The sequence below is a fragment of the Narcine bancroftii genome, chromosome 3 (assembly GCF_036971445.1).
Source record: "Narcine bancroftii isolate sNarBan1 chromosome 3, sNarBan1.hap1, whole genome shotgun sequence".
Taxonomy (NCBI): Eukaryota; Metazoa; Chordata; class Chondrichthyes; order Torpediniformes; family Narcinidae; genus Narcine; species Narcine bancroftii.
In genome coordinates, this window is record NC_091471.1 from 165,747,021 (window position 1) to 165,819,109 (window position 72,089).

The 72,089-nt window shown below is 42.4% G+C and overlaps 1 long non-coding RNA gene across 2 annotated transcripts; it reads right to left on the reverse strand.

Moving 5' to 3' along the window:
- Positions 1 to 21,296: 21,296 nt before the first annotated feature.
- LOC138756281 (uncharacterized) lies at positions 21,297 to 50,547 on the reverse strand. Of its 2 annotated transcripts, none has more exons than XR_011352944.1 (3): positions 50,211 to 50,547; positions 34,600 to 34,654; positions 21,297 to 21,870 (listed from the first exon to the last, which is right to left on the reverse strand). It is a non-coding gene; the product is annotated as an uncharacterized lncRNA (long non-coding RNA). The 2 variants fall into 2 exon arrangements; XR_011352943.1 differs by having other exon boundaries at positions 34,586 to 34,654.
- Between the last annotated feature and the right edge of the window lie 21,542 nt (positions 50,548 to 72,089).

Sequence of the window (72,089 nt, forward strand, 5' to 3'; positions counted from 1 at the left end):
CCTGTCTTTTACAACTTCAGTGGTTAGAAGGGCTGGGCAGATTGAACACAGTAGGCTCATAGGACAATCCACAAAAGTGCCAGAGCTTCCAATCTTTCTAAACCAAATATTCACACACTTGACCGAGAACACATAGACAGCCGATGCTGGAATCTTGAGCAAACAAAGAATTCCTGGAGGAACTCAGCAGGTTCTGACCTGTGGGTAAAAATGGTTTGTCAACATTTCATGTCGGGACCCTTTATCGAGACTAAAGAGAAAAGGGGGTGAAGTAAACTTTTGACTTCCCCTCTCAATGAATGAGGCAAAGCTCAAATACCTTGGTAGGAATGGTTGAGGGAGTTGTAACGGTTGGCTACAGGAAACTCAAGCTTAAACCAAGGCAATTTTAAATGTTCCTCTTTTTAGCTTCAAAATAATGTGATTTAGTTAAATTTCATATCAAATCTGCTGATATCTGAAAGGAGTTGGTACGTTCTCCTTGTGTCCACATGGGTTTCCTCTGAGTGCTCTATTTTTCCCCCAGATTCCAAACCCATACAGGATTTGTAGGTTAATTGGACACATGGATGCATTTGGAATGCAAGGGCTGGAAGTTCCTTTTACCATATCTAATTTTTTTCTTTTAATTAAAGCAATCCATACATTTTTAGACTCCTTCATGTCATTTTTAAACCTTCCCCTCTCATACTGGTGCCACAGCCAGTTCCAGTTAGATATTAATTGGATCAATGATAATAAGAATTGGCTTTGAAAATGAAGGATCAAGTGAAATGTTATGAAGGTGTTCATACTGGCATTGCTGGTTGCAAGCCAAACTTGATTCCAAGCTAATTGTTTGTAAATGTCAACTCGATTCACCAGCGGGCCAGACGGAAGAAAATTTGAGCTAGCCTGAGAAAAATGGAGAAACACAAGAACTGCAGATGCTGGAGTCTTGAGAAAACAATGAGAAGCCAAAGAGATCAGGTAGTATCCATGGAGAGAAATAGTCTATCAACAGTTTGGGCTGGGACCCTTTCCCAAAAGCTCCCCTTCCCTCTTTAGTACCAACAATGGGAGATCTCAACCCAAAATGTTGCTAGCCATTTCTCTCCATGACCCGTTGAGTTCCTTCAGCTTCTCACAGTTTACTCAGAGGAAAATCTAGTCTTAACCATATAACCGTTTACAGCACGGAAACAGGCCATGTCGGTCCTTCAAGTCTGTACCGGTTCACTTGAACAACTTCACTAACTCCTCCCCAAACTCCTGAGGAAGTAGAGGGTTTCTTCATGATGCCATTGGTGTGTTGGTTCCAGGAAAGATCTTCCGAGATAGTGACTCCCAAGAACCTACATTTGCTCATCCTCTATTGATGACAATAAAACAATCAAGTCATTAAGGAAAAGTTCTGATAGGTTCACAACCTTGAGGAAAATTTCATAGAATATGCTGGGTTTCTTGAAAAGCATGATACTGAACCTACAAGGAAACATGCCACCTTGGATTTGGATCTGCGCAATGAGACAGGAAAATTAGCAATCTTCTAATTAGGGATCCTTTAGGAAAGAATGATCACAGTATGATTGACTTGGTGAAATTAAAGTAAAGTGAATGGGAAAACACATTCATAGTGGGAATTAAGGCTAACAAGACAGTTAGCCATGAACTGCACAATCCATTTATATCTAAAGATCTTTATGCAAAGTTGGCAGGAGCCACATTCTTCCTCACAAATCTAACCTTTGCAGAAACATACACTGAAATAAAAATAAAGGACACAAGTTGACAATTCCTCCCCATAAATACATGTATGTGTCACTACACTTGCAAGTATCATATGGAATAATGCTTTCATTAAAAATTGTCCAGTCAGCTATATGCAAGGTCCTGTGAGGCAAAGACATGATGGATGAATCCACAGAGTGGTGAGTGTCTGGAATGCATTGCCAGGGGTGGTGATGGAGGATGGTACATTTAAAAGAGTTTTAGATAGGCACATGGAAGTAAGAAAAATAGAGGTTTGTGAGGATGAGATAGGGAAGGGTTACGTATGTTATGTAGCCTTGTTCCAGGCTGGTGTACTGGCCCCAAGACCAAGACCATTCTTCCCTTGCTGAACATGGCCCAGATTGTCCCTTATTGGACTCATGAAACTTGCTGCCTATACTCTGTGGAGAAATCAAGTGAGTGTGTCATCTTTTGGGTTATCAAGTGGGCACCATCCTTCCTCCTCAGTGTTTAATGATAGATACACGACACCTCTGGGGGGGGGGGGTTCAGCAGTGAATTCTGATGTCCTAGGCTCACCCCCTAGATGCCATTAACTCACTTGGGTGAACAAGTGGAATCCTTTCTCCTCATCCAGAGCCACTGACTACCCTTATCAGGAGCTCTGGAAAGAAGTTTAACTGCTTGTCGATGTATCTTTCCTTGCACTCCCAACTCCTGGAGTGGCCTTGATGTCAATGTGGCTACAAATCCTCCACAGCCTATTTCAACCAGTCAGACCCTTTCCTTCCAGCCATGTTGCTGCACATCATCTGCAAGTTCAGCATACCTCAGTTTCTTGTGCTCTTAGGCCTCCTCTGCATCCTCCCAGGGCACTGTAACCTCGATAATGTAAATGAGATGGAGTGAGGATGGCCACAGCACACAGTCTGGTCTGAGGTTGGTTTTCCATGATTTCATTTAGGAAGCAGAGCCTCTGACCTAGATCTGCCGCCATCTTCCAATCATGTGCCCTGCCTAGCTGCCCAGAATCTGATCTTGATGTGGTTGGTCATTACGCCTTGACCCTCACCTTCCCAGACAAATGCTGTTAACGGCCAGTGGGATTGGGGGGGGGGGTGGGTAGGTAGAGCGGTAACACTCGTCCACCAATTTTCCAGCACTGCTGCAAGACACCTTAGCAAGACACTGCTGCAAGACACCTTCACCTTGTGAAGCCAGCTTTATCGGCCTTGAATAAGATTATCGTAGAGTCCACAAAAATATGTTTTAGTATTGCTGAAGGCGGGCAGAGGGAATATGTGGGGTCCTCTCCATACCACTGACTGAGATTTGTGAAAGACAGCAAGACATTTTTTGCATCCCTGATGGTGAAGCTCGCTCTGAATGTCTCCATCTTCCACAGCTCTTTCCAGGAGATCTTTCTTTTCTCCAGTACTCTCATCTTATCTATTGCCCTTGCTTTGCCTGAGCGATGGACTTTGTAAACATTGCCGCCTCCTCCTGCTGACATATCTCCTCCGTCACAAGCCTACGTCTCTGAGATGGAGCAGCCTTGTTCCAGGCTGGTGTACTGGCCCCAAGACCAAGACCATTCTTCCCTTGCTGAACATGGCCCAGATTGTCCCTATGCTTGAGTACTACCTTTGCCTGCTTAGTTACTTCTGATGAATCCATTTCCTCCCAGTATCCAGGATGATGGCACCTTGAACTACAAATGGATCACTCGCCTCTGGTAACATCATCTCCATCTTACTTTGGCGCACTTATACTCCTCTGAAAGACTAGAAATGGTAGTTCTTGTACTCCTTTGCTGTAGATATCCATGCTGCGGAGGCATTTGGGAATCCATTTCCATACATATGAGATGATCAGTCTCTCCAGGTTCTTCACACTCAAGACTGGAAATTCATACAGGGTTAGTAGCCAGATGACGCATGGAAAGAGCCTAAACTGCATATACCAAAGCTTCAATTTGCTATGTAGTGTGGTTCTGTCAATGCTCTCAAGGTTACTGACAGCATCCTTCCTGAGCTGATGTGCCTGCTTTGTATATTTGAGGGATGTGTTATACCACTGACCTAAGTTTTTCACTGGTTTCTCAAAGACTGTTGGAATCGTCTCATTGCCCATGTAGAAGCATCGATCTACTAGCTTCCCCTTAACAATGGAGATGATTCTGGATTTGCTTGGCTTGATCTTCATCTGAACCTGCTTGATGTTCTCTTGAAGCTTCCTTAACAGGCGTACAGTACAAGCCTTAGTTGTAGTCAATGTTGTGAGATCGTCCATATATGCTCTGATAAGGGGCAGTCTCAAGCCAGATCTTATATGCTGCCCTCCAACCAACTATCGTGATGCTCTAATTATAACCTTCATGGCCATGGTGAAGGCTAGCAGGGTGATGGTACAACCAACCATTTTTCCCACCTCTAGATGTTGCTATACTCTGGTGTTGTCTGCTGTGGTTAAACACATCTGCACGTTCTGGAAGTAGGCCTTAATGAGGCTTGTGAGGGCCACTGGGAACGTGAAGAAGTTGAAAGCAGTCCAGAGGGGGTTATGAGGGATCTAGCCTGAGGTGTTGGCAAGGTCCAGGAACACCACGTCAAGATCTGTTCCCTCCTTCTTGGCATTATAGATCTGATGCCAGATACTGCAAGCATGTTCCAAACAGCCAGAGTAGCCCAAGATCCCTGCTTTCTGGATTGATGTATCAATCAGATGGTTCCTTTGCATATATCTTGACAGCCTATGAGGCACCACACTGAAGTCGATTTTGCAATCAATCTTCAGGAGACTGATCTGGCAGAATTGGCTTATTTCTGATGAATCCTTTGCCTTTGGGATCAGGATTCCTCCCACTCTCCCCCAGGATGTTGGTGTCTCCTGGTTACGTACGTCATACCACCTGCATAACCCTTCAGAGGAACCTCAAGACACCTGGTGCATTTTTGTAGAGCCTGTATGGCACTCCATTGGGACCGAGGGGAGACGCAGCCCTTGTCCTATGCATGATTTTCTCCATCTCACTCCATCTAGATGGGCTGATATCAAGTTGGCGTTCCAGTGGATGGATTGGTGGCATGACAGTGGAATGGTGATCCCTTTGTGGTGTCAGTTGTCTGTGTGGAGCTTTTCCAGGTGTTTTTCCAGTTCTGCCCTTGACACTGAGAGACTTCCACTCTTCTCCTCTGTAAAGGGACCCTTCATAAACTTGAAGGGATCTTTATAGAAGCTTGTTCTTGTCTGCTCCTTCTTCCTCCACTTCCTTACCAGGTTCTCAGCTCTCCTCAGTTTCTCAAACCTGCTCTGAATATCTGCCTGCAACAGGTTTTTGCCTTCCTTCTCCTTCTTTGTGGCCTTCCTCCATTGTTTCTTCAGCTGCCTCCTCTCTCTGACCAGATAATCTATCTCCTTCTGCCTTCTGGATTTTAGTGGGGACCATCAGTGTAGTCTTTTTCCTCTCTTGCACTCCAAAACATTCTGCCCCATAGCTATAGATTAATTCCCCTATTCTTTCCAACTTCTCATGGTGTTGCCTCTCAGTGTCTCTAAGACAGTGGTTCTCGACCTTTTTCTTTCCACTTACATACCACTTTAAGTAATCCATTTACCATCGGTGCTCTGTGGTTAGTAAGGGATTGCTTAAAGTGGTATGTGAGTGGGAAGGGATGGTTGAGAATCACTGCTCTAGACTCAATTGTTACTGATATACTTTGCTTGAGAAAAATTGTCATTGGTCCATTTCCTTTGGAGTTATGAGAAACCATGCACATAACGAGTCAATTAGGTACAAGTAAAACTGTGGTTTTCAAACTTTTTATTCTCACCCACATTACACCTTAATCAATCCCTTATTAATCACAGAGCACCTATGGCATAGTGATATGTAAGTGGAAAGAAAATGGTTGAGAACCACTGCTCTAAGATGTTGCAGAGCTCAGCATTGACCTACCCCCACATTGCCTTCTCGCAGGATTTTAGCCACTTTATCCATGGCTTCCGCCCCTTGATCTTCTTTTCCATTGGTGGACAAACACGCTGAGTTCAGGTTTTTCTCCTGTGCCTTGCTCTTCCACCACTGGGACAGAGGTTTTGATGTCATTGGGCTTTGTCTTGCTGCTGAACTTCAGTTAACTGACTCAACCTGCTTCTCAAAAAGTAGCTGCTGATGCAAGGTCCCTGTTGCCCTTTCTTCAGACATCCTTTCTTGCCCTGATATATTTTCAGGCCTCTAGTGGAAGTAACCTTTGCCCAGCTACATATGCAACTCTGGAGTTTGTGTCCTGCTGCAGCTATTGCAGCCTCAGACACACTGATCATCCAACTCATTGTCTGTTCCATTCCTGTGTCAATTACCAGGTTTTTTGTGCTGATGAGTCATCTTCTGCCCCACCCCACCCCCCACCCCCACCCCCCCCCCCCCCCCCCCCCCCACTGCCCTGGCTCTCACTGACTCAAGGAGTATTTTCTTCTTGCAAGTTTTTGTAGCCAAAAGTGAGTGGGACCCACACATCTTACGTGCTGGATCCTGCTTCCGCAGGTAGCTAGCGCACTCTTGCCTGCTGTCTTTCCATGTTGTCACAAGGTCTTTCCATAGTTGACAGCTGCTCTTTCACAGCAGTCACTGGTTCACCAGATGATCAGGTATGTTTTGTAGTACTAGATATTAATATCCCTTTTTGCTATGGAGAAGGATTAGATTGTTCTGAGCTGAAAGGACAGTATTGAGCTGAAATGTTCTATAAATTACTCTCAGAACATATGAACATTGTTAATATGGAGGCAATCGACAAGATCTAGATTTAGTGAGAACACAGGCACAAGTGGAAAACAAAGAGTCACCAAAGATACGTTGGCTGCTTCAGAGAGCATGGGTAGGTTGATTCTTGGTAGAAAGGCAAGACCTTTCTGTGGTACGCTGTTAGACAGTATCAGACACACACAAGGTAAAGACTGAACAACAGGCTTTAATCCACAAAAACCTCCACAGAGACAGGCTGGCTGTGGCTGCAGCAACTCAGTGTGAGGCCTCGGGAGGCCGGCTCAGGCTTATATCCCAGAGGGTGATTGATACCCGACCGGGTGGGGCTTGATCCATTCAGGCCGGGTTCATCTCCTAAGGCTGAAGCAGGCCCCTGGTGGTCAAGGAGGCCCTGTGTGCCCCATAGCTGCCTGGGGACGGGGGTGTATGCCCGGTCAGCGTCGTCCTGGGTTGGAGGATGGCATGGTGTGGTGGGTGCTCCTGCTGGTGCCAGATCCCTGGTTGAGACGATGTCCTCCCTGCCCCTGCCGAACCTAATGCAGCCAAACATGGTGCAGATCTCCTCATTGGCCCTGATGATGGTGGCTGTGGAGGTGTCCAGACAAGGGATGGCGAAAGGGAAACGTGAGTACTCATCCACAACCGTGAGAAAGTAAACGTTTCGGTTTGTGGAAGGCAGGGGGCCCTTTGAAGTTCATGCCGAGATACTCGAAAGGCTGAGTAGCCTTTACAACGTGGGCCTGGGGGGGGGGGGGGGCGGGGGGTGGAAGAAGTGGGGTTTACACTCCGCACAGACCTGACAGGCCTCGGTCATGTCCCTGACGTCCCTGATGCAGTATGGCAGATTTTGGGACTTAACGAAATGGTACGACCGTGTGACGCCCGGATGGCAATGCCTGCAACCTGTCATCATGCATAGAAGTGCAGGTGCGAGAGAGGGCATCGGGGGAGTTGTTAAACTTCCTGGGGCGGTACTGGATGTCATAGCTGTAGGTTGCCAACTCGAATCTCCAGCGCAGGATCTTGTCATTCTTTATCTTGCTCTTGTGGATAGTGTTGAACATGAATGCCACGGCCTGCTGGTCCGTGAGGTGTGTAATCTCCTGCCGGCCAGGTAGTGGTGCCAGTGGCGGACCGCTTCCACAATCGCCTGGGCCTCCTTTTCAATAGTGGAGTGCCCTAGCTCGGAACCGTGGAGGGTCCTGGAAAAGAAGGCGATGGGGTTGAGGGTAGCAGTGTGGGCCACCTCAGAGGCATTGCTCTCCACCTGGAAGGGGGAGTCCTCATCCACAGCCTGTATCGTGGCGTCCGTGATGTCTTGCCTGAAGCGGGTGAAGGCTTGTCTGCACCTCAGGTGGGAGGGGAAAAGTTGTGGCTTGGGCCAGTGGGCGGACCTTGTCCGAGAAGCGAAGTAATAGGAGAACAGGCCCAGACACCTGCGGAGGACCTTTAGCGTAGGGGAGAGGGGTAACTCCATTAATGGGCACATCCTTTCCAGATCTGGGCCGATGATTCCATGGGCCGCGATGTACCCCAGGATGGCGAGGCAGGTGGTGCTGAACACACACTTCTCCTTGTTGTAAGTGAGGTTCAGCTCCATGGGCGTCTGGAGGAATTTTTCCAGGTTATCATCATGGTCCTGCTGGTCACGGCCGCAGATAGTGATGTTATCCAGATATGGGAACGTCACCTTCAGCTTGTGCCAGTCTACCATGTGATCCATCTCCTGCTGGAAGACAGAGACCCCATTCGTGACCCCAAAAGGAACCCGGCGGAACTGGTACAAGCGCCCGTCCGCCTCAAAGGCGGTGTAGGACTTGTCCTTTGGGTGGATAGATATTTGGTGATATGCTGACTTCAGGTCAATCATGGAGAAAACTCGGTAGCGAGCAATCTCATTGACCATGTCGGCGATCCTCGGCATGGGGTAGGCATCCAGCTGGGTGTACCGATTAATGGTCTGGCTGTAATCCATGACCATCCTCGGCTTACTTCCCCCTTTGACCACCAGGACTTGGGCTCTCCGAGGGCTCTCCGAGGGCTGTTACTGGGCTCTATAATGCCTTCTGCCAGGAGTCGCCGCACCTCCGCCTTGATGAAGTCCTTGTCTGCAGCACAATAGCATCTACTTCTGGCGGCGATCGGCATGCAGCCTAGCGCAAGATGTGGGAAGAGTGCTGGTGGGGTGATGCGCAGTGTGGAGAGGCCACAGGTTGGCCGGGGCTGCTAGTTTGGCGTGCTGTGCAATGTAAGTGGAGGTTGGGGCCCCCTGAAGGCAAGGGTGACACTCTGCAGGTACCACTGGAAATCCAGGACCAGGAGGAGTGATGCGCAGAGTTTGGGCATGACCAGGAGTCTGAATCCTGTGTAAGTCTCCCCTCCCACCGTTATATCAACCGAGCAGTGTCCGAGGGTACCAACACTCTTGGAGGCAAGGGCGATCAAGCAGGTGGTGGGGTAGACCTTTAACCTTAAGGAGTGGGCCACACTTGGGTGAATGAAGCTCTCGGTGCTGCCATTTTCCAACAGGCAGTTTGTTACCTGCCTGTTGATTCGAACGTCCATCATCGAGCGCCCGCGATTGTGGAGAACGTCCCTGGTCAGCATAGTGGTGGCCAGGACCATCTTGAAGTTGGAATCGTCACTATCCAGAGGGATGGGGAGCATTGATAGAGCGGCCTGGTCATTGCCCATGTTGACCATGTCGACATCAGTTGTGAGGTGCAGCATGCGGTAGCCGATGGCCTCCAGAGGCATGGGGAGCGTCGATATGGAGGCCTAGTCATCGCCCATGTTGACCACATTGCCATCGGTTGCTGGGTGCAGCATGTGGCAGCTGATGGCACCCCTCCTGGGAGCATCGGTAGGGTGGCCTGGTCATCGGCTGTGTTGACCACATCGTTCTCAATGTCGTTGGGCACCCTCTGTGTTGGGCGCTGCCTGGGCCAAGATGGTGGCAGCACATGGGGAGCCAATGTGTGGCTGGCCTCCTTCCCCAGCCATGTCCACTGCGCCGGGGGAAATGATGTCATCACAGCTGGTGGCAATTTCCTCATTATGTCAGCCGGAAGTGACATCACACAATGCACCGGAAGTGACATCACTGTGGTTCTCAGAGAGCGGCGAGGGCGAGGGCTGATGCAAATGCTCGGGGCACACACTGTGACGGTTGTTGGTGGGCCAGATGTTGCGCAGTTGAAGTCGGGGAAGATGGAAGTCGTCGCGGGAACAATGGCGCCGTCCGGCACACACACATGGGGGGGTCGGCAGGGAAGGTAGTGAGGTCATAGAGGCCCGCTGAGCTGCCGGCAGGTTTAGAGAGGCACACTTTTGCAAAGTGGCCTTTCTTGCCTCATCGCGAAGAATACAGGTTCCTTGCTGGGCAGTTTTAGCATGATCATCGATCTGACCCACACCAAGACTCACAGTACTTACAGGGGGGCCCGGCACCTGCCTCAGCGACGTTCTCCTCCCCAGCTCAGCCTGGGGCTGCAGCTGCAGTGTAAGAGGGCCATGAGGGAGCCTGGGGAACCCGGAATTGAAGGCTTTGACTGGCAGGGCTGCTGTTTTCAGGGTTTGGACCACTTCCACAGTCCTGGTTAGGGGATAGATGTTGTCCTCCAGCAGCTTCTGCTAGGTGGCCCTCGAGCGTAGCCCTTGGACGAAGGTGTCCCAGATTAGCCTCTCGACCTCCTCTACACCTACCCCGGGTTCAGCCAGACGCGGTCGGTCCAACTCTCGCAAGTGTCCCAGGTAAGACTCAGCCGTCTCCCTGGGTTGCTGGGCCCGGGTGTTGAGGAGGTACTTTACACAGACCACATTCATGGGGGGCTTGTACAAATTTTCAAGAGTTTCCATTGCGCTGTTGTACGTGGAGCAGCCTTTGGTTACCTGGAAGGCTTGGGGACCCAGCTTTGACCGGAGTAGGACCAACCTCTTCCGATCGGAGTCCAGGATGTCACCCTCGTGTGCCTCAATGATTGCCTCGACCACGTGCTGCCAGATCTCGAAGCGTGTTTGGGCTTCCAGGTGGCATGGGTCGATCTCGAGGCTCCCTGCGCACAGGAGTTTTTCCATGGCAGCCGTGGGAAAATGTTAAGGATTAAATTGAGGTGTGCTGTTAGACAGAATCAGACACACACAAATTAAAGACTGAACAACAGGCTTTAATCCACAAAAACCTCCACAGAGACAGGCTGGCTGTGGCTGCAGCAACTCAGTGTGAGGCCTCGGGAGGCCGGCGCAGGCTTATATCCCAGAGGGTGATTGATACCCGACCGGGTGGAGCTTCATCCATTCAGGCCGACTGATTGGCAGCCGGCCAGGTGTTGTCCTGTCCCCTTACACTCCTGCAGGTACAGAGGTTCCCCCCTGCAGTAGGCTGGTGGTGTACCACCACACTTTCTAGTAATTTTCAATGCTATTTTGAGTGGACTGAAGTTCAATGTATGAGATCATGTTTAACAGGAAAATGGACAATAGAGGAGCCAAGTCTGACTTTTGTAAACCAAGAAGAGTTACTGTGAGATGACCTCAATGCACTTCATATTTATAGGTGCTCTGTAGGAAGTGCAACAACATGAAGTATTCATTAATTCCCCACTTCTCCTAGCATAGCCAAAATGTCTGCATGTATTCTTAAAAGAAACCTTGAAGAGATTAGTTTTCCCTGGCTGTTCTCTGGTTGAGTGTAATCATGAATTATTGATCAGTCGACTCTTTATTCAAGTATTGTACAACAGAACAGGAATGACCTCAGCAGAGTTGTTGATGCATTGCAAACTTCAAACAAGCTAGAACTCACTACAGTGAACCATGGGATGCTGGAAGGATTCAGCAGGTCAGGCAGCATCCATGGAGAGAAATGGTCAGTTAACGACAAGGGTCAGGACCCAGAGTCTCGAGGAAAGGCCCCATCCCCAAAACTTTGACTTATCATTTCCACCCAGGGAAGCCGCCTGACCCTTTGAGTCCCCTCCAGTTTCTCGTTGTTTGCTCAAGATTCCAGCAGCTGCCATTCGTTTTTTGTTCTCTTCAGCTAACTACAGCTCCGTTTGGTGGAGGAAGTTAAGGGTCAGTAATTAAAATAAAAATAAAGTCATGTTTGGAATCCAGCAACCATGGGAAGCAAGTAAAGGGAAGCAATTCAGATGCAGGACAAAATAAAAATGGAAAAAGATTAAAATAAAAAAGTAATAGAGAGGCAAGGGGTTGGAGAGCTAGGGGAAAGAAGACAAAGGGAAAGGGAAGGGAGGGCAAATAGAAAGTAGGTTAGCAGTTGGACAGTGCCCAGGTGAAAAATCATGTGTTGTTCCGTCAATTTACACGTGGTCTTGGTGGGATAGTACAAGGCCATGGACAGACATGTGAACATGGAAGTGGGGTCCAGGATTGAAATGGTAGATCCCTGTCACTGATGTGGACAGAGCGAAGATGCTCATAAAAGCGATCTCCCAGTCTGCTTCCAATCTCTTTGGTGTAGTGAAGGCCACAAAGGGAGCACCAGGTGCAGTAGATCACTCCCATGTATACACAAGTGAAGTGTTGCTTCAAGTGATGGTGAGGGAGGAGGCGTGGGCACAACTATGGCACTTCCTGCAGCCACAGGAAAGGTGCTGGGGGAGGGGTGCATGATTGGTGTGGAGGGATGAGTGGATCAGGGAATCACGGAGGGAGTGGAGTTGGGATCATGTTATAGGTGGCGGAAATTATGGAGGATAATATGTTGGATGTGTGAAGGATTAGAGGTGAAAGATTAGTGTGGAGGTGGGATATAATGAGAAGTTACAAGTGCTCAACAAGAACTTGCTCAAAATGGAGAAGTTGATGTTGACCAATGATTTTAATGAAAAACACATCAGAGAAAGACTGTGACACACAGAACAGTGCAGCACAGAAACAGGCCCTCCAATCTGTGATGTCTGCCCCGAACATGATGCTTTTACACTAAAATTTGCATATTCGTGCATCTGTCTAGAAGCCTCACAAATACACTTCCACAGCTACCCCGGCAGCCTCTTCCACCATTATCTGTGTAAAAAGTTGCTCATCACATCTCCTTTAAACTTTGTCCTTTTGCCTCACGCTGAGCATGTCCTTTATACTTGATATTTTTGCCATGGGAAAAAAAGATTCTGACTGTCAACGCTATCTATGCCATTCACAATATTATACACTTCTTTTCAACCTCCACTCAGTCTTCTCCTGAGAAAGCAGTCCTTGAACTCACCCATTAATTGAAGAAGCCACCTACTAAATCTCTTCTGTAGCCTTTCCAAACCTCCACATCCTTCCTATAATGAGGCAACCTGAGGTACATAGATGGCAATTCTAATGACGCATGACATTGGTGATGAATTTCTTCTGGAACTGAACCTGGGAGGAGATGACCTAGCACAAATAAAATGAGTAAGTGTATCACACGCACCAGGCCAAGAACTTGCCACTTCAGCAGATATCCCAACACAAAGCATCTGAGAACGGCAGTTAAAAGGTGCAACATATAAAATTCTCTTTAACAAAGAGAAAGCACTGTGCTGTATTTGAACATATGTAGCTGTGTAAATAAGTCACATGTGACATTATAACAATGCCATATAATGATGTAAGCCCATGTTGCTGTGATTATTCTGCAATAAAATATTGGGATAGTATGGTTAGCGTAGCAGTCAGTACAACATCTTTACAGCAAAAGCAACAAGGACAAGGGTTCGAATCCCACACTGTCTGTAAGGAGTTTGTACCTTCTCCCCGTGTCTGGGCTTTCCCTGGGGCTCCTCCTACATAATGGGGATATTGGTTAATTGGGTGTAAATTGGGCGGCACGGGCTCGTGGGCCGAAATGGCCTTTTAATGTTTAAATTTAATTTATTTTTTTTAATTCTGAATCTCTTGCTGTCTCTTCAACATTTGTTAATAAATTGTATTTACAAGTTCTAAAGAGTGGCTCCTAATTCAATACACTAATGTGGAAAGAAAAATTTGATCAAAAACCAAGTGTCTTGTGAAGCAAGGTTGACAGAGCTAGGGATTTTCCTCTCTGAAATAACGAAAGATGAGAGGTGACTTAACAGAGGCGCATAAGATTATCAGAAGTATAGATATGGTGGACAGGCAGCACCTTTTCCCTGTGGTGACAAATGCCAGAAAGTGAGTGAGGAAAGTTTAGGAGAGACGTCAGTGATAAGTTTTTTTACACAGAAAGTAGTAGGTGTCTGGAATGCATTGATTGGGTGGTGGTGAAGGCTGGTACAGTAGGGGCATTTAAAAGACTCTTGAATAGGCACATGGATATATGAATAATAGAGGATTATGTGTGAGAGGTGGGGAAGGAACAGATTTTTGTGGAGTAGGTTTACATAGTGGGCTGAAGGGCCTGTACAGTGCTGTAATATTCTATTTTGTTAATCCACAGAACAGGCCAAGACTATTTTGAAACAATAAACTAATTAATTAAGATAAAACAAACTAGGCGATTCACCAAAATGAACACAAGAACTATATGCTAAAACACTATCTGGAAAAAGTATCATTAGGAATAAAAGTCATTCTACAATGAAAACAATATTGACATAAGAGCTTGTTGTTTTCATTAAATTTATTGATGGATAGACCATTTCAAATTCTAGTAAAATCACAACAAATTAATCTACGCTGCGCAATTCCCGTCCAAGCTCACTCCTTGAATCAGCTGTAACTTTGGAGTTCGAATTTTTATCATTACTGCTCTGGCAGCCAGTGTCGATTTGTTTGCTAATTTGTTGTGGTTAGTCATTTGTAGTCTGTCACCAGTGATTTTGTGAGTTGTGTCAATTGATCTGAAGAAGTTAATAATGTTCATTAAAGAGGTCAATTTCTCTCTCTCTCTCTCTCTCATTCTCACAATTTATTATTAAACTTTGGCAGTAACAAGACTGATTTGTTGTCAGATGTTGACTACATTCTATATTCCATCCATCTGCTGAGCTTGTGGAAATTCAAGTAAAAGCACAAATTGGCCCCCAAGACATACTTTGGAGGTCACAGATTAGCCAAATACTTGTCATTTAAAGCAACACTTCAAATACCAGGAATCAGGTCATCATATATCAAATCCAGAAAAATATTAACAAAAAGGATCTCAAAATGGATCATCCAATCCTTCATTTTATTATTTTATTCAAAAGCAAGAAACATCAGCTCCCATATGAATAAAGTGTCAAATTTCAAATCCTCTTTCTTGTTTTCATCTAACTCCAACACTTTGTTGTTCCTTAAATGTCCAACTTTCAAAATATCTGTGTTCTTCTGGCATTGGCCACTTGGGCATTTCCAGATTTAATTTGTCCATTATTAGTGGTTGTGCCTTGTGCAATTCCCATCCTAAACCAGTCCATCTTTCTACCTCTTTCTCCTTGAAAAAGCTTTACCAAGTCTTTGGTCTTCTTTCCAGATACCACCTCATATGCTCCATCATTTGGTTTTGTTTCGTGGCACTCTTATGAAGCTTTGTGAGTGATTTTATTACATCACTTGTGCTCCAATCTAACAACAGATATTTTCTACAAACTCACCAACTCCCACAGCTACAATAGAAAGGAATGTAAAAGGATTCCTTTCCCCATCCCCATCGCATTTTCCCCCAGGATGAGGTTTTCCATGCCAGATCATCAGAGATGGCGCAGTTAGCGTAGCAGGTAGCACAAGCCTTTACAGTGCCAGCGATCAGGACCAGGGTTCAAATCCCACACTGTCTGTAAAATGTTAATACACTCTCCCTATGTCTGCATGGTTTTCCCCTCACCATTTGGACATACCAAGGGTGTAAGTTAATTGGGTGTAAATTGGGCAGTGCAGACTCATGGGCCAAAATTACCTGTAACCATACTGTATGTCTAAATTTAAAAATTTTAATTTAACATTTAACATTTTTTTTAAAAAGCTAAACTCACTACCATTTAGGGAAGAAAAGCTAACATTATTATCTGTGACCATTGTAGGAGACTCCAAGCACCAACAATATGGCAAGTTCTCAAAAACCTTTAGAAATTCCTCAACTAGTCTCTCATTTCAAGAGCATTTAGAAATAGGCAATAATTAAATGAGTTAAAAGATGAAAATAAAATCCAGGGAAAACAATACATTCTTTAACCTGAGGACTGTTTTGATCTGAGGTGAGATGTGATTATTGTCATACATATGAGTGCACTGTCCAAATGCACTGAAATTCTTTCTTGCTGAACCTACACATATACAAAAGTTAGTCCAACAAACAATAAGCATAGATTAAATAACCACACTACAGAAAAAAGATAATAAAATTGAGAGACCAGACAAATTATGGTAGTTGGTAGCTTAACCAAAATATGACACGTCCCTCAAATTTCAACACAAGTCTGTTTCTTCCTGCAAATGGCCTTGAAATCCAGAATCTTAACTTCAGCCAGAGTCATTGTTTTTGCACATGGAAGAAACATCCAAATGTAGAGTTTCTTAGTATGACATTGGCAACAAACGTTTAATATTGAATTTAAAGATACATAATTACATAGAACAATGGTTTTCAACTTTTAATTTTATCCATTAACCATCTTAACTATTTCTTTACTTACTGGGAACCACCTGTAACAAATTCACTAACTGCCTAGGATCACAAGTTGAGAAATATTGACTTAGAAAATGTGGCAACCTCAGGGGGTTGAAGGTACTGTAGATGAATAAAATTGGATAATTAAATTGTGTCTAATTCACACTGGATTTTTCGTGTTACATTCCAAGATCATTCCACGCAGCTTTTAGTGCTAACGAACCAAAGTAGCCGTCACCATCAGACTGAATAATGTCAGCATATTATATTAAAATACTGTTTGCTAAATTGTTTAATTCAGGTTCTTACGGTGTCACCAGTTCTTCCTGCAATTACAAACTCTGTCTTTGTTTGCAAGTTTATTTACATCCAATGCAGCTCCTGCTCTGGATTTTACCAAGCCAGTTTGAACCACGGAAGGGCAAATCATCTCCATATGTTGGCATCATCTGCGTCTTGAGAAGTGTGTAACCTTGTCAACGTGCTGAGGATCATTGAACAATGAAATACCAACCTGTGCAATGAGTCTGCCTGTGATTGCCAGTGAAATGCTGAGATTAAAGTGCTCAGTGCAATCAATTTTAATACACAAGAATAGCATATCAAGGCAGTTTTAAATTCTTGACACCTGTCAAAGAAGGTCATCCTGTTGCATCACATCACATAATATATGTTGGTATGTTAATGACAAATGGAATTAAATGCTAGATCGTGACAGCAGGCACAATTCCACACAAAAATAATTGAGTTATAACACAAAAATAATTAATTGAGTTATAAAGCATTTTGTGACATACCAAGGTCATGAGTGTTGCAAAATAACCTTTCATTTTCTCTTCATCATTTCATTTGGCTGTTCTGTGAGGATGAATATTGAATATTAACATAACAAAAGGACAAATCCTTTACCAACTATTTTGAGGATGAGTAATTTTGGTGCCTCAAATGTCCATCAGTGAAGTGCATGCTTTCAAAATGTTTCAAGCATTCATTGTCACTATACCAAAGTAGTTCCACCTCCAATGTATGTGCCAGCTCTGGCTCTGCTTCCCCCTTATCTGCTACTGAGATTCTTGGCCTTGAAACAGCAACTCAAACACTTTCCCAGCTGAATTCTCAACCTAGCCCTTTTCAGTAAAGCTGAGGTCTTCTGAAACTCAGCTCCCCACATCTGCTGGCAAAACATTGAAAGAATATTTCCAGGATGGAAAGATTTATGAGTTGATGGAGGACTTACCAGAATCATTTTGTTTATGCCCAGGGAAACAACTGTACTTTTGAAAATGAGGTGTTTTGAAATAAAGAACTTTTTCGCATACTATTGTATGGGACTCTAAGCCTCGGACAATGTAGCAGATTCTTAAGTACATTCTGGAATTCCTCAACAAGCCTCTCAGTTCAAGATCATGTTATAGGCAATAAATAAATGAGTTAAAAAAAGGGAAATGAAAACTGAAGGCCAGGGAAAGCACTATGCTCTTTAAACAGAGAAATGAGATTGCAAGTTCAAAGTCTAATTTATTTTTTTTTGCTGAACCTACACAGGTCCAAAAAAATACACCAACAAACAATAATCATAAATTAAATAACCACACAAGAGAAAAATATATAATAAAATTGAGAGAGAGCAGTCAAATTGGTTGGTGGCTTAACCATTTGTTTGTGCCCAGGGAACATATGTTAAGTGAAACAATGGTATTTTCAAAATTAGGTGTTTTGAAACTAAGAATTTTTGTTCTATCACTGTCTCTTACATTTATTGCTGAGATCTGGTCATCTACCTTATCCAATATGGCAGGTAACTGGCAACCTCATCTGAGGCATAAGATGTCTTCACATTCTGAAAAGTTGCAGCAACGCACAAAGTACTGGAGGAACTCAGCAGGTCTGGCAGCATCCGCGGAAGGCAAAAAAAAACAGCCAAAATTTTGGGCTGAAGACCACTCATCTGGAATAGCAAGAACCAGGTGGATGCCTGAATAAAATGATGGTGGATGACCACAGGGTGGTAGGTGATAGGTGAATACAGATGGGAAGTGGGAAGAAAAGAACAGAGCTGAGATGTGATGGAGAAAAGGGCAGAGAGCTGAGTGCTCTCTGGTAGGAGGAAGGAAGGGAAGGGGTGAGGGGCTGGAGAAAGGAAGGTATAGGTGACAGGCAGGTAGGGAGGGTAGGGGAGCAAATTGAGAAGGTAAAATGTGGCCAGAAAGATAATGGAAAGTAAGAGAGGTGGGGAGGGGTAGGTGGAGGTGAGGGCTGAATGTCTGATTGACCATCTCATCCTATTCCTCTCCCTGATGGCAGCAGTAAGAACAGACCATATCTTGATGATGTGGATCCTTGATGATTGCTGCTGCTCTCCAACTGGAGTGTTCCATGTAGATGTTGTCAATGGTGGGGAGAGTTTTGCCTGTGATGTAGGGGGTTGTGTCCACTGCCTTATGGGGCTTTCAGCTAAGAGGTATTGGTACTCCCATGCTAGGCCATGATGCAGCTGGTCATCAAACTTTCCACTACACATCCGTAGAAGTTTGCCAAGGTTTTTGATGTCATACCAAATCTCCACAAACTCAGATTTAGAATCAGAATCAAGTTCATTGTCATGAACATGTGTCATGAAATTTGTTGTTTTGCAGCAGCATTTCGAACCACTCCTTCTCTCACCTTCCCTTGTCTTCATTTTGCCGTTATCTTTTACTTAAATCAAATACCCTGTTGTCACAAGCAGGAGAAAAATGAAACGAGCAATAAGCTTCGGTCAGTGGACCAAACTTGCAAAAAAACAGTGAATTTCAAGCTTAAATTTCCTCTGAGAACAGCAGTTATCTGTTGAAGTAGGCAATGCCTCTTGAGAAATTGTCCTTTGTTGAAGTAATTCTGCCATCCCAGTCTGATTCCTGTCTGGGTAGATCAAGGTGAAACTCAATGAAATTTCGAAGAATGAGAACATGCAAATTGGAGGAAAGATGGTAACTTTTAAATAACCTTTCACAGCAGAATTGTTGGGATTATCTGACTGATGTCCAGACACCAAAGTCGGTGATGACATTTCAACAAACTTTTGTTCACACTGATGGTAATAGGGTGGAAAGAGAGATGAAAAAACCTGTCAAAACACTGAGGATGTTATGTCTTGCTTGAATTTGGAGAAAATTAGATATAATGTTAAAAAAAAGCAAGGTTGAATTTGACAAGATATGGGGCAGGGGTGCTCTGGGATTTTCTATCCGATGTCCGAGAGCCGATACTCAATTCTTTATGATTTATTTGCTGGCAACTACGTTTAGTGGGAGGGGTTAGATTAGTATGGGTTTTTTGTTCTTTTTTTTCTTTTTTACTTTTTTCTTATTTTTGTTTACAACTAGAAGAGATTGGTCTATTTAGATAATCACCATGTGTATCTCGGTATTAGAATATGAGGTGAAATTTTCAAAGAGTTCTCTTTTTTTGAGAATTATATAAGACAATGTATAATTTATGTGACTCATATTCTGTATCACATTACATAAAAGACAAATAATTAATTAATGTCTAAACAATATATAAATGTAATATTTCTCTCTATTAAATTACAAATATTTTAAAAAGGAAACAGTGCTGTATTTTTTTTCTCAATCTCATTGGTTAACTCTTGTTGCTAGGGGTCCCTGCTCTTGTGAGACAGAAGAAGCCAATTTAACCCAAAGTCACACTGTTAATCCTCTAGTTAACTCTTTCCTCTGACACAGATGAAATTCTGACAGGACTAGACAGGTGAGATGCAGGAAGAATGTTTCTGGTGTTGGGGAATCCATTTCAAGGGGTCACAGACTATGGATTAGGAGGAAGCTATAGAAGACTGAGGTGAGGAGAAACTTCTTCACTCAGAGTTGTGAACTTCTGGAACAACCCGACACAGAAAGTTGTTGAGATGAGTTAGTTAAATGCATTCAGAAGGGAGATGGATGTAGCCATTATCGCTAAACAGATCAAGGATTATGGAGAGAAATCAGGAAGAGGGCATGGAGGTCACAAGGTCACATGATCATATTGAGCAGTGGCATGTGTTCAAAGGGCTGAATGGCCTTTTTCTGCTCTTATATGAAATGATTCTAGTTGCTTAGAATTGAAATGGGAACTTAAGCTCTGCCAGTGATGTGCCTGTGTACATGATGGAGACTAGGGGATATCAAATTAGGAATAAGGACTAGGATTGTGGGAAATATTGTGTATTATGGTACAAACCTATCATTGCCCAGGCTCAGTTCCATTTTAACATTGAAAAGTGTGTGCACTATTTAACCCTCTCTCAAGCTGGCTATGCTCCTCTGTTTGTTAATGGATGAACTGTTACACTCGCTTTTTGTCAAATCTCCTTCATCCGCTTTTCCCACAAACATTAACCAATTTCAGTAGTCCCTGTAGAGCTTGTCGAAAGAACCAAAGACTTGTTGATCCAAACCAAGGCTTTTATTAGCAAAAGACAGGAGCTCTTCACAGGTGGCCGACCAGTCCGGAATGATCCGACCTGGCTAGGGACACAACCCTTTAAGGCCCAGATAGTAGGCGTGGCTAAGCTCTCAGCCAATCGCTGTAAGCACAGTCATTACACTCTAGATACTGTAACTATATACATTGGTGATAGGTCTATACTATCACAGTCCCCAATTTCACAGCACTAATGGCACTAGAGTGTATACAGAGATCTCTGCACAGAGGTAGAGGACTGACATTTCAATGTTGCACTCAGTCAATTCAACAGGACTATCAGTTCTGCCTTTCAAATATAACGGCTCTGGCTATTTTTACAGGTGAATATTGAAAACCCAATGCCACTAATTTTTTTTTAAATTTTTTATTTTTCACACCATAAATCACATTAGCCATGATACACACTTTTTCCTTTTCACACATATACAGTGACATTTTCTCCCCCCCCCTCCTCCAAACCCACCCCCCCCACCCCCCCTCCCATCCATTTAAAGTATACAATCTAGGATACATTAAACCAGTCAGACAATGTTGTCACTCAACAAAAATACACCAGAAATTCTACTGAGTCCATTCTTTTCTTTCCTTCTCCTTCCATCAACTTAGGTATTGATTGTCCCCGGTAGGTTTTCGCTATTGTATTTAATGTAAGGCTCCCATATTTGTTCGAATATTTCAATATTATTTCTTAAACTATATGTTATTTTTTCTAATGGAATACATTTATTCATTTCTATATACCATTGTTGTATTTTCAAATTATCTTCCAATTTCCAGGTTGACATAATACATTTTTTTGCTACGGCTAGAGCTATCTTAACAAATCTTTTTTGTGCATCCTCCAAATCAATTCCAAATTCTTTGTTTTTTATGTTACTTAGGAGAAAGATCTCTGGATTCTTTGGTATATTATTTTCTGTTATTTTATTTAATATCTGATTGAGATCTTCCCAAAATTTTTCTACTTTCTCACATGTCCAGATTGCATGAATTGTTGTTCCCATTTCTTTTTTACATCGAAAACATCTATCAGAAACTGTTGGGTCCCATTTATTTAACTTTTGAGGTGTAATGTATAGTCTGTGTATCCAGTTATATTGTATCATATGTAGCCTCATATTTATTGTATTTCTCATTGTTCCAGAACATAATTTCTCCCATGTTTCCTTTTTTATCTTTATATTTAAATCTTGTTCCCATTTTTGTTTAGTTTTACCATTTGTTTCCTCATTCTCCTTTTCTTGCAGTTTTGAAGACGTGTTGTCAGGTTATCACCATTCCTGATATTTATTCCCCAGCACCATGGAAATAGATTGCTCAGCCATCATCACATTCCTAATACTGGGATCTTGTTCTGCACCAAGCAAATTTCACAATCGTAAATATATTTTTAAAAATTCCTTCAACAAAATGCAAATAATTTTGTGTCTAATTGATTCGGACTTTGTTTTAAAGTGCGGCTTTATTTGCTCTTGATTTTTTTCCCCCATCAAAATAAATAACATTTTGTGTGCTTACCTGATCCTAAAGCCATCAGCATAATTTTTTAAAGGTGAAGGAAGAGTGCACACTTTCACATTTGGCTGGCTAATTAGTTACAATACGTAGAGCAAAGAAGCCACATTAATTAACCTCAACACATTCATAGAGCATTCTGTGCCGATTCTGTTATTAGGTCTCTGGGTTTAATTAGCAGTAACTTGAAAAAGACTTCTTCAGAAAATAAATAAAATGAAGAGAAACAGATAAAAAGTAAAAGAACCAAAGAGAAAAGTACTGGAGGAACTTAACAGAACTGTCGGCATCATAAAGGCAAATGAGTAGTACACAAAAGTGCTGGAGAAACACAGCAGGTCATGCAGCATCCATGGAAAGAAAAAGGCAGTCGACATTTCTGGACCAAGCCCGTCATCAGGAGTGCTAAAAATCAGGGAGTAGCCGAACAAGAAAGTGGAGGGAGGGGCAAGGGAAAGCGAGGGGTGCACAGGCCAGTAGTTAATAGGTGGCTACATGTGAGAGGGGGAACAAGAGAAAAAAAAAGCTGAGGTAATAGGGGGAGGGGACAAAGACCTGAGAAAGATAGTTCCCTTATCTGAGGAAAGGCTGGAAGCTAGAGGAAGGGACTGGGGAGCTGAAGGAAGAGAGACAGGGAGATGAGGAAAAGAGATAGGCCAGGGGAAGGGGGTTAATGGAGACTGAAAGTTGATATTGTGTCTTCTGGTTGCAGACGGCTAAGATATAATATAAGGTGTGAAACACAAAAGTCAGCAGGCACCGTGATTGTAGTTAAAAACAACAAAATGTGAAGCTAAATTTTGCTTGTAAATCTGCAGGGGTGCTCACTACGTCTGGTATTTCCATTGTGGACTTGGAGAGTCTAAGTAGAAACTGGAAGATTGCTTTGTTGAACACCTCTGTCTGCCACAATAGCGTGGATCTCCCAGTGGTCACTAATTTCAGTTCCTATCCCATTCCCTTGTGGACATATCTGCCTAACATCTCAAGTACTGCCAGACTAAGACCACCAGCAAATTGGAAGAACAAACCTCATCTTCTGTCTGTCACCCTCCAACCAAATGGCATTAACATAGACTTCTCCTGTTTATGTTAAAAACCCCCTTCCCCTGTCGTCTTTCTCTCTCTTCCCTTTTCCCTCTATCTCCTTTCACAGAGATTAAATCAATTCTCACCTTTCCTCTTATCATATCCAATTAACACCTTTTGGTGTTTGGTCTGGACACCTTCCCATCATTCTTCCCCTTTCTCTTTCCAGTCTTTATCCAGATGCCTTCTGGTTTTTTTGCTTATGCCTTGAAGAAACAGAGAGTCATACTAGTAGGAGATTTTAATTTTCCACATATTGTCTGTGACTCCCATACTGGATGGTTTGGAGTATGTCAAATGTGTAAGGAAAGTTTTCTAAATCAGTATATAGAAGTACCAACAAGAGTGGATGCAATACTTGATTTCCCAAGAATTTCAAATACTAACATTCTTGATCTATTTTTGAATTTATAGTTTTATTTTCATGGTAGATTAATATCATTTATTTATAATAATTTATTGTATTTAAGATCAGCCTCAATGACTGGGATCAAGAGCAAATGGTAACAAGATTTGAACATGATATTTTCAGATGAAGACTGGAACTCTATTCTCAGCTTGATTAATGATTCCTCATTCTGTAGAAGACTTTGCTTATTACAATTCAAGGTGGTATAAAGAGCACACATGTCCAAACTTAAATTATCTTGTTTTTATGCAGATATTGATCCATTATGTGTGAAATGTAAAATTTTTGAAGCTTCTTTGATCCTTATGTTTTGGCAGTGGCCAAATTTAAAGAGATTCTGGAAATAAATTTTCCAAACTTTATCAATGATTCTTAAGATTAATTTGGAACCTCGCCTGCTAATTGCTCTGTTTGGTTTTTCTCATGATTCAGATAAACATATCGACATCTCAGGAAAAAATTTTAGCTTTTACCACGTTGATAGCCAGATGAACCATCTTACTGAAATGGAAAGATGATTCAGGGATTTTATGATGTAATGTCTTATTTAACTTTGGAAAAAGATAGATATAATATTAAAGAAAGTAAGTTTAAATTTATAAAGTTGTGGGGCCCATTCTTAGAATTTTATTATAATTGGAAGAATCAACAATTATTGTGTGCTCTGTGGATTCACTGTCCATTGTCTGGGTGTTACCATTGGATCCACATTTTAATTTTAATTTATTATATAAGGTAACCTTGATTAGAGGGAGGGGGTAGATTCGTTGTAGTTTTCATTTTTTTAACACTTTTTTTAAATTTGGCTTAATTCAATAAATGGATTTAACATGGTTTTACAGATCAATTCAAGTTATTGTTTCTGATCTTTAGTAAGAATTCTCAATTTAGTTTAATCTTTTTGCTTCTTTTTTTTGTGTCCTTACATGTATAGAAATGATTTGTTATGTGCTTTCTTTTATAAAACTCTGTATGTAAGCTTACATGTTAAACTCAATAAAAATATTTTTTAAAAAGGAAAAGGGAACCAGACAGGTTAGGTGACAGAAGTATGTGTAGGCAAATATTTTGGCCCCAGTGACCACAACATCATTAGTTTCAAGTTAATTATGGATAAGGATAGGTATGGTCCTTGAGTTGAAATTCCAAATTGGAGAAAGGCCATTTTTTTGGAAATGAGAAAGGATCTAGGAAAAACAGATTAAGATAAGTTGTTTTCTGGCATGGATGTGTTCTGTAAGTGGAAGGCTTTCAAAGGCGAAATTTTGAGAGTGCAGAGTTTGAAAGTTCCTGTCAGGATTAAAGGAAAAGTTAACAGGCATAGGGAACCTTGGTTTTCAAGTGATATTTGCAATCTGGTTAAAGATAAGAGAGAGGCGTATAGGCAAAGAGGAGTAAATGAGGCATTAGGAGAGTACAGAAAATGCAAGAAAATACTTAAAAAAGGAAATCAGGAAAGCATAAAGAAGACATGAGGTTACATTAGCAGATAATGTGAAGGTAAACCTGAAGGGTTTCTACAAGAATGTTAAGAGTAAAAGGATAGTAAGGGACAAATTGGTCCCCTAGAAGATCAGAGTGGTCAACTATGCCTGGAGCCTAACGAGATGGGGAGATCTTAAACAGTTCTTTTGCATCAGTATTTACTCAGGAAACTGGCATAGGAAGGAAGGGAAACAACCAGTAATGTCATGGAACATATAGAGATTAAAGAGAAGGAGATGCTTGCTGCCTTACAGCGAAGAAACATAGCTAAATCCCCCAGGCCTGGCAAGATATTCCCTCGGACCTTGAGGGAGAGTAGTGTAGAAATAGTGGCAGAAATATTTAAAATGTCCTTAGCCACAGATAATGTGCTGGAGGATTGGAGAGTAGATCATGCTGTTCCGTTATTTAAAAAAAGCTCCAAAAATAAACCTGGAAATTGCAGGCCCATGAGCCTGACATCAGTAGTGTGTAAATTATTAGAGAGTGTTCTGAAAGATCAGATATACAAGTATTTGGACAGCCAAGTGCTGATTAAGGATAAGCATGACTTTGTCAATGGCAGGTCATGTTTAATGAATCTTAGAGTTTTTTGAGAAGGTTGCCAAGAAAATAGATAAAGGAAAGATTGTGGATGTTGTCTACATGCACTTTAGTAAGGTCTTTGACAAGGTCTCACATGGGAGGTAAACTTCAGACTCTAGGTATCTATGGAGAGGTTTGTAAATTGGATTTGAAATTGGCTGAATGAGAAAAGACAGAGAGTGGTAGTGGATGGTTGCTTCTCAGACTGGAGGCCTCAGGGATCGGTGCTGGAACCATTGTTGTTTGTTGTCTATATCAATAATCTGCATGATGATGCGGTTATTTGGATCAGCAAGTTTGCTGATGACACTAAGATTGAGGGCATTGTGGATGATGAGAAAGGCTTTCAAAGCTTGCAGAGGGATCTGGACCAACTGGAAAAATGGGGAAGAAAATGACAGATGGAATTTAATGCAGACAAGAGTGAGGTGTTGCCTTTTGAAAGGATAAACCAAGTTAGGACATACACAGTAAATGGTAGCGCACTGAGGAGTGCGGAGGAACAAAGGGATCCGGGAATACAGATACATAATTCCATGGAAGAGACAACACAGGTAAACAGGGTTGTAAAGAAAGCTTTTGGCATCTTGGCCTTCAATAATCAAAGTATTGAGTGTAGGAGTTGGGATGAAATGGTGAGGTTATATAAGACATTGGTGAAGCCATATTTTGATTATTGTTTGCAGTTCTGGTCACCTAACTGTAGGAAGGATATCAGTAAGATTGAAAGAGTGCAGGAAATCATGAAAGAAGGTAGAGACAGAAAGGTTTAGGTTGGGAACTTTCCAGATAAGACTAAAGAAGGTGAAATAATGGTATAATAAGGGTCCAAATATAAACCAGATACTTATAGGCCGGTGAGTATTGTGTGCAGTTCTGGTCACCAAACTACAGGAAAGATATCAATAAATTTGAGAGAGTGCAGAGAAGATTTACTAGGATGTTGTTTGGTCTTCAGGAGTTGAATTACAGGGAAAGATTAAACAGGTTGGGACCTTATTCCTTGCAGTGTAGAAGATTGAGGGGGTATTTGATAGACATTTACAAAATTATGAGGGGGTATAGACAGAGTAAATGCGAGTAGGCTCTTTCCACTGAGATTAGGAGTGAAAAATACAGGGGGACATGGCTTTAAGGTGAAAGGGGAAAGGTTTAGGGGAAAATTAGGGGGAACTTTTTCACTCAGAGAGTGAGAGTGCAGAATGAGCTGCCATCTGATGTGGAAAATTCAGGTTCACCCTCAAGTTTTAAGAGTAATTTGGATAGATACATGGATGGGAGAGGTCTGTAGGGTTATGGAATGGGTGCAGGTCAGTGGGACTAGTGGAATGATGTTTTGGCACAGATTAGAAGGGCCAAATGGCTTGATTTCTGTGCTGTAGTGTTCTATGGTTCTAAGGCTTCAGGAATGAAACTCTAATATATCTTTATATGCAAGTCCGGCTGAGTTCCTCCAGCATTTCAGAGTGTATTTACATAATATAAGGTGGTTTTTCCTACAATTTATGAGTTGCCTCATTCTGGCAGAACACGACACCATGGATAGATGTGTCACTGTGGCAATGGGATGTGGATTTGAAGCGCTTGGTTCCTGGGAGGTACTTGTTGTTGCAGCAGACAGAGCAAAAGTGCCCAATGAAGAGATTCCCCAATTTATGTCCTGTCTTCCTGATGTAAAGGAGACCACATCAGGTGCACCAGATGCACCAAATAGAAAAAAATGGACAGCTGATGTCTTGGATCAAAATTCTATTTCAGACGGAAAAAGGAGAAAGAAAACAGGCAGTGTTAATCAGGAGAGGGGGAGGGGGTCAGTATGTGATAGGTGGGCATAGAAGGGTTGAAGAATGATGGACAGATAGAACTGGGTGTGGGGGGGGTGTGGGCATACAGTGCTGAAGGTGTGGAATTGGATATCTCCTACAGGCATGGATGTTCCCTGACCAGCTGAGCTTCTTCAGAAGTTTTTTTCCGCTAAATTCCAAGATCTGCAGTCTTATATGTCTACTGCAGTGGTTCTCAACTTTTTTCTTCCACTCACATACCACCTTAAGCAATCCCTGACTAACGACAGAGCATAGGATGCCAATTACCTCTTTTTCACTGGCACATTGTCCCAGGAATTAATGGAGAATTAACCGGGAACATGATCCAGTGGAAGAAACAAAACAATCAGCACGCAGGCATCAAATGACGTCATTTCACACCAGGGATTGACGGCCTTTACCCCTACTCAAGTCCCTGGCATCAGCTGACGGCAGCCATCCAATTAAACAAGTGGGAAAAAATTACAGCAGAAAGTCACGCATTCTCAGTTGAAGATAGAACACTCCGATCTCCAGGCACGACTGTGTTCTGTGGAAAAGCAGTCAGTGTCCCGGTTAAAGGCGGCCCAGTGGAAACTGCGCAGATGCCTTCCTATCCCAGGAAACTGTACGGCCAATTAACTGGGATGCCAGCGGTAAAAGGGCTATAATTTCACTAAGGTTAGTTAGGAATTATTTGAGGACAACTGGTCTACTGTAACCAGACAGATACTGAAGGGAATGAAAGCTGGCATCTTCTTAAGGTCAGAATCACCATTGGATAAATAGAATGTCCATCTGAAGCATATCTTTGTCACATGAAATTACTGGGTGATGAGGAGGTTGCAACATAGAAATCTTGTGACTGCTGGTAACGGTGATCTTGCATGTAATGATATGAATCCTTGTGTCTCTGAGAGACATGCAAGTAGTGCCCAACCACCTGAAATCAACAAACTGTTTCTTTTCCTACGGTAGATATGATAACAATGAGATTCATCTTACTTTTAAATAGCTTAAACCAGTCAATGATCCTTTAAGGTTGCAGATTTGAATGAAAATTGTTCAACAACATCCATTTTGTTCCCAAAAGGAGGATTTCAGCAGCATCTTGATGTTGCCAAGGCGATGGAGGCAGTGGTCAAGCAAGCATATGATCTGTAACCTCACCCAGCTTGGGCCCCAGAGTATGAATAGATTAGGGCCACCCTCTGTGGTATCTTCAGGAATAGGGAAAATGCAGTGGTTGTGGCACCACATGACAGCAAACTAATATGCTGAGACACAAAAGGCTAGAAATTAGATTTTGCTTCACTTAGCATGTGTCATTTAGTTTAATTCAAATCCCTCAGGAGGAGCTTAGCAGACAAGCAGAACCTTAGTCGTATTGCATTTAATAGGAAGTGTTTAATATAAGGTGTAAATTTTGATTTGACATCTCAATAGAACAATTTCCTCTGCATGGAATTTTGGGAAGGACAGGGGACAGAAACATACAATCAGATCACATTTGAGAAATTGAACTAAAAATATTTAAAGGTAAACCATTCTGGTTGGCATGTAAAATCCTCCATTAAGACTCCACTGATGTGATTTCCACTGGGTTAAGGCTGCAGCTACAGTATCATTATTACTGCCAACCATTAAAGCTTGCTCCCCATCACACAACTGCAAGGCAATGACTGTCATGGGGAGGAGGGAAAATGTGAGGGGACAATGTAAGATTCATGCTCTCCTGTGTGCTTCTGCATCCTCCAAGTGCTGTCCTTCCCTGAACACAAATGGCTGCACACCAGTCCGATCAGTGGGCTTACCAAGGATTCAGGTTTGATTCATATGAGAGGGCAGAGAACAATCAAAGAAGCTGTTTCCAATATCCTGACCACTGAATACTGAGATGTACAGACATGTGCATGTAATACAGGAATGTTGCTGGGAAGACCATTTACTTTTTGGCAGCACGGTTGGTATAGCAGTTAGTGCAACCTCTTTACAGCTCCAGCGATCGGGACTGGGGTTCAAATCCTGTGTTGTCTGTAAGAAATTTGTATGTTCTCCCCATGTCTGCATGGGTTTTCCCCAGGGGCTCCAGTTTCCTCTCAATATTTGAAATGTACTGGGGTGTAGATTAATCAGGCAACAGGAAAGATCATGTCATTTACATTTACAATAGTAGTTTCGCCCGGTCCGGGCGAAGGGTAGACGGCGGCGGCCCCGATACGGGCAGGAGCAAGGGGGAGACGGCGGCCCCGGCCTCGGTCGAGTGAGGCAGGCGAAGGCCCCGATCCGGGCAGAGAGTGGGAGGCGGCGGCCCCAATCCAGGCACAGGGTGAACTGCGGCGGCCTCGGCCCCGGTCCGGGCAGTATGGACCGACCTAGGAGGGGAGGCAGGCCCCTCCAGCCCGGGTAAGAAACCTGCATAGTAGAAGGCCACTCCGATATAAAACCTATGACCCAAGGACCTCGCTGCCACGTCCCAGCTTGCTTGGCCACGGCACACGAACCATGGGTGTAAAGGGTGGGGCCAGTACTGCGCGCACTGCACTCCACCTAAAAGCTCATTTGCGCAGGTCCGAGGACAGGTCCACGTCCTCCCCCTCCACGTCCTCCCCCTCCACATCCTCCCCCTCCACGTCCTCCCCCTCAAAAGATGCTCACAAACTCAAGCTAGCATGCTGGAACATCAGAACCATGCTAGACAAGGCTGACAGCCACCGACCTGAATGTCGGTCTGCCCTCATTGCACATGAACTCCTCAGACTTGACATCGATATAGCCGCTCTCAGTGAAGTCCGCCTGGCAGATGTAGGCAGCCTCCAAGAACGCGGCGCGGGCTACACACTCTACTGGTCTGGCAAGCCTTCGGATGAACGACGCCTATCTGGTGTAGGCTTCATGGTCAAGAGCTTCATTGCCTCCAAACTCGAAAACCTTCCGACAGGCCTCTCGGACCGAATCATGTCCATGCGACTCCCACTTCAAAACAAGCGTCACATCACCCTCATCAGTGTCTATGCTCCAACCATCCAGGCGGAACCAGCAGAAAAGAACAAGTTCTACACCGACCTGCGCAACCTCATCCAACGTACCCCTACAGCCGACAAGGTTGTCATCCTGGGCGACTTCAACGCTCGTGTCGGCAAAGACTCAGAAACCTGGCCAGGAATCCTGGGCAAGCATGGCGTCGGCAAGTGCAACGACAATGGGCGCCTCCTGTTGGAGCTCTGCGCAGAACAGCGACTTGTCATTACAAACACCCTTTTTCAGCAGAGGGACAGCCTTAAGACCACCTGGATGCATCCCCGATCCAAACACTGGCACCTCCTGGACTACATCCTGGTGCGAGAAAGTGACAAACAAGATGTGCTCCACACCAGGGTCATGCCTAGCGCGGAATGCCACACTGACCACGGGCTGGTTCGCTGCAAGCTCAACCTTCACTTCAAGCCAAAGCCCAGGAACAATAAAGCCCCCAGAAAGAGGTTCAATGTTGGAAACCTGCAGTCAGACGAAGCGAGAGGAAACTTCCAGGAAAACCTCAAAGCAAAGCTCGACGTTGCAACCCGCCTCACGGACCCGTCCCTTGAAACCCTCTGGGATCAGTTGAAGACTACCATACTGCAATCCACTGAAGAGGTACTGGGCTTCTCCTCCAGGAAAAACAAGGACTGGTTTGACGAAAACAGCCAGGAAATCCAGGAGCTGCTGGCAAAGAAGCGAGCTGCCCACCAGGCTCACCTTACAAAGCCGTCCTGTCCAGAGAAGAAACAAGCCTTCCGTCGCGCATGCAGCCATCTTCAGCGCAAACTCCGGGAGATCCAAAATGAGTGGTGGACTAGCCTCGCCAAACGAACACAGCTCAGCGCGGACATTGGCGACTTCAGGGGTTTCTACGAGGCTCTAAAGGCTGTGTACGGCCCCTCACCCCAAGTGCAAGGCCCGCTGCGCAGCTCAGACGGCAAAGTCCTCCTCAGCGACAAGATCTCCATCCTCAACCGATGGTCAGAACACTTCCAATCTCTTTTCAGTGCCAACCGCTCAGTCCAAGATTCCGCCCTGCTCCAGCTCCCTCAACAGCCCCTAAGGCTAGAGCTGGATGAGGTTCCCACCCTGGATGAGACATATAAGGCAATCGAACAACTGAAAAGTGGCAAAGCAGCAGGTATGGATGAAATCCCCCCAGAGGTCTGGAAGGCTGGCGGCAAAACTCTGCATGCCAAACTGCATGAGTTTTTCCAGCTTTGTTGGGACCAAGGTAAACTGCCTCAGGATCTTCGTGATGCCACCATCATCACCCTGTACAAAAACAAAGGCGAGAAATCAGACTGCTCAAACTACAGGGGAATCACGTTGCTCTCCATTGCAGGCAAAATCTTCGCTAGGATTCTACTAAATAGAATAATACCTAGTGTCGCCGAGAATATTCTCCCAGAATCACAGTGCGGCTTTCGCGCAAACAGAGGAACTACTGACATGGTCTTTGCCCTCAGACAGCTCCAAGAAAAGTGCAGAGAACAAAACAAAGGACTCTACATCACCTTTGTTGACCTCACCAAAGCCTTCGACAGCGTGAGCAGGAAAGGGCTTTGGCAAATACTAGAGCGCATCGGATGTCCCCCAAAGTTCCTCAACATGATTATCCAACTGCACGAAAACCAACAAGGTCGGGTCAGATACAGCAATGAGCTCTCTGAACCCTTCTCCATTAACAATGGCGTGAAGCAAGGCTGTGTTCTCGCACCAACCCTCTTTTCAATCTTCTTCAGCATGATGCTGAACCAAGCCATGAAAGACCCCAACAATGAAGACGCTGTTTACATCCGGTACCGCACGGATGGCAGTCTCTTCAACCTGAGGCGCCTGCAAGCTCACACCAAGACACAAGAGAAACTTGTCCGTGAACTACTCTTTGCAGATGATGCCGCTTTAGTTGCCCATTCAGAGCCAGCTCTTCAGCGCTTGACGTCCTGCTTTGCGGAAACTGCCAAAATGTTTGGCCTGGAAGTCAGCCTGAAGAAAACTGAGGTCCTCCATCAGCCAGCTCCCCACCATGACTACCAGCCCCCCCACATCTCCATCGGGCACACAAAACTCAAAACGGTCAACCAGTTTACCTATCTCGGCTGCACCATTTCATCAGATGCAAGGATCGACAATGAGATAGACAACAGACTCGCCAAGGCAAATAGCGCCTTTGGAAGACTACACAAAAGAGTCTGGAAAAACAACCAACTGAAAAACCTCACAAAGATAAGCGTATACAGAGCCGTTGTCATACCCACACTCCTGTTCGGCTCCGAATCATGGGTCCTCTACCGGCACCACCTACGGCTCCTAGAACGCTTCCACCAGCGTTGTCTCCGCTCCATCCTCAACATCCATTGGAGCGCTTACACCCCTAACGTCGAAGTACTCGAGATGGCAGAGGTCGACAGCATCGAGTCCACGCTGCTGAAGATCCAGCTGCGCTGGATGGGTCACGTCTCCAGAATGGAGGACCATCGCCTTCCCAAGATCGTGTTATATGGCGAGCTCTCCACTGGCCACCGTGAAAGAAAAGGTACAAGGACTGCCTAAAGAAATCTCTTGGTGCCTGCCACATTGACCACCGCCAGTGGGCTGATAACGCCTCAAACCGTGCATCTTGGCGCCTCACAGTTTGGCGGGCAGCAACCTCCTTTGAAGAAGACCGCAGAGCCCACCTCACTGACAAAAGGCAAAGGAGGAAAAACCCAACACCCAACCCCAACCAACCAATTTTCCCTTGCAACCGCTGCAATCGTGTCTGCCTGTCCCGCATCGGACTTGTCAGCCACAAACGAGCCTGCAGCTGACGTGGACTTTTTACCCCCTCCATAAATCTTCGTCCGCGAAGCCAAGCCAAAGAGTAGTTTCACTCAGGGCTCGTGGGCCGAAATGAACAGTTTCTGACCAATATGGCCCAAGTTAGAACATAGAACATTACACCACAACGCAGGTCCTTTAGCCCGCAAAGTAAACCCACTCCACAACAATGTCATCCTTCCCAATCTCACACTCATAGCCCTCTATTTTTCTTACATCCATTTGCCTAACAAAGAGCCTAACAAAATGTCCCTTGGCAATGCATTCCAGGCACCCACCCCTCTCTGAGTAAAAAACGTAACTCTTACATCTCCTCTGAACATCCCTCCACTCATCTTAAACCACTGGTATTTGCTATTGATGCAAAAACACAGAAATGCTTGAGGAACTCAGCAGGTCTTGCAGTATACATAGGAGTTAAAGATATTTGTGATCTTTCAGATCTGAGGCCTTCTTCACTTGTATGAGCAAAAATCAGGCAAGGGCCAGAATTAAAAGAAATGGCAAGGGGAGGAGAACAAACCCACAGACAGAAGATGTTAATTGGATATGGAGAGGAGGCCACCATAGAGGCCAGGATAAGAATTGATAAGCAGAGGGTGGGGGAGGGTTGACTTTGTGAACACAGTGCTGGGGTAAAGGAGACAGGGAAAAGGGAAGAGTGAGAGAAAGAGAGAGAGAGGGAGAGAGAGAGGGAGAGGAAAAGAGATAGGAAAAGATGGGGAATTGAAACTAAAAGAAAACAGAGAAGTTATGTTAATGCTATCTGGCTGGAAGTTACACAGAGAGAATATGAGGTGTTGTTCCTCCAATTTGCAGGTGGTCTCAGTCTGACAGTGCATAAGATCATGGACAGACATGTCAGCAAAAGAAAGGAGTGGGGAATTAAAATGGCTGGCTACTGAGAGATCCACACTATTGTGGCCGACAGAGCTCATTTGCTCAACAAAGTGATCTCCCAGTCTGTACCCAGTCTCTCTGATATAGAGGAAACCACAACAGGAGCACTGGATCCAGTAGATGATCCCTGCAGATTCAAAAGTAAAGTGTGGCTTCAGTTGGGAGGACTGTTTGGGACCCCAAATGGTGGTGAGGGAGAAGACGTGGATGCAAGTGGTGCACCTCCTGGAGCACAGGGTGCCAAGGGGGCGATTAGTGGTGTGGGAGAAATGGAAGAGGGAGTCATGGAGGAGTGGTTCCTGCAAAAGGCAGGAATTTGTGTCTGGTGATGGGATCACGTAGTAGGTGGCGGAAATGGTGGAGGGATTATCTATTGATGCCCCAGGAAAATGGTGCTGCCTGTCAACTCTATCAAAGCCCTTCATAATTTTGTATACCTCTATTAAGATACCTTTCATCTGTCAGTGCTCCAAAGCTCTGTCAACCTTACTGTTAAAGTCGAGCTCCTGTCAAGATACAAAAAGTTCAACCAAGTCACATAGTGCAATTCAAACAGACTCTATTCGAATAATGCTAGAGGCAATGAGCAGTCTGCAGTGTTGGGTGGACAAGGTCACCTCAATAAGACTGGTCTCATTCAAAGAATCCAGTCAAGGGGTGCAATATTTAAGGACTATTCTCACATATAAATAAGAGTGTTATCTCTTTGAAAGGAATGCTACAAGTTAAGGCATTGCAGTCAGTATTTGCACATTTCTCAGGAAGACAGGAAAATGGTTAACATTAATTGGCTTTTTACATGTAAATATTATAATTAAAATATATGAATTTGTAGCATATACAATGGAAGCAGTCAGGAAACTACTTGCAATATACAGTGCTCTGTTTGCCTCAAGGCCCTTTCAGGAGGCCTGAACACCCCAGTGTAAAGCTGCATAATCTCCCCCCCTTGCAACTAAAGACATACTCACCTAAATGCGGCAGAAGCGCCTCTAAGGCGCCGATGCCAACCCTCCTCTGGGAGAGATAATCGACAGAGTGCTGCACTCCACCAACACACCTGAATGTGCAGCCGCTGTAAGTAGTTGCCTGGGGGCGGGCTGATGACTCCATCAGCCGGTGACCCAACTTCCCACTGCCTGAAAGCCCCACTCTCCTACCTGACAGCCCTGCCCCACTGGGGAGGGGAGGTTGGTGGGGGACATTGGGGCAGGTGCAGCTGGCGGGGGATGTCGGGTCGGGGCAGCGACGGGAGACGTCAGGGGGCAGACGATGTGGTCTGTCATAGCCTGGCTGGCTGCTTCTGCACTGGGGCCCCTCTCTATGGCTCAAAATGCATTGGTCTTCTCTACCCATAATCTACAGATGGAACTGTTATGGGAAACACAGAACGGTTCCACCTGCATGGGGGGTTTTAGGTAGGGAAGACGGCCATTGCTATGCTGCATATTTATGATGGGTAGCGCTGCAGCACCAGTCACCCCCCCCCCCCCGCCCCCCTCCCCCACCTCCATACAAGGTGCCTCTGGATATGAATAGGACCTTTCAGGTGGACCAAGCAATGCTGCAAGCAGCCTTTTAGGGCTGCTACCCGAAAGGTGAGTCCGCAAGTTAAGATCTGGTTCTGCCGCCACCCTCAAGGCAGAGGTGCACCTGAAATGGCCTTTAGTCTCTGTCATTCATTAACACTTGCAAATGCCAGCCTGTTTGACCGGCCTGCCAACCTGTTGGAGTCAGTCGGCAAGCCATTTAGCATCTTTGTTGTTAAAGGTGCTATGACTTCTGGAGCTGCGGTGTGTGTGGGGGGGGTGTGGGTTTGCTGTGATTACCTTGAAATGTTTTTAGGGCAGAAGTGATAATTGATCTTAATTTCCTGTATGGAATGTCCCTTGGCTTAATATTTGTCACTTCCTTCCAGTCTTTGCTCTGGAAGCCTGTGACTTTATTTCTGTAACAGAGGAAAATCTGTACTGGTTTTCTCATAATTGATATTTCTAGGTAGGCTATAAACACAACCTTCTACAATGCTTCATATGCCACGTTCTCCTATCTAGACAACATCCCAGTAAATCTCCGTTGCACCTTCATCAAAGCATCTACATCCTACTTGTAATGAGGTGACCAGAACTGAACCCATGTGGCCTAACCAGAGTTTTGTAGAGTTACAATATTACCTGATGGATGTTAATCTGAGAATGGTGTCCCAGTGTAAAATTGAGCTATGCTATTCACAAAAAAAAATCAAAAGGTAGATTGAATTTGATAAATTGGGAAATATTGTTCTGTGAAAATGTGTACTTTGTCTTGTTTTAAGTATTTTTCTGTCTAGGTTGATAGTGATGGGATGTGATGGTCCACCAATGGGGATATTTTGTGGCATGATCCTATTGTTATCAATACCCACTAATGGATGAGTTTGTCGAGTTGGGCAGCCCAGTTAGTGTAGTGGTTAGCACAACAATATTATAGTGCAAGCAACCCAGTTTTGAATCTCTATAAATAGTTTGTAAGATCTTGCTATGACTTGCATGTTGTTTTTTTCCGGGTACTCTGGTTTTCTCCCATCCTCCAGAAACATACGTGGTCGGTAAGCTAATTGGGTGTAATTGGTTTGCATTTATTTCATGGGCAGTCATGGCCTTCCTATTGTGCTGTATTGTTTTAAAAATGTCTTCTTATACAGAGTTCTTCACAGTGTTGATTTGGCCTCTCGTTTGACTTTAGGGGACGGCAGAGTTAATATTTTATTATTTATTTCCATCCTGCTCCGACTCTGGCCTCCCATTTCTGAGCCCCCTACTCCATTCCTCAAAGCCCCATGTCATCGTAAGTGTTTGCTCCACCACAACCTTCCAATCTCCACTGTGGGCTGAGAAATTTCTTTAAATTCTTTTGTACATCCTCTAAACCCAAATCATTTGAATTTTTAATTCTCTCATTTCCACCGGTGCCATCACACATTTCAGCCGGATGAGTTGGGTCTGTGGGCCTGTTTCCATGACTCCGTGGCACACCCTTTCACATAATCTCTTCTGCTCATCACCTTCTCTTCTTTTCTCTCCTCCCCTTTCTCCAATGTACTAAATCTCATTTTATCTCACACTTTTGCCTCTTCCAATGTTGACCAGAAGCATTAACTGGTAACTCTCTCTGAGCAGATTCCAACTGACCCAGGGAGTACTTTGCATTTTCTGCTTTAATTTACAATTATGCTTGAAAATTTTGTTATTTCATCTTAAACAGATTGAAAGAGCATGGTTGCTATGGAGTCAGGAGTCTATCTACAATACAACATGCCTTGAGGCATTTAATTTAAAATGACATGCTCCTAGTGTTTACAACATTTATCAATGTGTCACACAATTTTGATCAATACAGCGTTGTTCCACTGATTCTGGAACTCAATTCTCCTCAAACATGCTGAGTTTTGTGCAGTAATCCAAACTAGGGATTTTACAACAGAGAGCCATTGTGAAGCCCTTTGTAGAGAAGCGTCAATGCCTTCAGACAGTTTGAAGCCTCAGGAAATTTCCAATTACCATATTTTCAAGGAACATAAAGTATCTAAACAATTTTAATTTTTTATGATTATCTAATGATTATTATGGAGTCACAAGTATGTTCAGACCCACAGTGCAAATTAATAAAACTTTAATATTTTGAATTGTAGGCTATTGTTGGGCAGTAAGTTGTTTAGCCTTATTGAATGTAGTCACCTTGATACTACTCCCTTGAGTTAATCATCCTTCCGACATAGTTTTAATTTATCTCGTCTTCGCAAATCCTTTGAAAGCCTCATCCCTCCCTATCTCCTCCAGCTCTGTGGAACACTTCTGAGAACACCACTACAATACTGGCATCTTACACACCCCTGCCCACTGATCACTCTCAACAGTGCCTAAGAGGCCGATGACTCCATGATAGCCGTCTCTGAGGCTGACGTCAGAACACCATTCAAGAAGGTGATCCCTTGGGGAGGAGTCACGTGATGGAGTAGTGGCCGGTCGGGAAAATCAACCCTCTCCAGGAAAATAGGAAAAAAGTTAGGAAAAAGCAAAGCATTACAAAAGTAAAATATAAGAAATAGAAGATAAAGATACAGAGAAGAGAAAGAAGATGGCTCCCAAGGAGAAAGTAAAAGCAACTGGAAAAAAAGTAGAAAACTTGCCTGAGAAGATAGAAGGCCTTACCTGTATGAAGGAACAGGATGCTGTGGTGGCGAAGACCCTTGAGGTCAGTACGTGCCCTGCAGAGTTATGACCCACCAGCCGGTGCACTACAAAAATGGCTCTCAGAGCCAAACAAAAGTGTGCAGTGCGTAATCAAAGGAGAAAGAGGACACCAGCGGGAGGGGGGCTCAACAGAGTAGCGGGCTGTCACAGAGTGAACAGCTGAGGGACACCCAACACCAGGGCACTCAGCTGGAGGACGAGGAAGCCAGCAGAAGAGGGAGCAATGAAACAGATAAGGGAGACCGATGGGAGGATAGCCGACAAGAAGATAAACGTCAGGAAGCACAACAGACAAGCAGCCCAGGAGGGGAGGACCAGCAACAAAAGGTCCAGCAAGAAGAGGCCCGACAAAGAGATACAAGCAGCTCATCGGGAAAAACAGAAGAGACACAGACACAAAGAAGAGAAGAAGAAGACACAAACACAGATACAGACACAGAAGAAGAGGAACAAGAAGACCAAGATCTTCACAGAGAAATAAAAGGTAAAACTGATGAACAGAATATAGATAAAGTCTTTTTTTAATTTTTTTTATTTTTCACACTATGAACCATACTAACCAAAATACACACAAACATTTCCCTCTTGAATATACAGTGTCATTTTCTCCCCTTTTCCCCCCTCCTTTCCCTCCCTCCTTCACCCTCCCCCCAACCACTCAACGTTCAACATATATGATACATTAAACCCTTTAAACAATGTCATCACACAATGAAAATAAACAAGAAATTTGTATCTTCTACTTTTACATACTGGGTTAGTTCATTTCATCATCTTCTCCTTCTGTCATTTTAGGCGGTAGAGGTCCGCGGTAGGACTTCTCTGTTGTGTTCCATGTACGGTTCCCAAATTTGTTTGAATACTGTGATGTTATTTATTAAATTATATGTAATTTTTTCCAATAGAATACATTTATTCATTTTTATGTACCATTGCTGTATTCTCAGGCTATCTTCTAATTTCCAGGTTGACATAATATATTTTTTTTGCTACAGCTAAGGCTATCATAATAAATCTTTTTTGTGCTCCATCCAAATCGAGGCCTAGTTCTTTACTTCTTATATTACTTAGAAGAAAGATCTCTGGATTTTTTGGTATGTAGCTTTTTGTGATTTTATTTAATACCTGGTTTAGATCTTCCCAAAACTTTTCCACTTTCTCACATGCCCAAATTGCATGTACTGTTCTTCCTGTTTCCTTCTTACAGTGAAAACATCTGTCTGATACTGTTGGGTCCCATTTATTTAACTTTTGGGGCATGGTGTATAGCCTGTGTAACCAATTATATTGTATCATGCGTAACCTCGTGCTTATTGCATTTCTCATAGTTCCGGAGCATAGCTTTTCCCATGTTTCATTTTTTATCTTTATGTTAAGATCTTGTTCCCATTTTTGTTTGGGTTTACAGCTTGTTTCCTCGTTCTCTTTCTCTTGCAGTTTGATGTACATGTTTGTTATAAATCTTTTAATTATCATTGAGTCTGTCATCACATATTCAAAATTGCTTCCTTCTAGTAACCTCAGCCTGCTTCCCAATTTGTCCTTCAAGTAGGTTTTCAGTTGGTGGTATGCAAACATTGTACCATGAGTTATTCCATATTTCTCCTTCATTTGTTCAAAAGATAATAATTTATTTCCTGAAAAACAATTTTCTATTCTTTTGATCCTTTTTCCCTCCCATTCTCTAAAGGAAAGGTTATCTATTGTGAAAGGGATTAGTTGATTTTGCGTAAATATTAATTTTGGTAGTTGATAATTTGTTTTATTCCTTTCTATGTGAATTTTCTTCCAAATATTGAGCAGATGATGCAGTACTGGTGAATTCCTATGTTGCACCAGCTTTTCATCCCACTTATATAGTATATGTTCAGGTGCCTTCTCCCCTATTTTATCTAGCTCTAACTGCAGGGGAATCACGCTGCTCTCCATTGAAGGCAAAATCTTCGCTAGGATTCTCCTAAATAGAATAATACCTAGTGTCGCCGAGAATGTTCTCCCAGAATCACAGTGCGGCTTTCGCGCAAACAGAGGAACTACTGACATGGTCTTTGCCCTCAGACAGCTCCAAGAAAAGTGCAGAGAACAAAACAAAGGACTCTACATCACCTTTGTTGTCCTCACCAAAGCCTTCGACACCGTGAGCAGGAAAGGGCTTTGGCAAATACTAGAGTGCATCGGATGCCCCCCAAAGTTCCTCAACATGGTTATCCAACTGCACGAAAACCAACAAGGTCAGGTAAGATACAGCAATGAGCTCTCTGAACCCTTCTCCATTAACAAAGGCGTGAAGCAAGGCTGCGTCCTCGCACCAAACCTCTTTTCAATCTTCTTCAGCATGATGCTGAACCAAACCATGAAAGACCTCAACAATGAAGACGCTGTTTACATCCAGTACCGCACAGATGGCAGTCTCTTCAATCTGAGGTGCCTGCAAGCTCACACCAAGACACAAAAGAAACTTGTCCGTGAACTACTCTTTGCAGATGATGCCGCTTTAGTTTCCCATTCAGAGCCAGCTCTTCAGCGCTTGACGTCCTGTTTTGCGGAAACTGCCAAAATGTTTGGCCTGGAAGTCAGCCTGAAGAAAACTGAGGTCCTCTATCAGCCAACTCCCCACCATGACAACCAGCCCCCCCACATCTCCATCGGGCACACAAAACTCAAAACGGTCAACCAGTTTACCTATCTCGGCTGCACCATTTCATCAGATGCAAGGATCGACAATGAGATAGACAACAGACTCGCCAAGGCAAATAGCGCCTTTGGAAGACTACACAAAAGAGTCTGGAAAAACAACCAACTGAAAAACCTCACAAAGATAAGCGTATACAGAGCCATTGTCATACGCACATTCCTGTTCGGCTCCGAATCATGGGTCTTCTACCGGCATCACCTACGGCTCCTAGAACGCTTCCAACAGCGTTGTCTCTGCTCCATCCTCAACATTCATTGGAGCGACTTCATCCCTAACATCGAAGTACTCGAGATGGCAGAGGCCGACAGCATCGAGTCCACACTGCTGAAGATCCAGCTGCGCTGGGTGGGTTAAGTCTCCAGAATGGAGGACCATCGCCTTCCCAAGATCGTGTTATATGGCGAGCTCTCCACTGGCCACCGTGACAGAGGTGCACCAAAGAAGAGGTACAAGGACTGCCTAAAGAAATCTCTTGGTGCCTGCCACATTGACCACCGCCAGTGGGCTGATATCGCCTCAAACCGTGCATCTTGGCGCCTCACAGTTTGGCGGGCAGCAACCTCCTTTGAAGAAGACCGCATAGCCCACCTCAATGACAAAATGCAAAGGAGGAAAAACCCAACACCCAACCCAAACCAACCAATTTTCCCCTGCAACCGCTGCAACCGTGTCTGCCTGTCCCGCATCGGACTTGTCAGCCACAAACGAGCCTGCAGCTGACGTGGACATTTACCCCCTCCATAAATCTTCGTCCGCGAAGCCAAGCCAAAGAAAGAAGAATCTGGTCCAATCTGGTTTTTCCCTTGTTTGATAAAAATCTGATAGGTATCTTAATTGTGCTGCTCTATAATAATTCTTAAAGTTTGGCAGCTGCAAACCACCTTATTTGTACCATTCTGTTAATTTATCTAGCACTATCCTCGGTTTCCCCCCTTTCCATAAGATTTGATAAAGTCTTTTTTGAAGAACAAATGAGATCACTAAAAGAATGGTTATCATTTGAGTTTAATGCAATTAAAAGGAAAATGAAAAGAACAGAAGATGAAATGCCAAGGTTAGAACTGGTAATGACAGAAATACAGAAAAGAGTAGAGAATTTGGAAGATTGGGAAGGGTGTAGAAATGGAAATAAATGACTTAAGAGAAAAATTGGAAGAAAGTGACCAAAATTTAAAGAGACACAAGAGTTGTTATCTCAGAAAATTGATATGTTGGAAAACTATAGTAGGCAAAACAACATAAAAATAGTGAGCCTGAAGGAGGCACAGATCTGAAGGAATTTATAAAAGGTCCTGGGAATGACAGAAATGCAGGAAGAAATGGAAATAGAAAGGGCACATAGAGCATTAGCTTTGAAACCACAGGCACATAAAAAATGAAGATACATCTTAGTAAAATTTTTGAGATACATGACAAGAGAAAATATACTGGAATGGGCAAGGAATAAAGTTAGAGAAGATAATAAACAATTGGAATACAAGGGTCAAAAATTATTTTTTTCCCAGACATAAGTTTTGAACTCTTAAAGAGGAGGAAGGAGTTTAATATAGTGAAATCGATTTCATGGAAAAAAGGTTACAAATTCATATTAAAACATTCAGCCGTATTTAAAATATTTATACCCGGGGAGCAAAACAGACTGTTCTCAGATCCAGAGAAAGCACAAGAATTTGCAGAACGTTTGCAGGAAAGGAGAAGAGATGAAGATATATAACAAGAATGAAGAATGGCAATAAAGTATATTTAAAGATGTAAAAACAATGTATATATAAAGAACTAAAGAGGGAAAAGAGAAGGGAAGGAAGGGAGTAAGGGGGAAAAAAGAGAGAGTACTTTGTTACATATGTTAAAAAAAGTGTTTTCTGGAGAGGGCTGGGTAGAGGGGAATTAACCGTCACTGCAAAATCAGTTGACGCTGTGAACAAGGTCGCAATCCAAATGAAAAGAGGAGTTGTGGTTGCCCGGAAAGGGATATGGGGCAACTCAGAGAGGGGGGGGAACATTTGGGGTTAAGGTATTAGTGGACGTAGGAACTGCGGGGATACTTTATGTTTTAAATGTGTTGTCGTACATAAAGTGTAATAAGAGAAAACTAAGAGATGAAAATGGGGAAAAGGGGGATGAAGGTGGCAAAGAGGTGGAAAAGAGGTGTATGCAAGTTATAAGATGGCCATGTTGAATTATATGACTATAAACATTAATGGAATACATAACCAAATTAAAAGGAAGAGGCTACTAAATTTATTGAAGAATGAAAAAATAGATATAGCATTTGTGCAGGAAATGCATCAAACTGAAGTGGAACATAACAAATTAAAGAGAGACTGGGTAGGACACGTAATGGCAGCATCATATAATTCAAAAGGTAGAGGTGTAGCCATACCAGTTGACAAAAATGTACCAATCAAAATAGAGGAGGAAATAATAGATCTGGCAGGGAGGTATGCAATGATAAAGTGTCAGATGTACTCAGAATTTTGGAATTTGCTCAATATATATGTGCCTAATGAGGAGGATCAAAAGTTTATGCAGGATATTTTTTTGAAGATTGCAGACACACAAGGAAATATATTGATAGGATGGGATTTTAACCTTAATTTGGACTCAATGTTGGATAAAACTGGACAAAAGATAAGTAAAAAGAATAAAGTAGCCAAATTTATGGTTAAATCAATGCAGGAAATGAAACTTATGGATATATGGAGGAAGAAACACCCAAGAGAGAAGGAATTTTCATATTATTTGAGTAGGCACAAAACTTACTCAAGGATTGATATATATTTTGTTGTCAGCCCATATTCAAGGGAGAGTTAGGAAAACTGAGTATAAAGCTAGACTACTATCAGATCATTCACCCCTATTATTAGCAATAGAACTGGAGGACATCCCACCAAGAACATATAGATGGAGGTTAAACTCCATGCTACTTAAAAGACAGGAATTTAGGGAGTTTATTGAATGCCAAATTAAAATAAATTTTGAAATAAACACAGGATCAGTGAAAGACAAAGTTATATTATGGGAGGCTATGAAAGCCTTCATTAGAGGGCAGATAATAAGTTATGTGACTAAGATGAAAAAGGATTACAATCTGGAAATAGAGCAGTTGGAAAGGGAGATAATAAGTACTGAAAAGGAATTAGTAAAAAGGGATGATATAATGAAAAGGAGAGAAATGGCAGACAAAAAAATTAAATACGAAACATTACAAATGTACAAGGTGGAGAAGAACATAATGAAAACAAAGCAAAAGTATTACGAACTGGGAGAAAAAATACATAAAATATTAGCCTGGCAACTTAAAACAGAACAAGCTAAAAGAACGATACTGGTGTCAAGGAAAAAGGACAAATATATTACATATAATCCAACAGAGATTAATGAAAATTTTAAGGAATTTTATGAACAATTGTATCAAACCGAGAACGAGGGGAAAGATGACAAAATAGAGGAATTTTAGCTAAAATTGAACTGCCAAAATTGCAAGAAGAAGAACAAAACAAACTAATAAAACCATTTGAAATAGAGGAAATACAGGATATATTTAAAAAGATGCTGAACAATAAACATCAGGAGAGGATGGATTTCCAATAGAATTCTATAAAACATTTAAAGAGTTATTAATTCCTCCTCTCCTGGAAGCAATAAACCAGATAAAAGAAACACAAAACTTGCCAGATTCATGTAAGACAGCAATAATTACAGTATTATTAGCAAGCAGATTGGCCGATTGTGTACTGAAAATAGTAAAACAAGATCAAACTGGATTTATTAAGAAAAGATGAACAGTGGACGATGTCTGCAAACTTATTAATCTAATCCACGCAGTTCAAGGAAATAAGAAACCAACAGTGGCTGTTGCTCTAGACGCAGAAAAAGCCTTTGACAGAGTAGAGTGGAATTACTTATTTAAAGTATTAGAGAAGTTCAATCTACCAGAAAAAATACATAACTTGAATTAAAGCAGTATATAAGGGACCGTTGGCAAAGGTAACAGTAAATGGATATATATCGAACCAATTTAAATTAAATAGGTCAACGAGACAGGGATGTCCATTATCCCCCTCATTGTTCGCCTTAGCAATAGAACCTTTGGCATAACTGATAAGAATATAAAATAAAATAATGGGGATAAAAATAAAGGAGAAGGAGTATAAAATCAGTTTATTTGCAGATGACATCATAGTATTCCTAACAGAACCAGAGGTATCAGTAAAAGAACTACATAAGAAATTTAAGGAATATGGAGAAATATCAGGGTACAAGATCAACACAAATAAAAGTGAAGTGATGCCAATGAGTAACGCAGACTATACAGAATTTTAAAAAGAATCACCATTTAAATGGCAAGCACACACAATCTGATACCCAGGGATCAGGTTAGATAATAACTTAAGCCACTTATACAAATTAAATTGTCAGCCATTAATAAAGAAATTGCAAGAAGACTTAGAACATTGGAAAGAATTATCGCTAATGTTGATAGGGAGGGTAAACTGCATTAAAATGAACATGTTCCCAAGGATACAATGCTTATTTCAAACGTTACAAATTCCTTTAACAGAAAAATTCTTTAAGGAACTAAAGAGAATAATAAGGAAATTTTTATGGAAAGGGAGGAATCCAAGGGTAGTGTTAGATAAATTAGCAGAGAAGTATAATCAAGGTGGTTTGCAGTTACCAAATTTTAGAAATTATTATAGAGCCACACAATTAAGGTATTTATTAGATTTTTACCAGTCAAGGGAAAAACCAGACTGGTCTAAGATAGAACTAGATAAAATAGGGGAAAAGGTACCAGAACATATACTTTATAAGTGGGATGAATAACTGGTGCAATATAAAAACTCACCAGTACTGCATCATTCACTTAATACATGGAAGAAAATCCACTTAGAAAGGAAAAAAATGATCAAATACCAAAATTACTATTGACGCAAAATCCGCTAATCCCTTTTACAATAGACAACCTTTCCTTGAGAAAATGGGAGAGAAAAGGAATCAAAAGAATAGAAAATTGTTTTTTGGGAAATAATTTATTAACATTTGATCAGTTGAAGTACAAATATGGAATAACAATGTTTGCATATCATCAATTGAAAGCTTATTTAAAGGATAAATTGGGAAACAGCTTGAGATTACCTGAAGGAAGCAGCTTTGAATATGTGATTACAGACACAATGATAATTAAAAGATTTATGCCAAACATGTACATCAAGCTGCAAGATAAGGAAAATGAAATAAACTATAAACCTAAGCAGAAGTGGGAAAAGGATCTAAACATTAAGATAAAAAATGAAGTTTGGGAAAAGTTATGTTCTAGAACTATGAAGAATACAATAAACACAAGGTTATGCATGAGACAGTATAATTGGTTACACAGGGTATATATTACTCCTCAAAAATTAAAAAAATGGGACTCAACATTATCAGTTAGTTGTTTTCGCTGTAAGAAGGAAATGGGAACAACATTACATGCAACTTGGGCATGTACGAAAGTAAATATGTTTTGGGAAGAATTAAATCAGATACTAACTAAAATTACAAAACATAATGTACCAAAAAAACCAGAGATATTTCTTTTAAGTAACTTAAGAAGTAGAGAATTAGGCCTCAAATTGGATTAAGTGCAAAAAAAAATTCACTATGATAGCCTTAGCGATAGCAAAAAAAATGTATAATGTCAACTTGGAAATGGAAGAGAGCATGAGTATACAGCAATGGTACATGGAAATTAATAAATGTATTCCATTGGATAAAATAACATATAATTTAAAAATTAAAGTCACAATGTTTGACCAAATTTGGGAACCATACATGGAACATATTAGAGAGAGCTTGCCTACGACCTCCATGCCCTAAAATGTGAGAATGAAAATGATAAGAAGACAAAATGATTAGATTCAGTGTATAATAAATAGATGATGCATTTTTCTTGATTATTTTCCTTTGTGTGAAGATATTGTTTTATAGTTTTATTGTATTGTAAATGTTGAATATTTATGGGTTTTGGAAGGGGGTAGGTAGAGGGGAGGGAGGGAAAGGGGAGAAAAAAAGGGGAGAAAAGACCACTGTGTAAATTTAATGAGAAATGTTTGTACATATTTTGGTTGATATGGTTCATAGTGTGAAAATTTTTTTAAATTATATATTTAAAAAAGTGATCCCTCGCAAGGGGTCAGGCCCTGGCAGGGTCCTAAAAATCTGTGCCAACCAACTAACTGAAATGTTCATGGACACATTCAATCTTTCATTGCTGCAGTCAGAGGTTCTTACCTGCTTCTGTGTCCAAGAAGAGCAGAGTGAGCTCCCTCAATGACTATTGCCCAGTAGCACTAACATCTACTGTAATTAAATGTTTTGAGAGGTTGGTTATACCCAGAAGTAACATATACCTAAGTAAAGATCTGAACCCACTGCAATTTATTTGTCATCACAATCACTCCAAAGCTGACACATTATCACTGGCTCTCCACTCTGGATCACCTAGACAACAGCAACATCGACATCAGGCTACTCTTCATCGAGTACAGGTCAGCCTTCAATACAATTATTTCTTCAGTGCTAGTCAACAAGCTCCAAACCGTGGACCTCTGCACCTCCCTTTGCAACTGGATTCTTGACTTCCTCATCAGAAGACCATAGTCAGTACAAGTTGGAAACAATGTCTTTCTTTTCTTTCTTTGGCTTGGCTTCGCGGACGAAGATTTATGGAGGGGGTAAATGTCCACGTCAGCTGCAGGCTCGTTTGTGGCTGACAAGTCCGATGCGGGACAGGCAGACACGATTGCAGTGGTTGCAAGGGAAAATTGGTTGGTTGGGGATGGGTGTTGGGTTTTTCCTCCTTTGCCTTTTGTCAGTGAGGTGGGCTCTGCGGTCTTCTTCAAAGGAGGTTGCTGCCCGCCAAACTGTGAGGCGCCAAGATGCACGGTTTGAGGCAATATCAGCCCACTGGCAGTGGTCAATGTGGCAGGCACCAAGAGATTTCTTTAGGCAGTCCTTGTACCTCTTCTTTGGTGCACCTCTGTCACGGTGGCCAGTGGAGAGCTCGCCATATAACACAATCTTGGGAAGGCGATGGTCCTCCATTCTGGAGACGTGACCCACCCAGCGCAGCTGGATCTTCAGCAGCGTGGACTCGATGCTGTCGACCTCTGCCATCTCGAGTACTTCGACATTAGGGATGAAAGCGCTCCAATGAATGTTGAGGATGGAGCGGAGACAACGCTGGTGGAAGCGTTCTAGGAGCCGTAGGTGATGCCGTTAGAGGACCCATGATTCGGAGCCGAACAGGAGTGTGGGTATGACAACGGCTCTGTATACGCTTATCTTTGTGAGGTTTTTCAGTTGGTTGTTTTTCCAGACTCTTTTGTGTAGTCTTCCAAAGGCGCTATTTGCCTTGGCGAGTCTGTTGTCTATCTCATTGTCGATCCTTGCATCTGATGAAATGGTGCAGCCGAGATAGGTAAACTGGTTGACCGTTTTGAGTTTTGTGTGCCCGATGGAGATGTGGGGGGGCTGGTTGTCATGGTGGGGAGCTGGCTGATAGAGGACCTCAGTTTTCTTCAGGCTGACTTCCAGGCCAAACATTTTGGCAGTTTCCGCAAAACAGGACGTCAAGTGCTGACAATGTCTACTCCTCACTGATTATCAACAAAGGTGCACCTCAAAAATGCATGCTTAGCCCTACTCACTCTACACCCATGATGGTGAGGCTTGGCACAATTCAAATGCTATCTGCAAATTTGCCAATGACACACTGGTTGTTATCAGAATCACAGATCTCAATGAGGAAGCGTACAGGAGAGAAATAGATTAACTATTTCAATGGTGTCACCACAACAATTTTGCAAAAAACAAGGAGATGATTGTGGACTTCTGGAGGAAATCAGGAGAACCCGAGCCAGTCCCCATTGAGGGGTCAGCAGTGAAGGGGGTCAAGAACTTCAAATTCCTGGGTGTCAACCTCTATAAGGATCTGTTCAGGAGCCTCCATGTCAATGCAATCAGGAAGAAGGCCTGCCAGCGGCTGTACCTTGAGGAGTTTGAGGAGGTTCAGTCCATCACCAAAGACTCTTGGAAACTTCAACAGATGTACCATGAAGAGAATTCTGGCTGGTTGCATCACTGTCTGGTATGGAGGTGCCTACACTCAGGACAGGAAAAAACTCCAGAGGGTTGTTAACTCAGCCTGCAACATCACAGGCACCAGACTTCACATGAGGCGGTGTCTTAAAAAATCAATCTCTATACTCAAAGACCCCCCACCACCAAGGCCATGCCTTCTTCACTCTGCTACTATCAGGAAAAAAGGTATGGGAGCCTAAAGGCAAGCACTCAACAGCACAAGGACAGCTTCTTCCCCTCTGTCATCAGATTCCTGAATGAACAATGAACTAGAGACGCTATCTCACTTAGTCTTTTTTCTTTTTCTTGCACTATTTTTATTTACTTTGAAATGAGGTTCATAGAAATGTTTGCACAGTGATACCGCTGCTGCAAAACAACAAATTTTGTGACATGTTCATGACAATAAATTCTATTTCTGCTTCTGATTCTGTCATTGGTGACTGTGGCTTCAGTAACTCAGCACCGAAACTCCATTGGCTCTCCCCTCCATAACCTCATTCCATTAAAGAATTTGTGATGGGGGTCATAATTTTTTTTAAAACAAATTTTATTTATTAATCACAATAAGTCATACAATAAAAATCCCCCACCCCAAAAATCCCCACACACCCCTCCCAACCCCCCCCAACCCTGTAACCTACCCCAAAAAAAGAAAAGGCAGAATAGAAGAGAAGATCATCTTACAAAACAACGGGGGGGGGCGTGGCAACATGGCGTAGAGTCTAGACGTGTAATCTCAACCTCTCTGGCCAGACTTTTAAGAACCCATTTTTAACTCTTTGTTTTTCAGTTTAAACTTTTTTAAAAACTTAGTTTAAAGTATCAAGGAATTGTTATGGCTCCTAATGGTAAAAAGATTAAACCTCAACTGCAAAAGAAACTACATTTTCGGAGTGTTGAAGATTCAGGACCTGAAAAAACTGCTATGACTTCAGATTTGCTTTTCTCCATCTCAAAGTCACAAAGATTGCCTGTGGGAGCTGAAAAAAAATGATTACTACTTACCAGGAGAAGGATATCACTGCAATTACTCGTTCTCAGGAGGAAGGTGCGTGTTCCCAAGAAGTGGATCCTGATTCTGGCAGTCTGCCAACGGCAGAGGGAGCTCGCAGAAAAATGAATCCATTGTTTGAAACCACTCAGGCAGTACTTCAGTCTGAAGTGAGTTCTTGAAACAACGGCGAGTTGTGGGGGAAGATCAGCATCAACCCCCTGAGGAAGTCGGGGTGTCGTCGTTGGGAGTTCAAACTCGCAGTAAGACTGTTAAAGTGCCTGCTGTTGAGCTGCAGCAGGAGTTGCCATTATTTGGTTCTGACACTATCTTAAAGAAAACAGGATCAGGTCTTTCTGAACTACAAGTTAACCTGTTAAGTACCGTTACTCAACCGATATTGCAAGAGTTAGCTCAAATGAAAGATAGTATGAAGTCAGAATTCACTACAGTTAATACACGAATGGAAGTATTTTCTGAAGATTTAAAAATATTTCAGTCTACTTTTTTGGAATGTAAACAGCAAGTGGCCTCTAATACAGAAAAAATGATGGAGGTGGAAAAATCCGTTAAAGAATTGCGAGAACATGAAAAGGAGTTAGAAAGGAAAGTAGATTATTTGGAAAATCAAAGTAGAACAATGTGAAGATTGTTGGTTTGCCAGAAGGTATGGAAGATCAAGATCCTTTTTGTTTTTTTACAGAATGGATCCCACAAATATTGGGACAAGAATTTTTCTCTGGAGGCTTGGGATTGGAAAGAGCTCATAGAGCCTTAAGAAGAAGACCTCCGCCTGATCAATCACTGAGACCCGTGATAATTCGATGCTTGAATTATTTGGACAGAGAAATGATACTTCGTACTGTGTACAGTTCTGGTCACTGATTTATAGGAAGGATATTAACAACATAGAGAGAGAGTGCAGAGAAGATTTACAAAAATGTTGCCTGGGTTTCAGCATCTGGAATATAAGGAAAGATTGAGCAAATTAGGTCTTTATTCCTTGGAACAGAAGGCTGAGAGGGGATTTGATAGAGGTGTTTAAGATAATGAGAGGGATAGATAGAGTTGATGTGGAAAGGCTTTTCCCATTGAGAGTAGGAGAGATGGATACAAGAGGTCATAGGTTGAAAGTTGATGGGCAAAGGTTTAGGAGTAACATGAGAGGGAACTTCTTTACTCAGAGAGTGGTTACTGTATGGAATGGGCTTCTGGGAAAGGTGGTGGAGGCAGGATCAATTTTGTCATTTAAGAAAGAGTTGGATAAGTATGTGGATGGGAGGGGGATGGAGGGATATGGGCAGAGTGCTGGTAAGTGGGATTAGAGGAGGGTACTTGGATCAGTGCGGACTAGAAGGGCCAAATTGGCCTGTTTCCATGCTGTAATTGTTATATGGTTATATGTTATATGGTCTAGCAGTGCAAAATGTGAGACAATGACAAGCTCCGTTAATGATTCAGAATAGTAGAGTTTTTTTTTATCCCGATTTGAGTCAAGAGGTTATTCAAAGTCGGCGTCAATTTCATCCAGTTAAAGTAATTTTGTGCCATAAAGGTTATAAGTCTACTTTTCGTTATCCGGCAGTGTTTTGCGGAGACTTTCAATCTCAGTTTTTTGAGAATGAGCGTGAAGCAATGATTTTTGCTGATTCGTTGCCAGATGTACGAGGATCAAGATGTAGTCCACTATTGTCCCCTAAAGAAAAATCTGGTTGTTCTGGAAATGGAAGAAATGGTAGAAATGGGAGAAATGGGAATGGAAAGAATCTAATTTCTCCTGAAATGGGGTCGTTGAGTTTGGAATCTCTTGGATGAATAGAAGAACTTACTTATTCTTACTTTATTTTTATGTCATTATGATATCTTGTTGTTATTCTTTGTTTGGCAGGGGAGGGAGAGATTTGCTCTATGCTCTATTAGTCATCAGCCACTGGTGGGTGATCCACACCCAAGTTTGCTTTAGGGATTACTACCTTTTGGTAGTTTTTTGGGGTTTTTTTTTAAATTACTTTATCTTGTTTTTCTTTTTTTTAATTTTTATTTTATTTAGATTTTAATTTGTGGTTTCTTTTACTCCTATTGGAGGGCCTATTTACGTTACTTTGAGTTTTTATATAGATATTATTAGTTCTTAGTAATATTAGTAGATATGTCAAAGTTGAGGTTTGCTACTTTTAATATTCGATGTTACTTTTAATGTTCGAGGCTTAAATACACCAATTTTTGTTTAGATGGAATGTAAAATTGTTTCAGCAATATAATGTGCCTATATTAAAACATTTAATGAAGTTATGGACAAAGAAAAAGAAAATGATAGATATTAGTGGTGAATTGTCAGCCTTGACTCTGTTGTATAATAATCAAATTATTTCTTTCTCAATACATAATCGAAGTTTATTACATTAGAAATTTAAAGGTGTGGAAAATTTGGGAGATTGTTTTAAAGAAGGTAAATTTTTTATATATTGATCAGATGAGGGTTAGTTATGGTATTGATAAGAATTCTTTGTTTTTTTATTATCAAATTTGATCTTTGGTAAAGCATGTTGTCTGGTAGAGATAGGATTTTACCTGAAGAGTTATATTTCAGTTACGTATTAAATATTACAGGATATAAATTTCAACTTGCTTTTGTATATTTAGCATTATCTGTAGTGAAAAAATGTATTGTTAGTATGTGGAAAGATACAAATATGATTGATATTAATAGATGGCATAACGAGATGAAATATTGTTTAATAGTGAAAAAAAATCACATGTTTTGCGTGATAATTATAGTTTTTTTGTTGATGGGTGGTTGTTATTTTCAGAGTTTTTGCATTTTGATTTGCATTGATTGGATCTTAATATGTATGCTTAATTTTTCTTTATTTTTTTTCTCTTTTTATGGCTCTCCTTAGGAGAGTTTGCTGAAAGAGAGGGGGGAGGTTCTTTTTTTTTCTTCTCTTTTTTTTCTTTTATATATATAAAATATATCGTTCATGCTTAAGTTTATTGTTATATATGTTACTTATTATCTACATTTTGAATGAATAAATAAAGTTTTTTAAAAAACTTACAAAACAACCTTCAATTATTGCCATGGTTTAGTGCAACCCCAACAATTGTGGGAAAAAAACTATTACAAATTCAATCCCATATATCTCATATGCGGGCTCCAAACTTTAACAAAGAAAGAATAATTATTATGTAAATTATACATTATCCTTTTTCCATGGAATACAAGACCTAATTTCCAAATGCCACCGTTGAATAGTCAAATCAGTCTCATTTTTCCAAGTAATTGCCAAACATTTTCTAGCCACAGCTAATGCCAATCTCAAAAAAAGCAATTTGAGACTTATCTAATTTTAATTCCAAACTGAATTTCTTAATATAACCCAATAGAAATACCATGGGATCAAGCAAAATTTTAAATTTAAATAAAACTTCTCAAAGTTCATAATTCTATTCCAGAAAGGTTTCACTATTCCACATAACCAAGCAGAATGCAAGAAAAAGCCAGCTTGTTTATAGCACCTAAAACATAAATCAGAAGAAACAAACATATTCCCTTAACTTCTCAAGAGTTGAATATAACTGGTGAATTTATCCCTTACATTTACAATTTTAGTCATACTGTCCTCACATAAAGTCATCCAATCATCTTGAGAAATAGATATGGACAAATCTTTTTCCCATTTTAATTTAGATTTATGAATATCCGGTTGATGGGGTCATAATTACAGCAACATTGGAAACAATGGAAAGCAAACGATGTCCATTTACTCTGTAAAATGATCTATTTAAATAGTTAGGAAATAAACTATAGCAATTTTTTCCAGCATAAATGGGGTAATTTTTCCAGAAAAGGTGGAGAGAGTAGTGGATAGTTAGATAAGCATTTTGAGCATACAATTGATCTCAGTCAATTGCAACCATGTAGTTACCAAGTTTGATTGTTAGGGGAACGATTTCCACTCTGACTCAATGCCTTAAATATTGGCTGTGTAGAACAGCAGCAGTTTATTCCAGAAAGAGCAAGAGGACAGATGCTTCATTGGTTTGCTGACACTAATTTTGGCAACAAAGTTGTCATATTGTATTGGGCTTCAAAAAACTAGACCCACTATTTTTCACTGGAAATAATTGCTTCAAATACAGACTGCAGCTCACATTCATTATTTCAACTGGCAAAATGAAAGGAATTGGTTTAACAGTACTGCTACAAAGAATAATCCTGTTGCCATACCAACTCCTTCACATTGCTTGAGACTCAGTGAGCATTCAAGTTCAGATGCATTGATTTTCTGGTGTCCCAGGAATTTACAGAAGCCATTCAGCCCACTATGTTCATGCCAGACATCCCGAGTAATTCCTCCTCTGCCTCTTACACCTTAGCCGAGACTGTCTTGGAGCATGAACTGTTCACCTACACTAGATTGTATGGCTTAGAGGGTTTCTTGCTCAAATTAACTGTGATGCCACACCAATGCCACACCAATGAACAGGTCACGTCCTTCTCAACATAGACAATTACAATGGCAAATTAAGAACTCAACAATTAGAAGCCAGTAATGCCACAAATTTAAAATTTTCATATTTCTTTTCAAAATCCACCTTGGCATCAAGCTCCACCATCCCCCATTTCCATAATGTCTTCTAGAGCTGCAGTCCTCAGAGAGCTCCATCCAGTTCCAAATCTGGTCTACTGGACATCTCCATTCTAATTAATCTACCATTAGTAGTTTTCCATCAGTAGCTGGCAGCTTGAAGCTCTAAATGTATCCTCATGAAAATTCCCACCTTAAAACTCTGTTTAGCCCTTTAGGACGCACTCCAATTCCCACTCTGCTTATCCCAATGTCCTTTTTAACACGATGCCAACATTTCTTTCTCATGACATGTCTGAGAAGTATGTGGGATCATTTGCTCTGTTGGAAATACTGCATAAATGGCACATTTGTTACTCACTTTTCTCAAGTGAGTGAGAGGAAATCCAGTTGGAAAGATGTAACTCATCTGGAAAAAGTGATGTAAATTTCATCCAGACTTGCTTTGGATGAGCAATGTCCACCTTTCAATGATCAAAAGCTAGTCAGACATCAATCTCCCATAAAGATTAACAATAACACTGTATATTTATACGGAGTCTTTCACAAGGCAAGATATCTCCAAAGGAAATTTTAGTGAAAATATAGACAATGAACAATAATTTAAGGGATACCTAAAAGAAGGAAAAAGAAGTAGAGAGGAAATTACAGGATTTGGGACCTTGACAATGAAAGGCACAGTTCCCAATGTGCCAATTAAATTGAGGCTTAATCAGGAGTCTGGAAAGAAATACCTTAAAGAAAACCTGTGAAGATAGAAGAGCAAAAGTAGGCTATTTGACCCATCAAGTCCACTCGACTGTTCCACCATGAGCTGATCTCTTCACCCACTCTACCTATTTCCCTGCTTTCTCCCTATAACCTTTTATACCCGACTATTCAGATACCTATCAATCTTTGATAGTTATCTATTCTCCACAACCACCTGTGGTAGAAAATTCCAAAAATTCCTCTGCATTTTAAACAGGCACCCTTCAACCTTCAAACCTGAAGTTATCCCCTTTTGTCCTTGACTCCCCTACCTTTGGAAACAACTTTCCCACATTTTTCCTTTCTCAGGCCTTTCTACATTCAAAATGTTTCCATGGGGTCCCCCCTCATTCTTCTGAACTCCAAGGAATACAGACCAAGAGCCATCAAATGTTCCTCATCTGCTAATCACTTCATTTCAGGAATCATTCTTGTGAATCTCCTCTGAACCCTCTCCAATGCCACCACATCTTTTCCTAAAAAAGGAGCCTAAAACTGCACCCTGTACTTCAAGTGAGGTATCACATGAAGCCCCAACATCACATTCCCGCTCTTCTATCCTGTCCCTCTAGTTATGAATGCCATTGTTGCATTTACCTGGTGGGAAACTATAGATATTGAAGTGAGAAAACACAGAACATGGGAGGATTTGAAAACAGGGATGAGAATTTTAAAGTCATGTTTAATCAGGTGTTACCTCTCTCCTTATCTCCTTTCTTCCATGGAAAGCATTAAAACTGTTGTACTAAATACTTTGCTCGACCTTACTCCAGTCTATTACACAATAGATGTGGTGAATATAATGCTTAGATCTCTATTCTCATAGCACCATGACTCTCTGATTATCAGGCAAAGCTCTTTGGGAAAGTGCAAAAGGAAGTTCTAAACTGGCACTGAGGCATGATCAAGTTGAACCAACCCTCTGGTCCCTCTAGTACTGTGACTAATACTGCCATAGAAATAATCAGTCACAGACTAAGTAAACAGCCCTTGGGCCTTGAGCCATAAGCACATTCCAGGCTGACAATGAATCAAAGTCTGAGCTGCTTTGTACAGTTAAGCTGACTTCAAAACTCACACCACAAATTATGTTTAACCCTATAAAACGGTGAACAGAGCATCACAATAAGTTTTGATCTTGCTTGATTTATACTTGTCAACAAATATTGGGAATAGTTTAAAATACTGTGCCTCACTTTTCAACTCTTGAAGCTCACTCAGCAAATTCATACTGCTGTGAGAAAGTTAGCGCCTCCAACATTTCTTAATATTGCCATGTTTTTGACTTGATGAGGTGATTGGGTTCCCAATCTGCAGAGCTTGCATGTAGCAGTTGAATCCCACTTCAGGAATTACAATTGAATGAAAACAAAAGCTCAGTTTTTAATATCTTATATAAGCTCCAGTAAAGCCACCAGCCACTCCTCCCCCAGCACTTAGATCCAAATATCTTATCTAAAAAAGACACATTTCTGAAACATCTTTAATGATCTCAAAATGTCCTAAAGCACTTCATTTATCAATGAAGAATCTAGCTGTATTTGTCCAGAGGTTTCAGTCATGCAATTTGAAACCACCCCTCAGAATGGCACATTCCACTGTTTTAGATTAAGAGCAGGTCTGTAGGGAAAGACACATATACTCCTCAAAGCCACTGATACAGAAGATAATCCACTAGGTGCACCGAACTGCTCCAAACCCACAAACAAATGCAGAGGGTTGTGAACGTGGCTCAGACCATCATACCCCCTTACCCCCAACTCCCCAGCCAACCACTCAATCGACTCCATCTATATTTCCGGTGCCTTGGAAAAACAGTCAGCATCTATCTTAAAGAGGTCATCCAACCCCGGCCACACTCTACACAGTCTATTCCAACCCCTTTTATGCAATCACGCACCACCAGATTCAAGGACATTTTCTTTCAGGCCATTATCAGACGTCTGAAATATCCTCAAATTGTAAAATTATGCTGCCTTTGTCGTGTACCAATGAATCTCTCTCTGTAGCTCAGCACTTCTGAACTATGTTTTATAAGGTGTACTATATATGAAATGTCCAACTGGTCTGCTTGTGCAAAATAATCTCTATCACTGAGTCTTGATACATGTGACATTGAACTTAATGCGAGTTTGAACAGGTCCTTATTAATTGTTTTCCTTCACACAGCATCTTCAAGTATTTTCATATTGTTGTCTGAATTTCTGACATTTGATTCCTTTATTGTCATGTAATAAACAAGTGTAATATTGCACAAAATTATCTTCAGCCTACTGTAAGGCAGACAAAGTTTCGCCATCACCAAAGAACTCTTTTTCTGCCTGTAATAGCACCCCTTACAGTCAGTGAAAAAGAATGCCCCCAATATCACTGAATGTTCATGGTTTCACCTCCAGTGATCCTGCAGCCTCTGCAGCCACACAGATCAACCCACCGACAACCCAAGCTCCAGATCCAAACCTCCAATAGGATCAGGAAGCCTTCAGCGCCTATGGAACTGTGAGAGATGAGTAAAACTGATATAAAAATATGAAGATGAGGAAACTAGTATAGATATATGTGTAATGAATAAAGCCAGTCCAGTATGAATAGGATAAGAATAGATATTAGAATGTAGGAAGTAAAGTTAGTCTGAATAAGATAAGGGTCTTCTAGCCTTTCAGACAGAATCAGCAAGTTACCAGTATGAATAAGATAAGGATAGATAATAGATAATAGAATGTAGGAAGTAAAGTTAGTCTGAATAAGATAAGGGTCTTCTAGCCATAGACAGAAATAGCAAGTTCTGCATATGTAATTAGTAAGCCCTAGACAGTATTAGCAAGTTCTGCATATAAGAAGGTTGTAGCCCTGAGAGTCGGGAAGGTGTGAATTAGAACAAAGGCAGGTTTGTGAATAAGGACAATGACATGATGCGACACCGAAGGATACCCCCTGGTCCTCCAAGTTCACAGAAACAGCACGTAGGCAGTCAGGATTGCCTAATGCCAAACTCATCCAGGAGGCAGAAGAATGTAAGGGGGAGGGTATTTCTATACTGAAATCAACTGTATAAAAGTTGGGTGAGCCCCAGTGTATGTGTGTATTCCCAGAGTAAGGGGAAGCACCCAACTTTGCATTGTTGTATAATAAATGTTCTTTGTTCTCAATTTTTGTCTCGAGTAATTTCTGTGAAGGTACTTCTGTTTCTAACAAATGGAGGCTCGTCTGGGATCCCACTCCCTCCATTGACAGAGTGCCCGACGACAAGGGTAGGTGCACCCCAGCTGATTCAGCTGGACTCACAGACGGCGGGTGACTGGTCAGTGGATGAACGAGTGATATCCGAGAAGAGGCATTGAGAACAAACAACGGGAGGATGTTAAGGAAGTGCACTAGGAATAGCTACTGGATCCCGGTAAGAGGAATTTTACTAACCTGTTAGCATGGGAGGTGTGAGTAGCAAGGGAAATAGTCCTAAGGAAGGACGGGACAATCAGATAACTAAGCAAAGGCCGTTAGGATTAATGCTATCTGATTGGGGTGCAGGGAAAACCCGTGGGAAAAGACAAACAGACCACGGTCAGGTATTGCTGTCTGGAATGGGTTAAAAGTCCGATAAAAGGGAGTTCAGTATATTGGCTAAAGCTCGGATCCGAGGATGACTGGATGTGTCAGGCATTGAACATCTGGCTCTATCAAAACCAAAGAGATAATATTGAGAGCAGGGAATATGCAGCCTGCTGGCTCAGTGGATCGGTTGATCAACTGGTTTTGAATGAAAAGGAATGTAAGGACAAGAAGGATGAGGAACCTTTTGTCCCTGAAACACAAGGATGGGATGTGCTACATTCCCTTCCTCCACCTTATGCTCCTCCTATGCCGGCTCCTATCTTTCCCCTCTCTCCCCTTCTGCACCTTCCCCTCCTCCCCCACAGTTAATGAAAGGAGAAGAAAGTAGGGGTGGTATTATGACCTGTTCACAAAGTACTAGATTACCACCTCAATTGACGAGAGGGAGGGACTTTGATTCAAAACAGTGTGAGACCCTCCGGGAGGGAAGGGCAGAACCCTTTGATTCATTTCCCGGAGAGCAGGAATCTAGACATTATAAAGGAGAAGATAAGCCAGAAATTAACTGGATGAGACCTTTACGGGAAGTTCCCATGGGAGGGGGTTTCAGTTTTGTAAATGTGCCCCTGACTAGTACAGAGGTGCGTAATTTTAAGAGAGAATGCCCAATAAATAGAAAGGAAAGGCTAAGATTTTGATGCAGGCAGTCAAGGAAGTCGTGGAGGGACAGCAAGGAAAGGGTAGGGGCTGTGTGCCAGCTCCTGGACATTGGGAGGAGCTCCGGGAGTGGGAGAGTAGAGACCAGAGCAGGGGCAAGGGTAGAGGGGAATTCCGGGGACGACGACTGTTCCCGGGACCTCGTGGTAATCCCGATAGGAATTGGGAAACAGGAGCATTAGTTTGCTACCATTGTAAAAGGAGGGACATTTTAAGAGAGAATGCCCAATGCGAGTCAGGGAGACGCGACCTTACGCACTGATGTGTTGGTATATAGGGGTTAATTAATCATAGAAAATATGTAGAATATATGCTTATGTACTATTCAGTTCGTATACATGAATCCAGTACTATGTAACAATTTAATATTTACCTCATGGTGAAGGGAAAGAGTAATGTAAGTAAGGGGCAGCCACAGTATGTAGCAAAGTTGGCTGATTACAGTAGGTTTAGAATTGCCTGCTCCCAAAATGCAAAAGAGAGGATATGTATGAAACAATTTAGTAGGAATGTTAAGGCAAAAGGAGGTGTTGATTAGCACAAACAAAAAGAATATGACAGACACTGTCAGAAACAAAGAGAATGGAATCAGTAAGAAGCTAAGTCAGAAGGAGGTGTTGAGTAGAACAGAAGAATATGGCCAGATGAGAACAAAGAAATAATTAGAAATATCTGGGGTATGAATTGATTTCTGATCAAAACAACAGGATATTCTGACCTTGAGGATTAAGATGGGAGCTCTACACCCCAGATAACTGCAGAGCAGGAAATTACTTGTGATAAATCTTATGCAAGAAATCTAGCAAAGAAAGCCAACTTTTGTTCTGTATAAGGTTGAGCTATATAAACTGTAGAGACTGGACAGTAGAGGTCAGTCTTGGAGAATAGCTCACTGTGCAGGTGACCTATGAACTAACGACTGAACCAGTGCTCTGTTAAGCTTTATTCTTATGCTGTGTCCTCCTCAGCGACAAGATCTCCATCCTCAACCGATGGTCAGAACACTTCCAATCTCTTTTCAGTGCCAGCCGCTCAGTCCAAGATTCCGCCCTGCTCCAGCACCCTAAACAGCCCCTAAGGCTAGAGCTGGATGAGGTTCTCACCCTGGATGAGACATATAAGGCAATCGAACAACTGAAAAGTGGCAAAGCAGCAGGTATGGATGGAATCCCCCCCCAGAGGTCTGGAAGGCTGGCGGCAAAACTCTGCATGCCAAACTGCATGAGTTTTTCCAGCTTTGTTGGGACCAAGGAAAACTGCCTCAGGATCTTCGTGATGCCACCATCATCACCCTGTACAAAAACAAAGGCGAGAAATCAGACTGCTCAAACTACAGGGGAATCACGTTGCTCTCCATTGCAGGCAAAATCTTCGCTAGGATTCTACTAAATAGAATAATACCTAGTGTCGCCGAGAATATTCTCCCAGAATCACAGTGCGGCTTTCGCGCAAACAGAGGAACTACTGACATGGTCTTTGCCCTCAGACAGCTCCAAGAAAAGTGCAGAGAACAAAACAAAGGACTCTACATCACCTTTGTTGACCTCACCAAAGCCTTCGACACCGTGAGCAGGAAAGGGCTTTGGCAAATACTAGAGCGCATCGGATGTCCCCCAAAGTTCCTCAACATGATTATCCAACTGCATGAAAACCAACAAGGTCGGGTCAGATACAGCAATGAGCTCTCTGAACCCTTCTCCATTAACAATGGCGTGAAGCAAGGCTGTGTTCTCGCACCAAACCTCTTTTCAATCTTCTTCAGCATGATGCTGAACCAAGCCATGAAAGACCCCAACAATGAAGACGCCGTTTACATCCGGTACCGCACGGATGGCAGTCTCTTCAATCTGAGGCGCCTGCAAGCTCACACCAAGACACAAGAGAAACTTGTCCGTGAACTACTCTTTGCAGACGATGCCGCTTTAGTTGCCCATTCAGAGCCAGCTCTTCAGTGCTTGACGTCCTGCTTTGCGGAAACTGCCAAAATGTTTGGCCTGGAAGTCAGCCTGAAGAAAACTGAGGTCCTCCATCAGCCAGCTCCCCACCATGACTACCAGCCCCCCCACATCTCCATCGGGCACACAAAACTCAAAACGGTCAACCAGTTTACCTATCTCGGCTGCACCATTTCATCAGATGCAAGGATCGACAATGAGATAGACAACAGACTCGCCAAGGCAAATAGCGCCTTTGGAAGACTACACAAAAGAGTCTGGAAAAACAACCAACTGAAAAACCTCACAAAGATAAGCGTATACAGAGCCGTTGTCATACCCACACTCCTGTTCGGCTCCGAATCATGGGTCCTCTACCGGCACCACCTACGGCTCCTAGAACGCTTCCACCAGCGTTGTCTCCGCTCCATCCTCAACATCCATTGGAGCGCTTTCATCCCTAACGTCGAAGTACTCGAGATGGCAGAGGTCGACAGCATCGAGTCCACGCTGCTGAAGATCCAGCTGCGCTGGATGGGTCACATCTCCAGAATGGAGGACCATCGCCTTCCCAAGATCGTGTTATATGGCGAGCTCTCCACTGGCCACCGTGACAGAGGTGCACCAAAGAAAAGGTACAAGGACTGCCTAAAGAAATCTCTTGGTGCCTGCCACATTGACCACCGCCAGTGGGCTGATAACGCCTCAAACCGTGCATCTTGGCGCCTCACAGTTCGGCGGGCAGCAACCTCCTTTGAAGAAGACCGCAGAGCCCACCTCACTGACAAAAGGCAAAGGAGGAAAAACCCAACACCCAACCCCAACCAACCAATTTTCCCCTGCAACCGCTGCAACCGTGTCTGCCTGTCCCGCATCGGACTTGTCAGCCACAAACGAGCCTGCAGCTGACGTGGACTTTTTACCCCCTCCATAAATCTTCGTCCGCGAAGCCAAGCCAAAGAGAGTAATAAACTGATTCTCCTATCACTTCATTTAACGAACACGCTGGACTCAGACGACATATAGACTAAATTAAGGGTAGGGTAAAGCCAGAGTCCGACAGATGGAAGCAGATTATGAATAGGGGGGGGTCACGGTTCTCAGTCAATACACACCGTGGGGCTGCATGGAGAACCATTGGTAAATTTAAGCATAGGACCCCACAGTGACAAGATGACCTTTTTAGTAGATTCTGGGGCAGCCTGGTCTAGTATTTTACAACCACCCGAGGGTGTTAAGATAGAGGGGACAGTGATGATTTCGGGAGTAGGAGGAAGAGATTTTACGGTCCCTGTATTAAGGGATGTAAGAATACAAATGGGAGAAAAGATAATAACAGAGGATATTTTACTAGTTCCCCAAGCTGGAGTTTGTTTGTTAGGATGAGATTTACAGGACCAATTGGCTATCGGCACCAGACCACAGGAATCGGGTATAAGGGTTCAATTGTATGTATTGAGCGAGGAAGATCGAGAACTAATAAATCCTGGAGTATGGGCAGAAAGAGGCAATAGAGGAGTGTTAGATATTCCTCCCCTGCAAGTTACTCTAAAAGATCCTGAGGAAGTAATTAGACGAAAGCAGTATCCAATTCCGATGGCTGGCTGAAAGGGGCTGCAGCCAGTAATTGACCAGTTGGTGAAAGATGGAATACTTGAACCTTGTATGTCACCTTTTAATACCCCAATTTTACCTGTCCAAAAACCAGACGGTACCTATCGATTAGTGGAGGACTTGAGGGAGCTGAACAAAATTATTTTCACCCGTCACCCGGTTGTACCTAATCCCTATACAATAATGGGTAAAATCAATCCCCATAGTAAATGGTTTAGTGTGATTGACCTCAAAGATGCTTTCTGGACCTGTCCATTAGCAACAGAGAGCGGAGATATGTTTGCCTTTGAATGGGAAAATCCTTTTACTGGACGCAAGAATCAATATCGGTGGACGGTCCTTCCCCAGGGCTTTACAGAATCACCAAATTTGTTCGGCCAGGTCTTAGAACAAATATTAGATGAGGCTCCTCGGAGAGAGAATTGTCAGTTGATACAATATGTTGATGATTTGTTAATTACGGGAAAAATGTATGAATTAGTTAAACAGTATACTGTTGAACTTTTGAATTTTCTGGAGAATAAGGGTCTCAGGGTGAGCGAATCCAAATTACAATTTGTTCAATCAGAAGTTAAATACTTAGGTCATCTGGTAAGTCAGGGAATTAGGAAAATAAGTCCAGAGAGGATACGTGGTATTCTACTGATCCCACCTCCCAAGAATGCCCAAGAATTTAGGAAATTCCTTGGTTTAGTGGGATACTGTAGAATCTGGATTGAAAATTATTCTAGCCTGGTCAGATTTCTCTATGATAAACTCATGATTCTAGGGGGCGAAGCTGTTGTCTGGACAGAGGAAGAGATTAAAGATTTTAACTTGGTGAAACAGCGCCTTATTAGTGCCCCAGTGTTGGCTTTACCCGACCTAAATAAGCCATTTGACCTATATACCAATGCGAAAGGAGGTGTAGCCACCGGAGTACTAACACAAGAGAGGGCAGGCTGTAGACAGCCAGTTGCTTTTCTGTCAAAAGTTTTAGACCCTGTTTGTCGTGGTTGGGCAGAATGTGTGCAAGCCATCGCAGCCACTGCTATTTTAGTTGAGGAAGGATGAAAGATTACGTTTGGTGCCCTGATGAGAGTTCACACCCCTCACACAGTCCGCAATACTCTCTTACAACATGCTGGAAGGTGGCTCACAGACTCTAGAATTTTAAAATATGAAGCGATCCTAATGGATAGGGATGATTTGACCCTGATTATGAATAAAGAACACAATCCAGCAGTTTTTTTTGCGTTCTCCAAATTCTGACAATACCATAAATGAGTTAGAGCATGTATGTTTAGAGGTAATAGATTTACAGACCAAAATTAGAGAGGATTTAAGCGATGAGCCTTTACAGGAGGGTGAAAGGTGGTTTATTGATGGATCTTCCCGTTGCATTGATGGCACTCACTATAGCGGCGCGTATAGTGTAGTGGAAGGGAAAGAAGGAGTGGTGATTGAAGCCGGTCGCCTTCCTGGTCATTGGTCAGCACAATCTTGTGAATTGTATGCCCTCTGTAGAGCTCTCCAGGGTCTAGAGAATAAGGTGGGCACGATCTACACAGACTCAATGTACGCTTTTGGTGTAGTGCACACCTTTGGGAAGATCTGGAAAGAGCGGGGAATGATAACTGGAAAAGGACAAAAGTTGATCCATGAAAACTTAATTGTCCAATCTCTAGATGCTCTTACATTACCTGAGGAAATAGCTGTAGTTCATGTACGAAGCCATCAAAGTGGTGACAGTCCTGAAGCACAGGGGAACAGACAGGCAGATGCAGCTTCCAAACAGGCTGCGCTCACGGAGAAAATAGACATGCAGCTGTTACTGCCCACCCCTGGAGTATCCTATTCATTCTATTAAACCTGGTGATTGGGTATATGTAAAAGCATGGCAAGATCACCAACTAAAACCTGTCTGGGATGGCCCCTATGGTGTACTTTTGATTACAGACACTGCCGTGCGAACGAAAGAAAAGGGATGGAGCCACATCCAATGAATTAAACGAGCTGCTGAACCACAGACTAACGACATTGATAATCTGCCCTCCACCTGGCATGCAGTCCTTCATCCTTCTGATCTGAAAGTTACACTACGCCGGGGAAAAAGTGCTGTAATGTTGTTTTTACCATTTGCTGTTTTGTTTACTTGTTGGTTCCCAATTTTTGGGAAATCACCAAATTGCTCACAATGTATTAAGTCCTCCTGGAATAGGGGCAGCAGAGGTGACAATTATTTACCTTTAGAATGTAGACAGGGCACAGATATAAAGTATAGTCATAGTGGGGTATGGGTTAATATAGGATCCCAACATGGACCAGGGGAACAGAACGGCTCTAGAGGAGTAGATTTGATATGTATTTTGGCCTCTACAGGTATTAAAAAGAGGAGTTTTAAATAGATAGCACAAAGAAGATGGTGGGACAATGACAGACAGAATGTTAGTCAGGATTGTACATGTAGCAGAGATAGAGTGAATACATATGCTAATGTTCGCAGACAAGCTGCAACTCACAGGTTAAGTGACGAGAAACACCCCTCCCCAACTTGGTCACTTGTAAATCATCCTTTGGGTCACAGACATTCGGAATGTTAAGAACCACCACTGTAAGGGGAGTTCCAGTTGTAAACGACGTAAGCTGCTCCAGAACACCACAGCTGCTTGGCATTTAAATCGTTTAATCAGACTCCAGCCTTGGAGATCATCACCGAACAGACAGTGATGGCCCTGAATTTATGGGCTGAAGAAAGACGACAGATACGAGCCACAGTTCAACAAAACCACTTGGCTCTTGATTACTCGTTGGCTGCTGAAGGCAGCGTTTGTGAAAGACTGGTTAATGACAATGCTCACAACGGTCAGGCGGTTAAAGACACTTTTTCAGGAGTTCGAAAATCTTCCCATGCCCAGGTTCAGACTTGGCAACCTTGGTCTGGTGTGGGATGGACTAGACTTTTTATTGGTAACTGGAGTCTGATACCCACAGCCCTTATAGCAGCTGGACTCACTATTCTGGCCATTATGGTGCTTCCCTGCCTAAAGACTTGTGTGCAGTATTTAATTCAATGGATCCCTCATCAGAACACTATAACCCAAAGGATGTATGTTTCCCTAATTCTGTCTGATGATGCTGAGACTGCAGTTCGTTTACTGACCAGCTGGGAAAAAGACCAAGTTTACAAGTAGTACATTCCAGTTGAGAAGTCACGAAGCGTAGCTAAAAGAAAAGTGAGGATTGTGAGAGATGAGTAAAACTGATATAAAAATATGAAGATGAGGAAACTAGTATAGATATATGTGTAATAAATAAAGCCAGTCCAGTATGAATAGGATAAGAATAGATATTAGAATGTAGGAAGTAAAGTTAGTATGAATAAGATAAGGGTCTTCTAGCCCTAGACAGAATTAGCAAGTTCCGCATATGTAATTAGTAAGCCCAAGCCCTAGACAGTATTAGCAAGTTCTGCATATAAGAAGGTTGAAGCCCTGAGAGTCGGGAAGGTGTGAATTAGAACAAAGGCAGGTTTGTGAATAAGGACAATGACATGATGCGACACCGAAGGATACCCCAAGTTCACAGAAACAGCACGTAGGCAGTCAGGATTGCCTAATGCCAAACTCATCCAGGAGCCAGAAGAATGTAAGGGGGAGGGTATTTCTATACTGAAATCAACTGTATAAAAATTGGGTGAGCCCCAGTGTATGTGTGTATTCCCAGGGTAAGGGGAAGCACCCAACTTTGCATTGTTGTATAATAAATGTTCTTTGTTCTCAATTTTTGTCTCGAGCAATTTCTGTGAAGGTACTTCTGTTTCTAACAGAACCCTCTCGCATCCCAGTTCGGGTATTTGGCATCTGGTACCTTCAGCCAGTTTTGAGCCAGTATCCAGCAGTCCCTTGACCACAGACACCAGGAACCTACAGCCTGTGTAGATTCCTTGCCATGTCACAAAAGCCTGAGTGTTCTTCGGCCGCAAAGCCCCTCATCCACCACCATGATCACTGTCCCTTAGGGCCATCTCCTCAGCTTCTCCTTCCCAAATGGGGGGGGGGGGGGTGGTCTCCCTGTTTGCTGGTGCTCTGCGGCAATCCTCTGCCCCCATGTAGCCCCCATGAAACTCCTACCGAACACAGGTGCCATCATCTTGGGCCCAGACCCTGCAGTCTCAAGGTTTTTAAATAGACCACCTTTGGCTCCTTTAACAGGCTTTTTAAACTCTGTACAGAACCATCAATGATCCGACTGAAAAGTAGCACCCTGCGGAGGAGCACTATGTCTCCTCTTCCTGCTCTCTGCAGCAGCTATGGCAGCTCTGCCATCTTTATTTATATCACTGACCACATTTTACTAGTTCTTGGCACATTCTGAGAAGACTAAACACAAATCTTTCTTCTTATCAAAATTAAATTCCAAGTTGATCTGATTAATTTGTGAATTGCATTCCTTCACAGAATAAAATTCTTCAACAGTAATGCATTCCATGAAGATAAACACACATTTCTGATGTGACTTTCAAGTTAATAACACTTGATTTTAAGCTGCTTTGAAAGAATCGAAGCCATCAATTTCATAAAAACTGGGTGCAGAATTCAGGAAAGGTTAGTCGTCCTTCCCTATTATTTTGAACACGTGGCTAGAAATTGCAAAGTTTAACCTGTTCCAAAGATAGCTCTTTGAGATATTTTAATGGTTAAAATATAGTGTTCTTTTTACAATGATATTGTATATTAATTTCTGAGCAGAGTACAATGTTGGTACTGTAGGACAGCAGAGAGAAAATTGTAAATAGTTTCACATGTGGCCTTGATGGAAAATGACCTGACAATCCTACTGACATACTGTAGAATTGACACCAGTTCTACAATAGGGCTGATGATTCTTAATGCTCCTTCAACCATTCAAGCTAATTGTTTTGAACAATTATGACAGCTTGACAGCATTGCCCTTGTCCTGAAGAACCAACACTTTCGGAAGCAGCAAACAAGAGAAGGTGAGGGAAGCTCTCATTAACAGTGCTATCAATCAGGATTTCCTCACTCATAACAGAGGTGGTTTTGGTAGTGTCCTTAGTAGTGATGTCTACCAGAACCTGAGGTTCACCTTTCAACCTAACCACATGATACCTTTGTGGGATTTGCACATTCTCCACGTGGGCTTTCTTTGGGTGCTGCAGCTTCCTCCCACACCCCAAAGGTGTGTGAATGGCAAAGAAGTGGGTTTCATGTTTGGCATAGCAGTTCGTGCCATGCCTTTACAGCGCCAGTGATTGGTACTGGGATTCAAATCTCGCACTGTCTGTAAGGAGTTTATATGTTCTTCCCATGTCTGTGTGGGTCTTCCCCGGGGGCAGGTCCCATTTTCCTCCCACTGTTTGAAATATAACATGGCTTTAGGCTAATTGGGTGTAAGTTAGGGGGCACGGATTCATTGGCTGAAATGGCCCTTTACTGTGCAGTATGTCCAAAATTTTAAAAAATTAATAAGTCAGTGCAAGTTGTCACTAATGTGTCGTTAAGTGGTAAAATCCAGATCTCTTTATCTGTTTCACTATACTCTATGCTTTTGTTTCATTTTGACTGCCTGTTCTACTAAAGATAGGTTGATTTGCCTGGATAGCATGGTAAACCATCATACGCAGGTGCAGAATTAGGCCATTCAGCCCTTGAGTCTGTTCCACCCTTCAAATTACGGTTGATGTATTTTTCCCTGTATTTCACTATGTGACAATTTAAAAAATCAATTCAAACAGAAGTCACATGCTGCTCTGTCTTGGAAATATCTCACTGGTCCTTCATTACCTCTGTGTCCAAATTATGTAACTCTCAGTTCTAACTCTGAAAAATAAGAATGAAAATAAGCAAGGATACAATTGCTTGGTGACTAAATTGCTCGCAAAATAATATCTATTCCGATGGTTTGGGAAAATGAGTTCAAAGGGAAAATAAAAATCATAACACATAGAGGCAAATGAACCTACAACATTTGATAGAATCATAAAATCGTACAGTACAAAAGCAGGCCATTCAATCCATCGTGTCCATGCAGACCTTTTTCCTCTCTATATTAATCTCAGTTCCCTGCATTTGGATGATATCCCTCACTGCCTTACCATTTTAAGTGACTGCCTAACTATCTAAAAAACATAATGAATGTATCTAACTCCACCACCTCCTCTGGCAGCGAGTTCTAGGTACCAATACTCTGTAGGTAAAAAAACTTCTTCAAATATCCTCTGAAACTCCTTCCTCTCACCTTAAAACCTATGTCCCCTTGCCTTTGACTCCCCTGCTAAGGGAGAAAGGTTTGGACTTTGTGTTCAGAGCAGACACAAGCTCCATGGAAGTGTTGATGCTCTTACCATTGAAATAAAATTCAGAGTAACATGTCTATTTTTCAAATAATTTTCTATCCCTCTATCAGGTCACTCAGACTCATTTGATTCAGGGAAAACAATCCCAGCCTATCCAAACTCTTCCAATAACTAAAGCTCTCTAATCCAGGCGCATCCTGAAACTTATACACATTATCTCCACATCCTGAGACTCTTAGCATCGTAAAGTCACATGACAAGGAAGACCAGGCCCTTCAGCCAACTCATCCATGCTGACCAAATTGACATTTTGATCTCATCCCATTTGCCAGCATTTGGTCCATATTCTTCGAAGCTGTTCCTATCAATAAAACTGTCCAAACAACTTTTAAGCCTTGTGATTGCACCCACTCCTCTCACTTCCTCAGGCAGATTCACACCATACTGAATGAAATCAAGCCTGTGAAACAGACTGCATGTGTTCACTTTATCCATGACCCCATTAGCCTTCTCAAAATGAAATACCTTGGACTCTCCAGAATTCAATTCCATCTGGCAATGCTCCATCCAGCTGTCCATCTATATCTTTCTGTGGACAACCTTCCTTGTCCTCAGAAGATATAATGGTTTCTATAAGTTGACTATAGTTTTTTATTGATACTTACAGCATGATGACCAGAAATGTGCACATTACACTATGCCAATTAATCAGATTTTGTGAAGTTGTAACAACCCAACTTTTATATTCCATGCCCCGACCTATGAAGGCAAATATTTCACATGCCTTCTTCACCTCTATATCTGCCTGTGATCCTACTTTAAGGGAGCTATGGGCTTGACAGTGCTCATGTTGAGTACTGGCACACCTCAAGGCTCTATGCCCAACAGGCTCCTGTTCACGCTACAGACCCATGTCCGCATCGCCAGGCCCAGCTCCAACGGTGTCATGATGTTTGCAGATGATACAACAGTCGCTGGCCTCATCACCAACAATGATGAGTTGCACTAGAGAGGAGAGGTATAAAATCTCATAAAAACCTAAGTCTCAATGTAGACAAGACAAAGGAGATGATTGTGGACTTCGGGAGGACCAGGAATGACCACTCTTCACTACATATCACCCATTCTGTAGTGGAGAGAGTGGAGAGCACCTAGTTCCTTGGTGTTCACTTAAATAGTGGCCATTTGTGGCACTCAACATCTCCTCATTTGTCAGGGAGCTGCAACAGTGATTGCATTTCATGAGAAGACTGAAGTGGGCAAGGCTACCAGGCACCATTATGTCAATCTTCTACATGAGCTCTACTGAGTGCTTCTTGACTGACTGCAACAGAGTGTGGTAAAGTTGCTGCAAGGAAATGGATCTGAGGTGTGGCAGAGTGTGGCAGAGAAGATCACTGGAGTCTCCTTTTCCCTTCAATGTGATCTACCAGGATCATTGTCTGAAGTGGGCACAAAAAAAATCATTGATGACCCCTTCCACCATGCACATCTTTCAGCTGCTCCCAATGGGAAAGAGATACAGGAGTATCAGAGACAGCACCACCAAGCTGAGGAATAGCTTCTTTCCAGAGGCTGTGAGAATACTGAGGAACCAAAGGAAATGCTCACATTAACCATCTGAGACTCTCATATATGTAGATATGTGAATACTTGTCCTGCATATGTATTGTTTGTCTGTATGTGTGTTATGTCTGGTTGTGTGTCTGTGTGATTTGTACCAAGGAATGGAGAACATTGTTTCATGAGGTTGTACTTGTGCAATCAAATGACAATAAACTTGACTTGACTTGAATCTCAACGTATCTTTTTTTTAACAACATTTCTTTCTGCCTTATCATTTGCTGTATATGACCTATCTTTCCTTAGCCTTCCCAAAATGAACTACCTTAGACTTGTCAGAATTCAGTTCCATCTGGCAATGCTCCATCTGTATCCTTCTGTGGACAACCTTCCTTGTTATCTACCTCATCACCAATTTTCATGTTATCCACAAACTTCCTGAAAATACCTTCCTCATTCAAATCCAAGTTGCTAACATACATATCACAAGCATGAGGTTGCTTTAGCAGACAATGTGAAGGAAAATCTGAAAGGTTTAAGAGCAAAAGGATTGTAAGGGACAAAATTGGTCTCCTTGAAGATCAGAGTGGTGCACTTTGTATGGAGCCAAAAGGGATGGGGAGTAGATCTTAATTTTTTTTTCATCAGTTTTCACTCAGGAAACTGGCACATAGTCAAGGGAAGTAAGGAAAGCAAGCAGTGAGGTCATGGAATTGATAGAGGAGGAGGTGCTTGCTCTCCTAAAGGAAATAAGGGTGGATAAATCTCCAGGGCCTAACAAGATATTCCTTGGACCTTGAGGGAGGCTCATGTAGAAATTCCAGGGCTCTGATAGAAATATTTAAAATCTCCTTAGCCACAGGTTTGATGCTG